Genomic DNA, 60,948 nt, shown 5'->3' on the forward strand with positions numbered 1-60,948 from the left:
CAAAAAGGCCCTGGCTCTGGTTGACGCCAGCCTAACCTCCCTGTGGCCCAGGACCTCCAAGATGTTTAGGTCCTCCATTGGACATACTAGGAGAGGCGATCCCGTAGGCACGAGGGTCCTAGGCCGTATAGGGCTTTAAAGGTTAAAACCAACACCTTAAACCTGATCCTGTACTCCACCGGGAGCCAGTGCAGCTGGTATAGCGCCGGGTGAATGTGATCCCGCAGCGAAGACCCCGTAAGGAGTCTCGCTGCGGCATTCTGCACCCGCTGGAGTTTCTGGGTCAGTCTCAAGGGCAGCCCCATGTAGAGTGAGTCACAATAATCCAGTCTGGAGGTGACCGTCGCGTGGATCACAGTGGCTAGGTCAGTGGCTATATCATATTCTTAAGCCCCCTGTAAACTGCTAACTTTCCCATTTGATTCCACATTAATAAGGCCATATGGACAATTTAACATTCACAAGTTGCCTGGTGCAGATGGTATCCACCTGAGAGTCCTTAAAGAACTCAAATGTGAATTGCTGATCTTCTAGCAAAAACATATACAGTGGTACCTTGGGTTAAGTACTTAATTCGTTCCGGAGGTCCGTTCTTAACTTGAAACTGTTCTTAACCTGAAGCACCACTTTAGCTAATGGGGCCTCCCGCTGCCGCCGTGCCGCCAGAGCACGATTTCTGTTCTCATCCAGAAGCAAAGTTCTTAACCTGAAGCACTATTTCTGGGTTAGCGGAGTCTGTAACCTGAAGCGTATGTAACCCGAGGTACCACTGTACTTTGTTCCTAACATCAGCCTCCATACCTGAGGGCTGAAAAGTGAGCAATGTGACACAATTTTTTAAAAAAGGGAACTAAGGGGATTCAGGTAAGTACAAAATAGCTAGCTTAACATCTGTTTGGAGAAAGCTTTATTAAAGATAAAACTACCAAACATATAGAAGAACAGTTCTTGCTGAAGCAGAGTCCTGTCTCACTACCGTCTAGAGTTGTTTTTTGGTTTTTTTTTAGACTATGATCAAACAGAGAGAGATGATCCAGTCAGCATTATATATTCAGACCTGTGGTTCTCAAAGGTTGTGGTGCGCCACACTGATGTGGCAGGAGAGGATGGCGATATGGCAGGAAGATTCAAGGATAATATATTTTGGGAATGACTCATGTTCTTATGTAGCTGCATTGTTTTATACTTTCTAGGTGTCCCATGATCATATTATAAAGTAGTTGTGTTCTATGCTAGCTATAAATAAATAGATAGATGAGAGAGAGAGAGAGAGAGAGAGAGAGAGAGAGAGAGAGATGATAGACAGACAGATAATAGATATACAGGTGAAACTTGGAAAATTAGAATATCATGGAAAAGTTCATTTATTTCAGTAATTCAACTTAAAAGGTGAAACTAATATATGAGATAGACTCATGACATGTAAAGCGAGATATATCAAGCCTTTATTTGTAATAATTGTGATGATCATGGCGTACAGCTGATGAAAACCCCAAATTAACAATCTCAGAAAATTAGAATATTAAATGAAATCAGCAAAACAAGGACTGCAAATAGAGCAATATTGGACCTCTGAGAAGCAGGCATATGTACTCAGTACTTGATTTGGGCCCCTTTTGCATCAATTACTGCCTCAATGCGGTGTGGCATGGATGCTATCAGCCTGTGGCACTGCTGAGGTGTTATGGAAGACCAGGATGCTTCAATAGCAGCCTTCAGCTCTTCTGCATTGCTTGGTCTCATGTCTCTCATCTGTCTCTTGGCAATGCCCCATAGATTCTCTATGGGGTTCAGGTCAGGCGAGTTTGCTGGCCAATCAGTCACAGTAATCCCATGGGCACTGAACCAGGTTTTGGTACTTTTGGCAGTGTGGGCAGGTGCCAAAGCCCTGCTGGAAAATGAAGTCAGCATCCCCATAAAGCTCATCTGCGGAAGGAAGCATGAAGTGCTCCAAAATCTCCTGGTAGACGGCTGTGTTGACCCTGGACTTAATGAAGCTCAGTGGACCAACACCAGCTGATGACATGGCTCCCCAAATCTCTTTTCTGATGAGAGCAGCTTTTGTAACTCATTTGGAAACCAAAGACCTGAGTCTGGAGGAAGAATGGGGAGGCACACAATGCCAGTGTGAAGTTCCCACAGTCTGTGTTGATTTGGGGAGCCATGTCATCAGCTGGTGTTGTCATCAGTGTCAACCACTGATGGGGTTTTCATCAGCTGTACGCCATGATCATCACAATTATAACAAATAAAGGCTTGACATATCTCGCTTTGCATGTCATGAGTCTATCTCATATATTAGTTTCACCTTTTAAGTTGAATTATTGAAATAAATGACCTTTCCCACGATATTCTAATTTTCCGAGTTTCACCTGTAAATGAAGCAAGTAAGCCCACAAGCAATTCATTTCTTTCAAAGAGTCACTTGTGAACACAAATCTCCCTTTCCTGCCTCTGGCACACGATTTGCTACACCTGTAGTACCTCTCCGTTATCAGTTGGGGTTGCTCAAGCCATGGTACAAGGGCTGCATGGTGTCCGGCTGTCCGTCTGACAAAATGCCTGCCTTCTCAGTGGAGCCGTCCCTGAGAATTAAGAAGGGGCCCAGTTCTGCTTAGTTACGTGTTTCATTGATACATCAGCGAGTGGTGACTATTTCTGGAAAGCTCATAACCCTGTTCACATAAGCCTCAACCTTTACTGCCAGACAGCATGAGTGTACAGTGAGCACTGCAGCTTTAAGACTTTGTGCAAATCTCTGAAACTCCTGTGGTCTCCCATATGGTGTGTCAAAGCCCACCCCCTAAAATAAGGCAGGGAAAATAAAGGGGGATAATTATAAACCACCTGAGAGGGAAGATTTGGAGATTAGTTTTGTCTCAGCCATCAGCTTAGGCTGTTCAGTCCAGTCACACCTAGGCTAGTCCCACAGCTAAGCATTCAGAGGTAGCTTTGTGGTTTTATTAACTAGTGTATTGTTGCTGTTGTTTTTCACTTTTTCACTGTATTTCCCCTTAAGAGTTCCCAATATGGTGTATAAACATAAAGCACAAATAAGAAGATCGGATAAAAGAACACCAACTATGATAAAATCGCTGAAACACAAAATATCAACAAGCTGAAAACTTATTCTGATAAGATATTCACTTGTACCACCATGCAGCCAGTGTACACCAGGACATAAGGAGACTTTCTAGCAATTGAATCACTTGATTTACCCGGGAAGGATGGTAAGGGGTGCCACAATAGAGAAGGCCCTGTTCCTCATTCTCACAGATTATATCTGTCAGACAGAGCATGGAGCACATCTTCTCTGGCAGACCCAAAGTCTGGAGAGGGACAAAGGCTGTGTGCACTCCGGCTAACTCTGCACCCAGTGTGCTCCCACTTCTGGTTTGGGAAGTAGCGTGCGCATGACGTTAGCCCCGATCCATAGCTATCCTGCATCCTGTCGTAAAATACTATGCATCTCCCCCGAAACCAGTTTCAATCTGAATTGAGAAAAAGAATGGCCTACCTAGTGATCTCTATCAATGAACATCTATACTTACCCAGGTCCTTTGAAGGAAGCCATGCCAGTTAGTGGTTTAAAACCAGTATCTGTTCTTAACATAAATAGGATCATGGTGTCGTGGTAGGACAAATTGCCCCTAGTGGATTTTTCCCTTTAAAGGTAAAGGGACCCCTGACCATTAGGTCCAGTCGTGGACGACTCTGGGGTTGCGGCTCTCATCTCGCTTTATTGGCCGAGGGAGCCGGCGTACAGCTTCCGGGTCATGTGGCCAGCAGGAGTAAGCCGCTTCTGGCGAACCAGAGCATCGCACGGAAACGCCGTTTACCTTCCCGCCGGAGCGGTACCTATTTATCTACTTGCACTTTGATGTGCTTTCGAACTGCTGGGTTGGCAGGAGCAGGGACCGAGCAACGGGAGCTCACCCTGTCGCGGGGATTCGAACTGCTGACCTTCTGATCGGCAAGTCCTAGGCTCTGTGGTTTAACCCACAGCGCCACCCGCGTCTGTTAAAACCTACTCAATGAGCTGAGTAAATGCTGCAGTTTTGCAGTTGTCCTGGGCTTCTAAGGGCTCCACCTGCCGCAGAGACATTCTTTGTACCAGAAATGCAACTGCCTCTGGGGCAGTAAGAATCTCTTTCGGGGGGCCTCCCAGTATTTTAATAGTTTGCTCTCCGGAGTTCAACGGGAGGGCTGTAACCTGACATGGAAACAGCTGAAAAGCCATGTGCGCTATGTGCTATTTTCTAATGGCAGTTGTTGAGTTGTTCTGGCCCGTCCATGTAATCCTATTCCAAGGATGCTCTGGCAGATCATATTAGATCCAGTTCACCTGTTGCCATTAGGAGCGTGTGTGTATATTATGAACAATTTCAAGTTGCTTCCATGTGGAATCACAGTGTTGAAAATTGCCTGCAGCTGAGCAGGCCGCTGAGCAGGCCTTGAGAGTGGTTTCTTCCATAGGTAAACTTCACAGAACATTTGTTCTTAGAATCATAGAATTGTAGAGTTGGAAGCGACCCTGAAGATCATCTCGCCCACCTCCCTGTAATGCAGGAATATGCAGCTGACCGATACAGGAGTTGAATCTGCAACCTTGACGTTCTCCGCATCATGCTCTAACCAACTGAGCTATCAGTATTACTGATTAACAGAATGAGTTCCGTATAGTTTATGTAAGGATGTAGACTAGCAGTGGGACGCGGGTGGCACTGTGGTCTAAACCACTGAGCCTAGGACTTGCCGATCGGAAGGTCGGCGGTTCGAATCCCCGCGACGGGGTGAGCTCCCATTGCTCGGTCCCAGCTCCTGCCAACCTAGCAGTTCGAAAGCACGTCAAAGTGCAAGTAGATAAATAGGTACCACTGCAGCGGAAAGGTAAACGGTGTTTCCGTGCGCTGCTCTGGTTCGCCAGAAGCAGCTTAGTCATCCTGGCCACATGACCCAGAAGCTGTACGCCGGCTCCCTCGGCCAATAAAGCGAGATGAGCGCTGCAACCCCAGAGTCGTCTGTGACTGGACCTAATGGTCAGGGGTCCCTTTACCTTTAGATTAGCAGTAAGAAATAGTCTCTGGTCCATGGGTCACAAAGAGTCGGACACGACTAAACAAAGAAAGAGTCCACATTCAGTGGGTAATTCAGTACTCACTGAAGAGAACATTAATATTGCCTTTTCTCAACAGCTTTATGCAAGTAAGGTGTATATAGGAGAGAGGCAGTACCTCTGGTGGGGGACTCCTCCTCCACCACCTTCTGGGCTAGTTTGTCCACTTTTGGTCTCCATCCTGCACTCTCACCTGTGGCTCCTAGAAGCTGTTAGCATGTGATGGCAGCCACACCCTGGGAACGTCTTCAACTGGCCGGGTAAACCAGGTGAGGGCAGCCAATGGGTCTCAAACCCTTGGTGAGTTCACGCAAATTTAGGCTCTGGCGAACTGAGCAGATGAGACCAATAGTGGGTCCAATGATCAAGAAGGTGGTTTCTGCACATGCTGTAGAGGGAAGTGAGGGGCAGATGGGGCTCGACAACCAAGCAGCAGGAAGATTCTATTGCCTTGTGGGATATACAGTGGTACCTTGGTTCTCAAACTTAATCCGTTCCGGAAGTCCGTTCCAAAACCAAAGCGTTCCAAAACCAAGGTGTACTTTCCCATAGAAAGTATTGCAAAACGGATTAATCCATTCCAGACTTTTAAAAACAACCCCTAAAACAGCAATTTAACATGAATTTTACTATCTAATGAGACCATTGATCCATAAAATTAAAGCAATAAACAATGTACTGCAGTCACACAATCAATCAGTTAGTAGCTGAACTGGGTTCCACACAGTCACAAAAACAAAACAAAAAAGAGCCACAAAAACGCAAAATAAATAGCAAAAACAGACAGACCTCAGTGTAACACTCAAAATGGAAGTGTAACACTCAAAACGGTGCATGCCCAGATTCTGAAAAAAGTTTGCAAACCGGAAAACTTACTTCTGGGTTTGCAGTATTTGGGTATCAAGTTGTTTAAGTACCAAGGCGTCTGAGAACCAAGGTACCACTGTATACATCATGGGTAGGCAAACTAAGGCCCAGGGGCCGGATCCGGCCCAATCGCCTTCTAAATCCGGCCTGCAGATGGTCCGGGAATCAATGTACTGTACTATAAAATAAATAAAAGAGCACTGTAGATGATAAACATTACAATGAACATTTTATCTTACCTGCACTGATGATAGTCATAGTTTGGATGGGGAGCTTTTATCCATTTCCTCAGTCACACAATCAATCAATCAATCAATCAATCAATCTGTAGCTGAACTGGGATCCACACAGTCACAAAAACAAATTAGGTGAAAATGCCTCAAAACCGAAAACGCAAAATAAATAGCAAAAACAAAAGCACCAAATATAAGCTCCAAATATCACCTTAGAACACTGCAGCCAGAAACAGAAGGCTTGAATTAAAATGGGGGGGACACACAAATTATCAGCGCAACAGGAAACACAGGGGGACTCAAAACGGAGCATGTTCGGCTTCTGAAAAATACAGTGGTACCTTGGGTTACATACGCTTCAGGTTACATACGCTTCAGGTTACAGACTCCGCTAACCCAGAAATAGTACCTCGGGTTAAGTACTTTGCTTCAGGATGAGAACAGAAATTGTGATCTGGCAGCGCGGCAGCAGCAGGAGGCCCCATTAGCTAAAGTGGTGCTTCAGGTTAAGAACAGTTTCAGGTTAAGAACGGACCTCCGGAACGAATTAAGTACTTAACCCGAGGTACCACTGTAGTTTGAAAACCGGAACACCTACTTCTGGTTTTGCAGCGTTCAGGTTCCAAGTTGTTCGTGAACTAAGCTGTTTGAAAATCGAGGTACCACTGTATTTGGGAGAAGAAAAGGCTCAAGAGTAAAGTCTACACAAATCCGGAGGGGAGGTCCTAGGACAGTTGGATGGTTCCTTGTTCGACTCCTCCTGGCAAATCTGGCAGCCAAGCTGATGCCGAACATATTGCTCTGCTTTCCTTTGGACCCCATCAGTAAGGCCGAGAGGGGGATCTTGTTGTTTGGGCAGCCCAAGACTTCCATACCCACTGCCCAAGCTTGCACTCTGGGGAAGTCACTTTGGTGCTGCTTACACAGCAGTTTGACTTCACCCCTGAAGGCGCACTCCATTGTCTCTTGAGACAGATGGATGCCGACAACAAATATTCTAGCAATTAAATATGCCTTTCTGCATCTGTGTAGTCAGCCTTAGCCAATTTATTTACATACCGCATATTCCACAAATAAATCTGTGCTCAAAGGGGGTGGCTTTGATTTTGCTCTGAGGGAGAGGTGCTCTTCAATTCCTCGTCCCACCTTTAGGTGAAGCTGCTTCTGTCTGATACTTAAAGGTAAAGGTAAAGGGACCCCTGACCTTTAGGTCCAGTCGTGGCTGACTTTGGGGTTGCGGCGCTCATCTCGCTCTATGGGCCGAGGGAGCCGGCGTTTGTCCGCAGACAGCTTCCGGGTCATGTGGCCAGCATGACTAAGCCACTTCTGGCGAACCAGAGCAGCGCACGGAAACGCCGTTTACCTTCCCGCCGGAGCGGTACCAATTTATCTACTTGCACTTTGACGTGCTTTTGAACTGCTAGGTGGGCAGGAGCAGGGACTGAGCAACGGGAGTTCACCCCATCGTGGGGATTCGAACCACCGACCTTCTGATCGGCAAGTCCTAGGCTCTGTGGTTTAACCCACAGCGCCACCCGCGTCCCTGATACTTATCAACATATTAAAATGTAAACCACACACAGCTGTCACTTCAAAATCATTTAATTCTTGCCCAGCCCTTTTACAGCAAAGTTGGAGAAACCTTGAATGTTGTTGGACTCCCAATGCCCCTCAGCCCTCACTGGTTTGGCGGTGTGTCTACTGCTCTATAACAAGTCCACTCATTCCAATGGGATGGGCTGTTTTATTTTTCAGGGTATTCCAAAACACTGTGGTAGCCTTTACATTGCAAATACGTCTGTCAAAAGATAAACCACTACCAGAATGTTGGTCATATATATCTGGCTCCCAGTACATTTCCAAGCACAATTCAAAGTGTTGGTGCTGACCTTTAAAGCCCTAAACAGCCTTGGTCCAGTATACCTGAAGGAGCGTCTCCACCCCCATCGTTCTACCCGGACACTGAGGTCCAGCTCCAAGGGCCTTCTGGCGGTTCCCTCACTGCGAGAATCCAAGTTACAGGGAACCAGGCAGAGGGCCTTTTCGGTAGTGGCACCCGCCCTGTGGAACTCCCACCAGATGTCAAAGAGAACAACAACTACCAGACTTTTTGAAGATATCTGAAGGCAGCTCTGTTTAGGAAAACTTTTAATGTTTGATGTATTACAGTATTTTAATATTTTTTTGGAAGCTGCCCAGAGTGGCTGGGGAAGCCCTGCCAGATGGTCAGGGAATAAATAAATAAATAAATAAATAAATAAATAAATAAATATTATTATTATTATTATTATTATTATTATTATTGGCAAATATATCACCTAAAGTGTGTTAAAGGCAGGCAAATGCTGCTTTTCACTGAACAGCAATAATTAAAACAAGCTTTTAAAAAGTACGAAAAGCCCAGCCTGTTTCACCGTTGCTGTTTTCAGAGCTTGTTGTTGGAGTCGCTATCTTGACCCATTATTGTTTTTAGATTGATGGCAGTTGAACTGTAAATTCCTGAAATGCCCTGCACAGTTTGGCAGCTGTACAAACTGAAAATATCCTTACAGTGCAACCTTATGCACGTCTACTCGGAAGTAAATCTTGTCAAGTTCAATGGGCCTTACTCACTGGAAGTGAGTGTAGAATTGCAGCCTAGAATTTGTCTGGATAACTTTAACACCACCCATGCACAAAAGCAAAGTATCTGTTGGCTTAGGGCAGTTCAAAAGATACAATAAAATACATTTTTAGAAGGGGGGAAAAACCCTAAGTGGGCAAAACCCTAAAACAGCCCAATGAGACATAAGTACGCTGCATGACCAGTGTGTGTGTGTGCGCGTGCGTGTGTGTGTGTGTCTTGGATTGAAGACTGGAGGTGGAGCTGGAATTCTGAACAGAAGGACTCCATATTGCAAGTCTCACTCATAAGGCTCAATAACAGCCTCTATGGATTTGATGAAAAAAGCAGGACAAAAAAATTTAAATTAAATTTCACGAAAGTATTTTTGTCAGAAGAATGGAAATCATGCTGCTTTGCAAATAGGGAGCGCCAAGGGAAACAGCCCTTCTTCCTAAACTTGCAGCACCTGCCCCACGTTGAATCCAGACCCCTTTTTGCATTGCTGACGTAAGCAACAAATAGACATAGGTCAACTCATAGGATTCCTCTAAGCAACACGGTAGAGTCCAGATGCTTCATAAGGTGAAACAGTTTTGCTGGTCCCAGGTGCTCTGTCCTCCTCATCTGGATCTGGGCCTGAAAGACCAAGTAAAAATATGGGTGTATGGAGGATAGGTTATACGCAGATTGCTTTGGGCAGGTGGAGGTGGTCAGCATTACTTTTTCCAATAACAACAGTGATTAAATGATTAAGCTTCCTTAGCATTGGTACTGCCTGTCCAGTGCTGAAGCCTTAGATTGTCTCCACAGTTTGTTTTATAACTTTCCTTAGAAATATTTGATTGAGTTACTTTTCTTTTTTTAAAATAATGCTTAGAGTTTGGAGCTGTTCTGGTTTGGGGCCTGGTATATGTATACCTCCATTGGTGAACCTGTGAAAAAAAAACATTTATCTAGTCCCTTTTGAAGAGCTTCTTGCCCATTTGACTAGCAACTGGCACCTTCTCGCCAATTATATTGTGGGTCATGTTTATCAGATAGTCTGTAAACACCTTTTTTGGAGTGGAATGGGAGGGCTGACACTTTTTGCAATCTGGGGAATTGGCTAGGTAAAGGGACCCCTGACCATTAGGTCCAGTTGCAGACGACTCTGGGGTTGTGGCGCTCATCTCACTTTACAGGCCGAGGGAGCCGGCGTTTGTCTGCAGACAGCTTTTCCGGGTCATGTGGCCAGCATGACTAAGTCGCTTCTGGCGAACCAGAGCAGCACACAGAAACGCTGTTTACCTTCCCGCCGGAGCGGTACCTATTTATCTACTTGCACTTCGAACTGCTAGGTTGGCAGGAGCAGGGACTGAGCTCACCCCGTCACGGGGATTCGAACCGCCGACCTTCTGATCAGCAAGCCCTAGGCTCTGTGGTTTAGATCCCCAGGATTGCTTGTTTGCTGCCAGACAGAAACTATCCTGTGCATTTTGGGAACTTGGTGAGAAGGACTTGCCTGGGTGGCTCAGGAGAAATGGAGGACAAGAGATTAGGGGTTTTTTTCCACTACAACTTGTACCCTTGCAGCATGACCCTTGTCTGAGATTGTTCCTGCTTCAAGTCAAATTCCTTTCTCCCTTCACATAGAGTCAATTAGCACATTCCACATCTGGGAATGGGAAGGTAAGGCTCTTCTAGAAGGGGGGGGGGGGGGAACCAGGTAGAGAATCATCTTCACAATAAGGAAAGGTACCTGGCCATTTTACCAGACCATCAAGGTAATCACCATGAGTTCCAGTGGTTTTCTTAACCTTTTGCTGTCCAAAACTACTACTATTACTATTACTATTACTATTACTATTACTACTACTACTACTACTACTACTAATATATTTATACCCTGCCCATCTGGCTGGGTTTCCCCAGCCACCCTGGGGGGCTCCCAACAGAATATTAAAAACACAATAAAACATCAAACATTAAAAATTTCCCTAAACAGGGCTGCCTTCAGATGTCTTCTAAAAGTCAGATAGTTGTTTATTTCCTTGACATCTGATGGGAGGGTGTTCCACAGGGCGGGTGCCACCACCAAGAAGACCCTCTGCCTGGTTCCCTGTAGCTTCACTTCTCGCAGAGAGGGAACTGCCAGAAGACTCTCAGAACTGGACCTCAGTGTCTGGGCAGAATGATGGGGGTGGAGACGCTCCTTCAGGTCTAGTGGGCTGAGGCCGTTTAGGGCTTTAAAGGTCAGCACCAACACTTTGAATTGTGCTGGGAAACATGCCTTTAACAATCAGTCAATGGGTTGAAGGTGATGCAAAGAGCGACTTCCAGCTCAAGCCCTACTAACCACTGACATACAGAAAGGAGAATTGAATATACCACCCCTCTCCTCCGACACTAGTCATTTAATTCATGAAAGTGTGTTGTGCTGCGATTGTGCAAATCCTGAGTGCGGCAGCTAAAAACTGAACACCAGTCAGCTCCCAAGTGTCACAGGGCTCATTTCTCCTTCGGTTCAAGCTGTATCTAGAGGCACCAACTCTCTTGGCTGTGCTACACACAAGTCACAATAGTCTCTCCACTCTCATTTTTAAGAGCAGGGGACCAGCTGGACTTGCCCTTAAAAGGTACTATGTTGGTGTGATATTTTTAGATGCTGAATTAGCTTTCAAATAGGAGCTGCAGAGAGGGAGTGACGTGACCCAGCTAAGATTCTAAATCTATTGCCTCTGTCCCCATGGTTACAGTTTCCTCTTCTTGACTGGGATCAAGCATAACAAGACACCACAAACATAATCTTGGCGAGAATGTGGACTGCCTTGCTTAGCACAGAAGGAAGATGAGCAACAGAGAGAATAAAGTGGGAAATGATGTAATGTGAGATAAATAATTGCTAGGAAGTGCACGTGTATGTGCATTTTAAGATGGAAGCAAACTATTTGATATGCAAAAAATAAAAATCCAATCCCCAAGGGGGTAGTTAACAGCCTGTCATAATTAACTGTACAGTGGTACCTCAGGTTACATACGCTTCAGCTTACATACGCTTCAGCTTACAGACTCCGCTAACCCAGAAATAGTACCTCGGGTTCAGAACTTTGCTTCAGGATGAGAACAGAAATCGTGCTCCTGCGGCACGGCAGCAGAAGGAGGCCCTATTAGCTAAAGTGGTGCTTCAGATTAAGAACAGTTTCAGGTTAAGAATGGACCTCCGGAACGAATTAAGTACTTAACTCGAGGTACCACTGTACTGTAATACATATTGGTGTATATAGGAACTTACACCAATACTGGTTGCAACCACAAAGTCCTGGTCCTCATCAATTTTGGAAGTATCACCTCTTAGAAGGAATATCTTCCCCCAGTTTTCTTGCCCATTTACCCAGTTTTGAAGGAATCATTTTGCTGCTTTTCACAGTCCACTTAGGCTTTCGCCATCGTAAACCATTTGATGCCAACGTTCAGACTTGGTGTACTTTGCTGCTGATTTCTGATCATTTATGAAAAAGTTGAATGGCTAGGAGAGCCTTTTAGCAGCTATGTCTAGTTTGCTAGCTATGGCCGTTCCTGGAGGGGAATAGCCTGACCACCGTAGTGCCTGCATTGGCAATATTGAGGCTGGATTGCTGCAACATGCTTGATGTGGGGCTGCGCTTGATTCTGGTTTGGAATCTCCAGCTGGTGCAGAATGCTGCAATCAGACTACTGATGGGGGCATATGGATGAGAACATGTGACACCATTCTAAAGACATATGCACTGGGCGCCCATCTATTACGGAGAAAGGTTTAAGGTCCTTGTATTCATTTCGCTGTGGGTTAAACCACAGAGCCTAGGACTTGCAGATCAGAAGGTCGGCGGTTCGAATCCCCGCGACGGGGTGAGCTCCCGTTGCTCGGTCCCAGCTCCTGCCCACCTAGCAGTTCGAAAGCACGTCAAAGTGCAAGTAGATAAATAGGTACCGCTCTGGCGGGAAAGTGTTTCCGTGCGCTGCTCTGGTTCGCCAGAAGCGGCTTAGTCATGCTGGCCACATGACCTGGAAGCTGTACGCCGGCTCCCTTGGCCAATAAAGTGAGATGAGCGCCACAACCCCAGAGTCGGTCACAACAGGACCTAATGGTCAGGGGTCCCTTTACCTTTATTCATTTCCTCATATGAAACTGTCTGGGTTCTGAGATCTTTGGAGGAAATCCTTCTCACGGTTCTACCACCCTCAGAGGCACACGTGGTGGGGACGCAGAAGAGGGCCTTCTTGTGGGATGTAACATCACTGAAGCAGTCAAATCCAACACTTCCTGTTTGCTCAGAGTGGACGCACCGGGGAATGTTTGCTCCAGCCAGGAGGACTTCCTGTCACACCTGGTCTGGAGCATCCTTCCTCTGTGTGTGACCAAGTAGATGGGCATGACCCTAGCAGACCCTACAAAAGGGCTGGTCACACAGCCATCTTCCCTTTTTGCCCTTTTTGCCTTTCCCCTTATGCTGTCTGCTGGGTCTCAGCCAGCAGCACATGGTCTCATTCCTCACAGAGGATGAACCCACACTTGTCTCTGTACATTTCCAAGCACAATTCAAAGTGTTGGGGTTGACCTTTGAAGCCCTAAACGGCCTCGGCTCAGTATATCTGAAGGAGCGCCTCCACCTCCATCATTCTGCCCGGACACTAAGGTTCAGTGCCGAGGGCCTTCTGGCGGTTCCCTCACTGCGAGAAGCAAAGCTATAGGGAACCAGGCAGAGGGCCTTCTCGGTAGTGGCGCCCTGTAGAACGCCCTCCCATCAGATGTCAAAGAGATAAACAACTACCTGACATTCAGACATCTGAAGGCAGCCCTGTTCAGGGAAGTTTTTAATGTGTGACATTTTAGTGTATTTTTGGTCTTTGCTGGAAGCCGCCCAGAGTGGCTGGAGAAACCCAGCCAGATGGGCGGGGTACAAATAAATTATTATTATTATTATTATTATTATTATTATTATTATTATTATCTGTAACTCTAACTACAAGATAAAACTTGCCTTCAGGACCATACTGTGAACTGAATGTAAGTAAACCTTATCGTTCCTTTTAAAAGAAGACTGTTGTGTCATTATTGTTTTTAAGAGGGAACTAAAAGGGATTTATCAGGCCCACCCGAGAAGAATGGCAGATGAAAGTGATGGACTATATGGAACTGGCTGAGATGACCGGCAGAATTCGAGACCAGGGAGAAGGGTCGATGGAAGAAGATTGGAAAAAATTCAAAATATATCTTCAAAAGTATTGCAATATAAAAGAATGTTAGAAGGAGGTTGGAAAAAGAATATTATGTCGTTCTGGTAGATAGGATATAATGGAATAAGCAAAAATGAGTTGATGAAATCGATGAAATAGAGGAGGTTTAATTACATTATTTTAATTTTAAAATACGTAAATGAAAATAAGGTTAGAAGGATTTGCTGGAAACACGATCTGAACTAGAATACAAAATTGGGAGGTGAGAGGAGGTCATGGAAATAAGTAAAGGGAAAAGGTTATGTAAAGGTTTAATCTGCTTTTGTTTTATCTTAACTTAATGTATTTTTATATTTTGTGTTAAGTTTTCTTTTTTATTCTATCTTATTGTTTTTTTTTTACTTGTTTATCTTTTGCTCTGTTATGGTTGAAGTTTTCTTTGTATTTTGTATGGTTTTCTTTTTCTTTTTTGTAACTTTAAATTTGGAATAAATATTATTTAAAAAAATAAAAAAAATAAAAGGGATTTATCAGGAACAATCCAATCAGGACAAGCCAGACTGGATTGATCAACTCAAATGATTCTCACAAATCCATCAACTAGCTTCCTGCAATGTGCAAGGGAATGTGCTCTGCTACTAGCTCACTAGCATGAGTGAGGAAGGTTAATATTTAATCAATATATCCTCTCCTACTATCCTCAACATTCCCACTTCTCAGAGAGCCATTGTGGTATAGTGGTTAAGAGCGGTGGACCTGTAATCTGGTGAACCAGGTTCGCTTCCCCGCTCCTCCACATGCAGCAGCTGGGTGACCTTGGGCCAGTCACACTTCTCTGAAGTCTCTCAGCCCCACTCACCTCACAGAGTGTTTGTTGCTGGGGAGGAAGGGAAAGGAGAATGTTAGCCGCTTTGAGACTCCTTCGGGTAGTGATAAAGCGGGATATCAAATCCAAACTTCTTCTTCTTCTTCTCAGTGGTGGCTTCTCCTGGTCTTTGGAACTCCCTCCCTAGAGAAGGTAGCCTGTCTCCCTCCTTGTTGTCCTTCTTGTATCAACAGGTGTCAGGGAACTGCCATCGGAGCCAGAGGGAGAGGGAGGGCTCCAGAGGGGTTCCGGAGAGCGTCCCAGGAGGGAGAGAAGCAGCACATCTTCTGGGGAAGGAAATCAGCGTAGCACCAGTGGAGAAGGGGGGCAGATGGGGGAATCGGCGAGGTGGCTCCATGACTCCTCGCCGGGGACCAGTGGGGAGAGCACGGGTCCTCCGCTGCCCACACCCTCCCTGCGCAGAAGGCTTCCGCACAGGGAGACTAGGTGGAGACTAGGCGTCAAAGAGCTTCTTTGCTGGAAGAAGTTCAAGAAACGCCCACTGACGGATTCTGCCAGCGATTGAGACAGCCACGGGTGAGTGGCTGTCCGGACAGAAAAGGTTCACTCAGGCAACCCAGCCAGGTGTGGCGCCGATTTACGCACGAGCAACCCCTAGAACCATTACAACAGGCTTTTGGGAACTGACTACTTCTAATGAAAGGGCTGGTGCTGTGCTGCTTTTATCATAATTGTTGTATGTTTTAATAGATCTCTCTCCTGGCAATAGCTTTGTCCTTCCAGTTGACACACTTGTTGTTGATGGTATAGTCCAGGGGTAGTCAACATTTTTATACCTACCGCCCACTAATGCATCTTTCTTGATGGTAAAATTTCCTTACCGCCCACCAGTGCTTGATGGAAGGATTCAGTTTGTGCCGTAGAACCCCCTACCGCCCACCTAGAATCCTGAAACACCCACTCGTAGGGTGTAGGGGTCAGGTTGACAACCCCTGGTATAGTCAATCAAATATACAGTATGCATATATAACATATGCCCGGTAGTTTGCATATTTTTTTAGATGTGGTTGTGAATGTAGGAAAAGCTGTCTGTGGCTGCCGCAGCAGGAAAGAGGCTGATTGCATCTGGTTTTAAGGTGTATGTTGCCTGGCCTAGTTGCCTTTGGAGATAAGATCATTGGACCTAGATTGTTCTCCATGACTTGGCTCTTGACAGTTTCTGACATGGAGATGCCTACGCAGTTAAGTGCCTGGCTGCCCTACTTCCTGTCAGCCTTCATGAAACAGAGCTGCCACTCAGCATCCATTAACAGACAAGTGATCAATTACTTATGTTACATCTAGACACTAACACTTCACGGCTATAAGAAGATCCTGAGGTGAGTCAATCAGATGTTGTCATCAGTGATGACACCTCAGCATACCTGTTCCCTTAAAAAGGTAAAGGTAAAGGACCCCTGACAGTTAAGTCCAGTCGTGAACGACTCTGGGGTTGCGGCGCTCATCTCGCTTTACTGGCCGAGGGAGCCAATGTTTGTCCGCAATTTTTCCGAGTCATGTGGCCAGCATGACTAAGCCACTTCTGGCGAACCAGAGCAGCGCACGGAAATGCTGTTTACCTTCCCGCCGGAGTGGTACCTATTTATCTACTTGCACTTTGACATGCTTTCCAACTGCTAAGTTCGCAGGAGCTGGGACCGAATGAGAGCTCACCCAGTCACGGGGATTTGAACTGGCGACCTTCCGATCAGCAAACCCTAGGCTCAGTGGTTTACACCACAGCGCCACCTGCATCCCCTACCTGTCCCCTTATCTGAGGGATATACGCAGGGCTGCAAAGTGGCAAACTTGGAGGCGGTCTTCCATATAACGTCATCTAATTTGACATCCTGCCCACAACAGATCCCCATTGGAACAGATGCAAGACTCGCCAGAATTCAGCGGCTTCTGTTACGACTCCAAAAGTTTTAATGGATACAGTAGGCCTGCTTATGCTTTTCAGAACAGCCTTGCCAACTTTGCAATTAAAATGCTGGCATGGGGTCAGGGACTGGGATTCCTGCAGCAACAGGGCTATTAGCAATGAGTGTACTTCTTCCCCGTACATTTTTGTGGCCCCGAAGCTTGAACAGTCGGGGGGGGGGGGGGGCCTTCGCAACCAGCAACGAGGTCTGTGCAACCACACAGTTATCTTCTTGAATGGGATTGTTCCACGACAGATCACCACACCTTTACAACAGCTGACTCTCAAAAACTTTGGGATTGAAATATATAAATGAAATAATAATAATTTATTATTTATACCCCGCCCATCTGGCTGGGTTTCCCAAGCCGAATTAATCAATTTGAGTTGTGCAACTCAAATTGGGTCTACTATACCCAATTCTTTTAAGCTATGTCTTTTGGGCCAAAGGAATCTGTTGGGGTGACTTTGGAGGATGTACACTAAGGTGGAAAGGGAGTTGAGGCTGAGCTCAACCATCCGGCTTTGAAAATAGGTGCTAAGCAGCTCAAGCATGTGCTGAAAAGAGGTTGCTTGACCTTGGGATGCGGGTGGCGCTGTGGGTTAAACCACAGAGCCTAGGACTTGCTGATCAAAAGGTTGGCGGTTCGAATCTCTGCGACGGGGTGAGCTCCCATTGCTCAGTCCCTGCTCATGCCAACCTAGCAGTTCAAAAGCACGTCAAAGTGCAAGTAGATAAATAGGTACTGCTCCAGCGGGAAGGTAAACAGTGTTTACGTGCGCTGCTCTGGTTCGCCAGAAGTGGCTTAGTCATGCTGGCCACATGACCTGGAAGCTGTACTCCGGCTCCCTCGGCCAATAAAGCGAGATGAGCGCCGCGACCCCAGAGTCGGCCATGACTGGACGTAATGGTCTGGGGTCCCTTTACCTTTACCTAGAATTAGGAAAGGGCAAGTGTCCTGCAGCTACATCCGATGAACTACTTTGGGATTACTGTTGGGTGTTAAAATATTTTTCAAATGCTTGTTTTTTGATTTGTTGAAGTTAACACAATGAATGCTGTTCATATCTGAACTGATTGGGTGAGAGGCAATTCATACTTGACTTAGATTAACAAAAGACCCTGAGGTTAGGTGGAAAAACACATGGTATTGATTGTGAATGGCAGAAGCACACTTAATGGCTGGGTTCCCCTCCAGCAAGCATGGAAGCAAAAGACAGTATAGAACACTTAGTAAATGCCCAGTGCTAGTTCCCAGGTTTCCCTCTTCCTGCTTTTAGCCATGTGCTCTCTAGCTCCCTCCCCCAAACCATTCCCATAGTTCCTGTGAGCAGTATTTCTTTTTTTGAAGAAGAAGAGTTTGGATTTGATATCCCGCTTTATCACTACCCAAAGGAGTCTCAAAGCAGCTAACATTCTCCTTTCCCTTCCTCCCTCCCAACAAACACTCTGTGAGGTGAGTGAGGCTGAGAGACTTCAGGGAAGTGTGACTGGCCCAAGGTCACCCAGCAGCTGCATGTGGAGGAGCGGAGACGCGAACCCGGTTCCCCAGACTACGAGTCCACTGCTTTTAACCACTACACCACACTGCCTCTCGAATAATTTGACTATTCTGTGACTCAGGAATGATATCCAACATCACTTATTGTACTAACCACAATGATCTGTAGACCAAGGTCAAGATTAACACTCAGGGCCATCTCTGAGCTGCTACATAGCAACTGGCCAAATAAGATCTAGCAGCTGTCATGGAGCGGTAAGACCAGATATCAGTGTACATATAGTATTAATACAAAACATACTCATGAGCTAAGGTGTGAAAGAGCAGGTCAGGCTGCTTAAACCCCATGCTATGATGAGGGGGATCATGGCTAAGGTAAGCTCAGCAAGCTTGTTTAGTCTTCCCTCACATGTTACGAGAGGACATAGTTCATTACTGGGCAGCACAGAATCCAGTTCCCTCAGTCAAAGCTTTCTTTTTTATGTGCAAGGATATCTTAAAGATATTTTGAGGTTTCCCATCCCCTCCTAATTATTTTATTCAGGCTTGCTTTCTTGGATGTGCTTAAGACTGTGCCCTCCATACTCTGCGGATGATGACAGCAGCGTCTGAAATTTGCCAGGTGCTTTTTGCACCAGGCTACTGGCCACTTGCGACCAAATGAAGATGCCAGGATGGGGCCTGTTGTCTTCCATCATCTGGAGGTGAATGCCTGGAGATCACTGCATCTTGGCTGTTTTCACACACTAGCAACACATCCTTTAGAATTCTATCAGTGTTATTTTAACTGCACTATCAGAATGAATTTCAGGAACCAAAAAGCCGTATTGAAAATTACGACTTTGGAGCCATCTGGTCCTCAAATGGCAAACTAGACATTTTGGCGACTGTAACCCTGGTTTAAGGAGTTATATATCTGAGTTTCTAACGCTGGCATGGCATTACCCTGAAGCTTCTGTTACGGAAGAGAGCTAAAATGGGGGAGAGACCAGCTTCTAGCCCCCAAAGGCCTTGCACCTAGATGGGACCAACAGCTTTGCAAAGCAAAAATGGGGAAGCACTTTTTTAAAGGTTAGTAAGAAAGCAAGGGACGCGGGTGGTGCTGTGGGTTAAACCACAGAGCCTAGGACTTGCCGATCAGAAGGTCGGCGGTTCGAATCCCCGCAACGGGGTGAGCTCTCGTTGCTCGGTCCCAGCTCCTGCCAACCTAGCAGTTCAAAAGCACGTCAAAGTGCAAGTAGATAAATAGGTACCGCTCCGGCAGGAAGGTAAACGGCATTTCCGTGCGCTGCTCTGGTTTGCCAGAAGCGGCTTAGTCATGCTGGCCACATGACCCGGAAGCTGTACGCCGGCTCCCTCGGCCAATAAAGCGAGATGAGCGCCGCAACCCCACAGTCGGCCACGACTGGACCTAATGGTCAGGGGTCCTTTTTTATTGGCCACTTGCGACCAAATGAAGATGCCAGGACGTCTTCATCGTCTGGGGATCACTGGATCTTGGCTGTTTTCACACACTAATAACACTTTAGAATTCTATCAGTGATATTTTATCTGCACAATCAGAATGAATTTCAGGAACCAAAAAGCTGTATTGAAAATTACGACTTTGGAGCCGTCTGGTCCTCAAATGGCAAACTAGATGTTTTGGCGACTGTAACCCTGGTTTAAGGAGTTATATATCTGAGTTTCTAACACTGGCATGGTATTACTGTGAAGGTTTTGCTACAGAAGAGAGCTAAAATGGGGGGAAGACCTACTCCTAGCCCCAAAAGGCCTTGCACTTAGACGTGACCAACAGCTTTGCAAAGCAAAAATGGGGAAGCAATTTTTTAAAGGTTAGTAAGAAAGCAAGGCTGTGCACACAATCCAGTTATTCTGCATTCAATGTGCTCCCAAACTGGTTTGGGAAGTGGCACACGACATTGGCCACAACCCATCTTTATCCCGTCCTTTCTTTTGAAAGACTGTGTTTTGATGCATTTCCCCCCAAATCCAGCTTCAAGCCAGACTGAGAAAAGCAATGGCTTTAAGCTGGCAGTGTGTATGCACCCCCATACTCTGTGCTAACTTCTGTTTAACAGGTTTACTTCTATAGAAAAAAAGCGTGAAAGAGAGATCTTTATTATTGTCAAAGTTTATTTGTAGTGCAAACAAGTAGCTGTTTAGCCTCTGGGAGGGGGGAATCAATTCACCCCCCCTCCTTACACTGTGCACTAAAGAGTTTAGCACAAGAATCTTCCTCCATCCAGCTTTTAATGCAAAAAAGTTGCAGAGACAAGAGTGCTACGAAACAGAAAAACGAAAAAACAGAGAAACACATGTGTTTTGCTGGAAGTTCATACGGTGTCTCTGCCATCCAGCACAGCAGCAACTTTTTAAATGTGCGAGAATCATTCCTTCCTTCCTCACTTGCCCTAGCATCTAGCCACACACATGCTGCCCTATCTTTTTGGGGGTTGATATAAAAATAAAAGGAGGGGAACCCCCCCCCAACTCTGGATAATATGTTGTTCAAACCTCATTGTGACAGCAGACTTGCTTGCAAAATCAATTCAATGTACCAATGTGACTTTGTGCCCTTAAAAATGGAACGGAAGGAGATAAAAAAAACAACAACTGGTAGACTTTGCATACTGAGAAGGCAGAAAGCAACACTGTAGTACTGAAAATGTCTTTTCTATAATGGAAAATACATCAAAGGCTTGTGTCTAGGGTTCAGCTTAACATTAGCCGCCATCGGCCGGAACTCAATAATGCAGAATGAGGTGTTTTATTTCTATTTGGCTTGAGAAGTTTTGATTCGTAATGCAAATTATCCGCTGGCCTTCGCTACCTTTGCATTACAAACCTGCCTTTTCTGCTTTTTCCGAAGCTATATGCACAGAGAGGCTCAAAAGGCGAAGACCCCCTTATCTAACACCCTTCTGAAAACATGTCTCAACTGACAAGGAACAAACTTGGGGTGTAGAAAAATAGCCCTTGAGAGTTTGCTTTTGCAAATGGTCCCCACAAAACAAACTTTATTAGAGACAACTCCGTGGAGAGCCTCTGTATTTGGGAAGTAACAATAACTTTACCATGAGCTGGTGGGCTCATGACTTAACACTGGGCTTCAATAAATTTCCAAAAATAATTGCCCAAACTGTAATAGATTTTTGTGAAAGGAGGCCCCAATGAACTGGACACTATAGAAGGCTGGGCAGGGGAGCAGGACACCAGACTGCCATTTGTGGCTCTAGCCCCTATTACTGTTAGCGTTACATTCTGCCTTTCTCTAGCGAAACATTTAACAAGAACTTCAGTGCTGAATCAGGTCGCTCCAACCTTCAGCTGAATTCTAATCAGAACGCTTTCTTAAGGAGACAAACTGGAAAAGGCAATTAAAGCAAGAATCAAGATCTGCCGTTTAATTCTGGGAGACCCCTGAGCAACTTCTACCACGAATTTTTGCTATCTGACAACTCTCAAAGGTCACATTCTTCATTGCAGGTCTCCTGTTACAACCGAGTTGCTGGGAGCCCAAACGGCCACAGCAGAACTGGTGGCGAAACTTTCCACGGACTTCGTTCCTTTTTGCAGGAATCCTAATCACTTTGCAGAACGTTAGGGTTTGGAGGCAACGGCACCCGCAAGCAAGTATTCTCGTAGCTACGGATTCCAACTCTTGCTCGATTAGTTGCTGAACGCTCCACTCTGGTTGGCTCGTTTTTCGTTTGGGGCCTGCGCTGCAAAAAGGTATGTTGACAACGCATCAGCAGAAACAGCAGGAGGAGCAACAACACGGACATTGTATGCGGAAGGATTATCGGACCATGGCGCTTTTAGTGAAATAAGTGCTTCATAAATACACGAGCAGTTTTTGGCTTTGATGGATTCTCCTCCATTTAAGAGTCGTCATAGAGAGGGTTGTTGTAGTTTCCCCAGGATCCATAGTCGTGGTCATCCAAGAGTCTTCCATACGAAGAATGCCTGAGGGAGGAAATGGAAACAGAACCGTACTCCGGTCAGCCTATGCTTATTACAGAAATGTAAGGTTCTGGAGTAAAAATTATAACAATAACAATCCCTCTTTCACTTGCCTCCTCCCTCTGTCCTTTTGGGGATTGTACTTCCATTACTTAAAACATCCAGGCTGATCAGACATTTAAAAGTGCTTGTGAAAGGACTGCTATCTTAGAAGATCAAATTGTGATTACAGTGGTACCTCAGTTTACGAACTTAATCCGTTCTGGAAGTCCGCTCTTAAACCAAACCCGTTATTAAAGCGAGGAACATTTTTCCTAATGAGGCCTCCTGCCGCCGGTGCCTTTCCACAGTTCAGATTCCGTTCTTAGACTGAGGTAAAGTTCTCAAACCGGGACACTACTTCCGGTTTTGCGGAGTCCGTAAACCGAATAGCTCATAAACAGGACTGTTCTTAAACTGAGGTACCACTGTAATTTAAAAAGTAGATCTAAGGATTTTAGCAGACCACAACCTTAACATGAGTCAACAGTGTGATGCAGCAGCTGTTCTAGGGTACATCAACAGGAGCCTAGTGTCCACATCAAGGGAAGTAATAGTCCCACTCTATTCTGCTTTGGTCAGACCCTATTTGGAGCACTGTGTCCCGTTCTGCGCAGCAGAAGAATATTGACAAACTGGAGCGTTTGCAGAGGAAGGTGACCAAGATGATCAAGGGCCTGGAAACCAAGCCAAGGAATGGTTGAGGGAGTTAATATGTTCAGCCTGGATAAGAGGAGACCAAATGGAGGTATGATAAAAAGGTAAAGGACCCCTGACAGTTAAGTCCAGTCACGAGCGACTCTGGGGTTGCAGCGCTCATCTCGCTTTACTGGCCGAGGGAGCTGATGTTTGTCCGCAGTTTTTCTGGGTCATGTGGCCAGCATGACTAAGCCACTTCTGGTGAACCAGAGCAGAGCATGGAAACACTGTTTACCTTCCCCCCAGAGCAGTACCTATTTATCTACTTGCACTTTGACGTGCTTTCGAACTGCTAGGTTGGCATGAGCAGGGACTGAGCAACGGGAGCTCACCCCATCGCGGGGATTCGAACCGCAACCTTCTGATCGGCAAACCCAAGGCTCTGTGGTTTAACCCACAGCGCCACCCGCGTCCCTTCTTAAGGTATGATAGCCATCTTCAAATATCTAAAGGCCTATAACACATAGAGGATGGAGCAAGCTTGTTTTCGCCTGCTCCAGAGGGTGGGTCTCAAAACCAATGGCTTCAAGTTATAAGAAAGGAGATATCAGAGAAAGACTTTCTGACAGTTAGAACTGTTCGACAGTGGAGCTGATGGACTCTCCTTCCTTGGAGTTGTTAAACCAGAGGTTGAGTGGCCATCTCTCATGGATGCTTTAGTTGAGATTCCTGCATTGTAGGAGGTTGAAGACCCTCAAGGTCCCTTCCAATTCTAGGATTCTAAGTTTGTCACCTGTGGTAGCCTGTTGTCAGTTTGCTGTTGTGTTTGGTTATCGGTTGATACTTCTATTGTTCTTGGGTTTTGGCACAGCTTCTGTATGCCTCCCTGGGAATACTTTGGGATTGGGTACTCCTCATCAGTGGGACACGGGTGGCGCTGTGGGTTAAACCACAGAGCCTAGGACTTGCCGATCAGAAGGTCGGCGGTTCAAATCCCCGCGACGGGGTAAGCTCCCATTGCTTGTTCCCTGCTCCTGCCAACCTAGCAGTTCGAAAGCACGTCAAGTGCAAGTAGATAAATAGGTACCGCTCCAGTGGGAAGGTAAACGGCGTTTCCATGCACAGCTCTGGTTCGCCAGAAGCGGCTTAGTCATGCTGGCCACATGACCCGGAAGCTGTACGCCGGCTCCCTTGGCCAATAAAGCAAGATGAGCAACCCCAGAGTCGGCCACGACTGGACCTAATGGTCAGGGGTCCCTTTACCTGGGTGACACCTGGCTTGAGAGCAGTACACGTGAAAAGGATCTAGGAGTCTTGGTTGACCACAAACTTGACATGAGCCAACAGTGTGACGCGGCAGCTAAAAAAGCCAATGCAATTCTGGGCTGCATCAATAGGAGTATAGCATCTAGATCAAGGGAAGTAATAGTGCCACTGTATTCTGCTCTGGTCAGACCTCACCTGGAGTACTGTGTCCAGTTCTGGGCACCACAGTTCAAGGAGGACACTGACAAACTGGAACGTGTCCAGAGGAGAGCAACCAAAATGGTCAAAGGCCTGGAAACGATGCCTTATGAGGAACGGCTAAGGGAGCTGGGCATGTTTAGCCTGGAGAAGAGGAGGTTAAGGGGTGATATGATAACCATGTTCAAATATATAAAAGGATGTCACATAGAGGAGGGAGAAAGGTTGTTTTCTGCTGCTCCAGAGAAGCGGACACGGAGCAATGGATCCAAACTACAAGAAAGAAGATTCCACCTAAACATTAGGAAGAACTTCCTGACAGTAAGAGCTGTTTGACAGTGGAATTTGCTGCCAAGGAGTGTGGTGGAGTCTCCTTCTTTGGAGGTCTTTAAGCAGAGGCTTGACAACCATATGTCAGGAGTGCTCTGATGGTGTTTCCTGCTTGGCAGGGGGTTGGACTCGATGGCCCTTGTGGTCTCTTCCAACTCTATGATTCTATGATTCTACCTTTACCTTACTCCTCACCAGGTGTCTATATGCTATCTGGATAAGAAGTGAATTTTATAGGGGCTCTTTCCACTTTCAGCTGCGGAGGAGTGACTGTAAGAACCATAGTTAAGAAGCCAGCCTCTCCCCAAGGAACTACTGCTTCTCCTCTAAGTAAAGGCACCAATTCTTACCTGATCTTCAGGAATGCGGCTATGCCAAACACCAACAGAACCACTGCAATCACTGTGATGGTAATAGCTGCAATGCTACCTGCACAGCAAAGGAGATGCATCAGAGATCACAGTTTCACCTTCAACCATCCAGATTATTTTTCATCCTACGATTCAGTCTGCAGGCACACTGCCCTCTAATGTAGAAAACGTGGCAAACCAAGGAAGCTTTCAGCACAGAGTGCTCAAAGCATCTTAAGTGCCGACTCCAAATCCTGCAATTTGAAAATCTGCACGCACACAGACAGACAGTGTGGCGTAATTATAATAGCCACTAGGACCTAAATAGCGCCTTTCTTCTCTGAGGTCAGTCCTATCATCCTCCGATTTAAGCAGCAGAGGTGAGGGGGAGAGAATGGTTGCTTGCTTAAGGCCATGAAGTGACGTTATGGCTATGAGATTTAATCTCTGGGGCTTTGAACTTCTGCGTTCAAAGCCTGTGCGTTCTTATTAAGTGGCTAACTGCTATTCCAGCTTTTTTAATACTAGCTTGTAAAAGCAAGGAGAGGGACTGGGGGACGACATTAATCTTTGCAGTGGGGAAAAAAGAACCAATGACTGCCTGAGTACTAGAGGACCTCTATCTGCTCTTTCTCTCCTTGTCTCATTCACTAAAGACAGCCTAGCAGGTCCCATGTCTTCAAGGTACTTTCAAAGTCAAGACTGGAGAACCTGTGGCTCTCCAGTTGCTGGGGCTCCAATTCCCATCAGCCCCAGTCAATGGTCAGAGAGGATGGGAGCTGCAGTCTAACAATATCTGAACTGAGGGTCCTGGCTGATAGCCAGGTTCTGCGCCCAGATTTGTAGGCACAGATAACCCTCTGGAATAAAATAGCTTACTAGGGAAATGCTGAAGTTGCCCTTTGGGGTGCCTCAGGGTCAATTTTTATGGTAGCCCAAATCTCAGTTGTACTGGTGTATGTATATATCTCAATTAAACACATGAGCTATTGCTGCAATCCGCTCTGATTGTATATTTTATCTTTATGAACTCTGTTTTTATTGTGTTTTGCGAGCTGGTCTTTGACTGTAATAAATTATCTATTTATCTATGAACTGAGGGTCACAGGTCCCATTCCGGTCCGATAAACATGGAAGCCCACCATCTTAGCTGTGTGTCCTGGAAGACCTGCTAGATTTTTTCCACCTAACATGAGAGGGCAGGGCCCTGACTGAGTGACAAAAACAGAAGCTGCTGAACAGATGCTTGGGCTGGGGTATTGTTCGGGTTTCTTTTTGTTGCTCTTATTGATATTAATTTGGTGGATCTTTATTTTTCGATCTTATGCTTTATGTGGAAACTGTTCGGTTTGGTTGTGTACTTTTCTATGTGTTTTATTTATTGCTCATGACTATTTCGTTATATTTGTAATTATGTAAATCTTTTCACGTAGTAAGTTGCCTCGAGTGTGCTTTTAATTATGGAAAGGCGGCATACAAATGAAATTATAATGAATTAAGGATTTATTTACAGCTTTCAAGAATGATCTCTGCGACTTCCACGATTATGATTTAAACTCTACAGATGAATTCAGACATCTAAACCATGGTTAAGTTTAATTTTGCTCTGGCCTGTTGTGTGAATTGACATGACATGGTTTGCAATGGGCTGGCAAACCAGAATTGGGAACTACAGGGAGAAGCCGCCTCTCTCTTTAGAATCTGTTAATAATTTATATTTTATTCTTGGCTTCTTCCCCTGCCAGATAAATTTAGAGATATATTTTTGCAGTGACTGAGGGCCAGACAGAAGCATTATAACCCTGGTTTATTCTAATTATGATCTGGTGTGATGCATGCATGGAGTAATGGGAGAAACACAATAGTTGTGGCCATCGCTCTTCAAGTTGCTGCCTCACAGACAGAAAGTAAGGGACAGGAATGCACCTTCAAAGTTGAGGGCTGAGAGGACGGCTAAAGAAAGCAGACAAACAGCTCTAAACCACGGCTTGCCTATTATATATTGTAGTCTCAGTTCTATGCTATAGTGAATAACAAACCGTGGGTTAGTACAAGGCCTCCACTGAGTCCATTTTTCAGAAGATAAGCGAGAATGTTAAAATGTATTGGGGTGGACAGAAATTTTTTAGTAGGTGTGTTCTGTTGTGTATTATTATTAATTAAATTTACTGGTTGCTTTTGCTTGCCAAAGGCAACTCAAAGTGACTTAAAAACAAAACAAGCAAAAACCCACATAGATATATTAACACACCCAATTAAAACAATACATTAAAAAAAAAACCCATGCACTCTTTAGAGGGCACAGGCCTGGTTAAAGAGGAAAATGGATGCATCCTTTTCTATTTTGACATTTATTTATTTTTTAGGGGGGAAATAATATGTCTTGAGTCTTTCCAATTTATTATTATTATTATTATTATTATTATTATTATTATTATTATTTAAAACAATAATTTAGGGAGCCTTATGAACGCCCTAAAACAGACAACAATAAGCCGCAAGGTTGACAAAACCACTGCCGTGCAAAGCGTGGAAACAGACCAACTTACCCGAACTCAAGGCCCGTTGAACTTCTTGTATGGTTACTCCCACCGAGAACGTGGTACTGCCAGCAGGGGAGGTCGCTGGAGTAGCCTTACTTGACATAGCCGCTTGCGAAGAAATAGTAACCCCTTGCGTGGAGCCCGGGGAGGATGCTGCCACAGATGTCTCTCCAGATGTTGCCTCTCCAGTAGGGCGTTTGCTGGAGGACACAGCTGCTGGAGATGTCCCTGCACTCGGCACTTGGGTGGTGCTTAGATAGGTGGCGTTAATAGGAAAAGGGTTGGTGGACGATCCATTTAGAGTAGGCGAAGAGCTGACTGGTGCGGTTTCCGAGTGAGGAGTGGCGCCTGTGACCAGGCTGGCAACTGATGTCGCAGGGGCTGATGTGTCTTCCGTGGTTTGTAATCCAGTGCTTGGCTGCGGTGATGAATGGGTTGCTGCTGAGCTATCCGGGGCCGTTGCTCTTGACAGGGGCGTTACAGCTGAAACGGGGTTTGCAGTCAAAGCTTCCACAGTGGTGTTAGGAGTAGTGGCGCTATCGTGCATTGAAAGTCCCCATGGGAGTGAAATTGTCGTGGAGGCTCCCTTCTGGGTGCTCAAAGGAGTGCCAACACTGGTTGTAGCAGCGGAATCATTAAATTCTGTTGTTTCTGAGGGAACCGTGCTTGAGGAAGTAGGTGGACCAGGTGAAGAGGCACAGGAGACATTTAAGCCTGCACAGGTGAAGCACACGCACAAATATTATTACCTTCTAGATTTATAACCAGTTGGCCATATTATTAGCGTGAGCGGGAAACAGAACCTAGAGGGGATGGGTGGGCGATGCAGGTGGATTGGAAGGGCTGTGAAGGAAGGAGGAGGCTGGATTCTCAATGACCAAAGCAGGGATATTGCAGGTTGAGTTCCCCAACCCAACACTGCCTCTCAATCACCCCTATACTTTCTCCCATCTAAATGAATGGTTTACCTGAGGCCCTTCACCAGGTGTTGCCAGGTATCAGAAGGCTACATATCTGACTACTGGAGAGAAGATCTTTTCTGTGGTGGCACCTCAGTTGTGAAGTTGCTTCTCCAGGCAAATTCACTTGGCACTATCAATGCATTTTGAATGTCAGGCAAAATTTGCCCGGTTAATAAAAACAGTGTTCTTTTATTGCTGTTTGAAAGGTCCATATAGTTAAAGCTATGGTTTTCCCAGTAGTGATGTATGGAAGTGAGAGCTGGACCATAAAGAAGGCTGATCGCCGAAGAATTGATGCTTTTGAATTACAGTGCTGGAGGAGATTCTTGAGAGTCCCATGGACTGCAAGAAGATCAATCCTATCCATTCTTAAGGAAATCAGCCCTGAGTGCTCACTGGAAGGACAGATCCTGAAGCTGAGGCTCCAATACTTTGGCCACCTCATGAGAAGAGAAGACTCCCTGGAAAAGACCCTGATGTTGGGAAAGGTGGAGGGCACAAGGAGAAGGGGACGACAGAGGACGAGATGGTTGGGCAGTGTTCTCGAAGCTACCAGCACAAGTTTGACCAAACTGGGCAGGCAGTGGAAGACAGGAGTGCCTGGCGTGCTCTGGTCCATGGGGTCACAAAGAGTCGGACATGACTAAACGACTAAACAACAACAACAAAGAGGATCCCACCGCCGTATACCAACTGTGGCAGATCCCACCTACATACACACTCTGTAGTAACTACCACAGGTTATCTTTTGGATTTTGTGTGAGGAAATACTTACTCAGGCAAAAGTTGAACGAATAAGAAATATTTATTATATAGAACAAAGTGAATAAAACAAAGGATGTTATCAGGAGATAATGTCCTTTCAGGAAACAGTTAACCAAGTACTAAATTATACTAATTATACTAAATCTAACAGATGTTACAGGCTTCTAATCTAGCACACTTCTTTTAAACTTCAGTTGCTTAAGTTCCGTTACAGTAGTACCTCAGGTTACAGATGCTTCAGGTTACAGACGCTTCAGGTTACAGACTCCACTAACCCAGAAATAGTACCTCGGGTTAAGAGCTTTGCTTCAGGATGAGAACAGAAATCACGCAGTGGCAGTGGGAGGCCCCATTAGCTAAAGTGGTACCTTAGGTTAAGAACAGTTTCAGGTTAAGAACGGACCTCCAGAACAAATTAAGTTCTTAACCCGAGGTACCACTGTATTGAGCTTCAGGTAGACCTTACAGGTTTCTAGACCAGAAGGTAAATGCTCAGGTTATTTCCAGTTATTCCACTTCAGTTCCATAACTCAGTTGTTCCAACACATCTCACTACTTTGGTTCTTAAACAAGGTGGCCCTTTCTGTCAGTGACCCAACCTTTTATCAACCACACTCCTGAGGTGCTTCCAGCAGTGTAACGGATACAGAGGGTCACCACACCCCTCTTAACTGGTTTGGGGCTCTTCTCCATCTCCCCTTGTGACTGGGATGAGACCCAAGTAGGCTGTATCCTCACAACTTCTTGTTCTCTTGGCTCTAACTCAGCCCTCTGTGGATCAAGGATTCAGTTGTCAGGGGCTAGACGGAGCCTCCATAATTCCTAGCTTCTCCCCACGCTCCACCCCGACTCACATTAGCAGAGTCAACTGTGAAAAAATAAGGGACACAGGCAAATCTTATCAGCCCATCCATGCTGCAAAATCCAACTGGTGGAAAATTTAAGACTCCCGGCTTCCTTTTCGTTTGGCAAAGCACTCACTGAACCCTGCTTAGTATCTGCTTGCCCAAACGTCGCATTTGTCCCATCGAGCTGAACCTTAGCTCATTCATTCTGGAGCGAGCGGAGTCTGCGTCGCTAAATCAAGCCCAATTAACTTCCTGTTTTCAAAGGGTGAAGACAGGCGTAACATTGCAACGGGGACCGCAGCGCGTTTTCCGCCCACAGGGCAAGAACAGAGCTCAGTATGACTTTGCAATTTGTCCCCCCCGCAGTTGCATGCCAGCAAGGTGAATGCCGGCTCCTCCCTTGATCTTGGCTTCTCCCCTCAGGCCTCAAGGCAGGCTATCTTTAAATAAAACTAAAGCGAAAGCAGCCCACCCATCCTGGCTTTATTTGCTCGCCCTTCGTTAGACAAAAAAGTGAAAACTTTCCGAACCGGCCAAACTATTCCAGCGATTGACAGGGAAGTTGTGCCAGCCAACTGGTGTCAGCCACAGCTGTGGTTTCCCTCAGTTGAGTGGAGCAGATTCTAAAAAGCCGCAGGACGCTTTTATCGTTCATCTTGAAAAATTTATAACGAATGCAATTCCAGCTCCCCTTTGCCTATTGCTCTGCGAATGGGAAATCTGCTTTCATCCAAGATTTTCATTTTCCCAGCAAGCAGGGGCGGCCCAAGACATTTTGGCACCTGAGGCAAACCGCAAAATGGTACTTCTCTCTCCCACCCCCCCAGTGTACCCCTAGCCAGGAAAGAAAAAGTGAAGATCTACATCAGGACGCAGATGGCACTATGGGTTAAACCAGAGAGCCTGGGACTTGCCAATCAGAAGGTCAGCGGTTCGAATCCCTGCGACGGGGTGAGCTCCCGTTGCTCGGTCCCTGCTCCTGCCAACCTAGCAGTTCGAAAGCACGTCAAAGTGCAAGTAGATAAATAGGTACCACTCCAGCGGGAAGGTAAATGGAGTTTCCATGCACTGCTCTGGTTCGCCAGAAGCGGCTTAGTCATGCTGGCCACATGACCTGGAAGCTGTATGCCGGCTCCCTCGGCCATTAAAGCGAGATGAGCGCCGCAACCCCAGAGTCAGTCACGACTGGACCTAATGGTCAGGGGTCCCTTTACCTTTACCTTTACATCAGGAACAAGGGGAGAAAAGGATGTACATCAGCAGTGCTCAGTGTTAGAAACTCAGATATAGAGGCTAGGTGCCAAACGGAACCTTAAACCAGGGTTGCAGTCTCCAAATCAGAACCTCTAGTTGCTGTTTGGGGGCAAGACAGCTATAGACTCTTATTTTTCAAATGAAGGACTGATTGTATTGTTAGTTAAACATATGGCTAATTTAGAAGACAACCTTGAACTAGGTTGAGAACTCTGATAAGGAAGAAGTCACTTGATTCAGGGACATAGATTATCCCTACCTCTTTTTCTTAACAGTCCATTCATAACATAAGAATATTATTCACAACTGTGGCGAGGGCATTGTGGGGGGTAAGTAAGTAAAAATAAGCTACAACAACTGTTTGCCGCTCCTGCTCAGGCTGCACAGAGGCAGCATTTTGCTTCATGAAATTCACTCCGATTGTGCAGGTAAAACACAACTGCTAGAATTTTACAAGGTGGGGTATTAGTGTGTGGAAGCAGTCCCGATCCGACGATCCTGGCATACACCTCCAGATGGTGGAGATGTCAGGCATCTTCACCTGGTCGCAAGTGGCTGATAGCCCGGTCCAAAATGTGCCAGGCGCCAGGCTAATATCGAACACTGGCCAAGAGTGTTTGCCAAGAGATGGCTGTACAGGTGGCATTGTGGAGTCAGCCAAGAAGGTGACTGATTCAGCAGCAAAAGGCTATGCCTTCCTTGGAGGCCGGCTGCCTCTGTGGATCCTGAGGCCTGAGGGTCCCCTCACTTTTCCTCATGGGTGCGCTGGCTCTGCCAGAAAGCCTCTCTCCTCACCCACTGTTACATTGATTTCAATCATGGAAAATGAAACCCAACGTAACAGTATGGTTAAAGGTAAAGGGACCCCTGACTATTAGGTCCAGTCGTGACCGATTCTGGGGTTGCGGCGCTCATCTTGCATTATTGGCCGAGGGAGCCGGCGTACAGCTTCTGGGTCATGTGGCCAGCATGACTAAGCCACTTTTGGCAAACCAGAGCAGCGCACGGAAACGCCGTTTACCTTCCCGCCTGAGCAGTATCTATTTATCTACTTGCACTTTGACGTGCTTTCGAACTGCTAGGTTGGCAGGAGCTGGGACCGAGCAACGGGAGCTCACCCCGTCGCTGGGATTCGAACCGCCAACCTTCTGATTGGCAAGTCCTAGGTTCTGTGGTTTAACCCACAGCGCCACCTGCATCCCAACAGTATGGTTAGGCAATAATAATAATAATAATAATAATAATAATAATAATAATATATTATTTATACCCCCCCCCCCATCTGGCTGGGCTTCCCCAGCCACTCTGGGCAGCTTCCAACAAAATATTAAAATACCATAATACATCAAACATTAAAAGCTTCCCTAAACAGGGCTGCCTCCAGATGTCTTCTAAAAGTTTGGTAGTTATTTTTCTCTTTGACATCTGGTGGGAGGGCGTTCCACAGGGCGGGTGCCACTACCGAGAAGGCCCTCTGCCTGGTTCCCTGTAACTTGGCTTCTTGCAGTGTGGGAACTGCCAGAAGGCCCTCGGCGCTGGACGTCAGTGTCCGGGTAGAAAGATGGGGGTGGAGACACTCCTTCAGATATACTGGACCGAGGCTGATTAGGGCTTTAAGGCTCAGCACCAACACTTTGAATTGTGCTCGGAAACATACTGGGAGCCAATGTAGGTCTTTCAAGACCGGTGTTATGTGGTCTCGGCGGCCACTCCCAGTCACCAGTCTAGCTGCCGCATTCTGGATTAGTTGTAGTTTTCAGGTCGCCTTCAAAGGTAGCCCCACGTAGAGCGCATTGCAGTAGACCAAGCGGGAGATAACCAGAGCAACCCACTCATAAAATAAAACGACATAATTATTATTTATTTGGACCTGGGTGGTATTCAAGCACGTCACATGTGCCTGTCTTTGGACAGAACTAGATCCTGAAATTATGCCAATTGTTTCTCTGTCCACTTGCTTGACAGGAATTGTACTGTCAAGAACCGTCACTGAAAAATGCAGAACTGCCCTGTGGGGTTAATAATATACGCACTCAAGAACAATTTCTTTTGTCCCTGTGGAAGCATATCTATTAAAAGTCATTATCGCTTTTGTGCTAGGAGGACTACATGTTCATGAATGAAATTCCTGAACCTTCTGTACTTCTCTCTGGTGGCAATGAAAAATAGCTAGCACCAAAACTTTCCAGTCCTTCTGAGATGGTTAATACGTCTGTTTGTTCCCTCACACTTAACCATTCAGGGACCAGAAGACACTGATCTGAGCATTTCAGATAATCCACAAATTTCTCCCACCCCCAAGATTTCAAAGAAGTTATTTTTAAGCTTCAAGTGAATTGGTCACGGCAGGTGTTTTCCATTTAAGAGTGAATATAGATGCAATATTTCAGTGGCGTAGCGTGGGGGGTGCAGGGGGGGCCGGCCGCACCGAGCGCAACATCTGGGGGTTAGGGTTAGGCGGCACAAATCCACGGGTTAGGGGGCGCAAATTACTTGCCTTGCCCCGGGTGCTGACAACCCACGCTACGCCACTGCAATATTTAACAAGGGAGCACAGCAGGTTCATCATCCATGGTGTTAATTCTGGCTTTGTAACTTGCAGAAAGTCAAACACAGGCTCAGCTGCCAATCACTGCCTCCCCCACCAGTCATGTATTAGATAGCCAGTCCTGCTTCTATTCCAAAGTGCCATATTTACCAATAACTGTATAAATACATCCACACCCAATCTTACTTTAAAAGGTCCAGAGATACGGTTGCAAAATTCCTGTGAGAATTGAGGTGGCTTCCTCTTGAGTCAGCCATACTGCAAAAACCACCCCTCAAAAACATGATCCCAAGGCAGAGGAACATACGATTGCACTGATAGTGATGAGGGTATTTTGACAAGCAAGACTTCCCTCACTTTTGTTTGAGCAAGGTGTCATTACAGTGGTACCTTGGGTTAAGAACTTAATTTGTTCTGGAGGTCCGTTCTTAACCTGAAACTGTTCTTAACCTGAAGCACCACTTTAGCTAATGGGGCCTCCTGCTGCTGCCGTGCCGCTGGAGCACGATTTCTGTTCTCATCCTGAAGCAAAGTTCTTAACCCGAGGTACTATTTCTGGGTTAGCGGAGCCTGTAACCTGAAGCGTATGTAACCTGAAGCGTATGTAGCCTGAGGTATCACTGTATTTTGATACCAGTAAAAAGGTAAAGGTAAAGGGACCCCTGACAGTTAAGTCCAGTCACGAACGACTCTGGGGTTGCGGTGCTCATCTCGCTTTACAGGCCGAGGGAGCCGGCGTTTGTCCGCAGACAGTTTTCCCGGGTCATGTGGCCAGCATGACTAAGCCGCTTCTGGCGAAACCAGAGCAGCGCATGGAAACGCTGTTTACCTTCCTGCCAGAGTGGTACCTATTTATCTACTTGCACTGGCATGCTTTCAAACTGCTAGGTTGGCAGGAGCAGGGACCGAACAACAGGAGCTCACCCCGTCGTAGGAATTCGAACCGCCGAACTTTTGATTGGCAAGCCCAAGGCTCAGTGGTTTAGACCACAGCGCTCCCCACGTCCCTTTGATACCAGTACAGTATATTAAAAATGTTTGGGGATGTGGCTGGAGAACAGTGGTAAGACATCTCCGGGTAGCGCTGAGACCAATTGCAGCGCTTGCTTGCCAGTCCAAGTAGGGAAAACTGGGCTAGCAGAGTCCAGCGTCCAACTCTGTAGAAAGTACCTTCCTATGTTCCTACAGCATAAAACCTAGACAACATCTTAAAAAGCAGAGACATCACCTTGCCAACAAAGGTCCGTATAGTTAAAGCTATGGTTTTCCCAGTAGTGATGTATGGAAGTGAGAGCTGGACCATAACGAAGGCTGATCGCCGAAGAATTGATGCTTTTGAATTCTGGTGCTGGAAGAGACTCTTGAGAGTCCCATGGACTGCAAGAAGATCCAACCTCTCCATTCTGAAGGAAATCAGCCCTGAGTGCTCACTGGAAGGACAGATCCTGAAGCTGAGACTCCAATACTTTGGCCACCTCATGAGAAGAGAAGACTCCCTGGAAAAGACCCTGATGTTGGGAAAGATGGAGGGCACAAGCAGAAGGGGACGACAGAGGACAAGATGGTTGGACAGTGTTCTCGAAGCTACCAGCATGAGTTTGACTAAACTGCGGGAGGCAGTGGAAGACAGGAGTGCCTGGCGTGCTCTGGTCCATGGGGTCACGAAGAGTTGGACACAACTAAACAACAACAACAATGTTCCTACAGTCTGATTAATGCATTGCCTTGGTTTAATTATTTTCAAATGCAGACACAATAATTAAAAAAAAAGGCCCTGGCTAACTCCAGCCAGTGACCAGCATCCAACAACGAAATAAGTAGCCGATGGAAAATAACCCAGCCTGACTTTTTAAAAAGCATGTGTAATGGTCTATATATAAACAGACAGCATATGCAATTAACCTACCTTCTAGGTTGCCTCCAGCAGATAAACAGCTTGGCTTAAAAAAATTCTACAACAGGATACATTTGCCCTGAGAACTGGGAAGTCTAAGGTTTTAGCCTTTTGGTTTTAGCATCTACTATAATCTTCAGGTCAAGTTACTGAAACTGCCTTTGGGAGTTGGGTGTGGGATATAGTGGCTTCTCAGTCTGAAGTCTGTCAGCTTCCTTACTCCCAACCCTCAGAAGGCTGAATAGTTGTTTTTTAATGTTTGTTACTGCCGATCAAAATTTAACTAGGTTTTGGGGCTACTTGTTATTACACTTCTTATCAGTGGTTTAGGTTTCTGGGCTGCCTGGTGGACAGGAATATGGGCAAGAAGTTGTTGTTGTTTAGTCATTTAGTCGTGTCCGACTCTTCGTGACCCCATGGACCAGAGCACGCCAGGCACTCCTGTCTTCCACTGCCTCCCGCAGTTTTGGCAGACTCACGTTTGTAGCTTCGAGAACGCTGTCCAACTATCTTGTCCTCTGTCGTCCCCTTCTCCTTGTGCCCTCCATCTTTCCCAACATCAGGGTCTTTTCCAGGGAGTCTTCTCTTCTCATGAGGTGGCCAAAGTATTGGAGCCTCAGCTTCAGGATCTGTCCTTCCAGTGAGCACTCAGGGCTGATTTCCTTCAGAATGGAGAGGTTTGATCTTCTTGCAGTCCATGGGACTCTCAAGAGTCTCCTCCAGCACCATAATTCAAAAGCATCAATTCTTCGGCGATCAGCCTTCGTTATGGTCCAGCTCTCACTTCCATACATCACTACTGGGAAAACCATGGCTTTAACTATACGGACCTTTGTTGGTAAGGTGATGTCTCTGTTTTTTAAGATGCTGTCTAGGTTTGCCATCACCTTTCTCCCAAGGCAAGAAGTAGAAGGGAGTAATTTTATTTTCTTTTCAAAGTGCCCTTCAAGAAATAATAAGTTTCGGATCTCACTGGCTGGTGAAAGGCCTGTTTGCTCCATCTGTCTTTCTGCATTAGCTGGTTGGCGCTTGATAACGGTTTTGGGTTGCCAAAGATTCTCTGGAACAGCAGCAACGGCAACAGAGGAGGAGTTATGAGGGCCACTCCAAACTGTGACGGTGAACAGATAAAAGACGTTGACTTCTCCACCCTACCGGTCCTCATCCAGTCCCCTTCAGAGAAATACAGCAGCAGCCCTAGTAGCTTTAGCAATGCAAGAGCCTGGTAGCAAATTGCTTTGTAGAATCATATTCATTATCTGGTCGCCAGATTCTGTGTACAAATCTGTAGACGCAGACCATCGCCCAACTCAAAATAGTCCGGCATGAAAATCCCCAAACTCGGTTCCATGGGTGATTCTGAGTCAACTCCCTGAGATAGTTTATTGTTGTACATTGTTTCTAAATTTATTGTTGCACATTGTTTTAATTGTCTGTTTTAATTGTCGGTTTCTAATGTTGTGAGTGTCCTCTATTTCAGAGGCTTCTACTCTGCAGCCTCTTATACTTGTTTTAACTGCGAGTCTTTTAGTTCTTATGCTCTTACAGTTGTCTTAACTGCGTGTTTTTATTTGTTTTTAGTTCTTATCTGTTTTAATTATCAGTTTTTATCCATCCATTATCCGTGTTTAATCTTGTATTTTATTCAGATGTTTTATCCTATGCTTGTTTCTTTGTCCTTATTTGCTCTAACAATTATTGGTTAAAAAAATAAATCCTAACTGCTATTTTATTTATATTTTTTGTTTGTTTGTTTGTTTCGTTTGTTTTTTATCCTGGTCTGTGACCGTAATAAAGTTCATTCATATTCATTTTATATTGGTCATTCCGTTTGCTATCATTCCACCAGGGTGGAAGCCAGCGTGGTGTAGTGGTTAAGAGCGGTGGACTCGAAATCTGGTGAACTGGGTTCGATTCCCCGCTCCTCCACATGCAGCTGCTGGGTGACCTTGGGCCAGTCACACTTCTCTGAAGTCTCTCAGCCCCACTCACCTCACAGAGTGTTTGTTGTGGGGGAAGAAGAGAAAGGAGAAAGTTAGCCGCTTTGAGACTCTTTCGGGTAGTGATAAAGCGGGATATCAAATCCAAACTCCTCCAAATCCTAACTCCAGGGGTGCTAAAGATGGGAGGGTCAAAGCACATGTTTTGCACGCAAAATGTCCTCTCCCCAGTCCCCAGTAGCTGCATGCAGGGCTGGAAAAGATGCCAGTCTGATTGGCAATTGGATGAGCCAATGGTCTCACTTGGTACAAGGCCCTATGATGGCGGGATTGTGCTATTCCTCATGTCTGCAATGGAATTTTTTCTCCAGTGAAAAATCTCCCCTATCCTCGCCTTTCCCCCCTTTGCAGAGCTAATTTAGGGCAGGCCTAGGCAAACTCGGCCCTCCAGATGTTTTGGGACTACAACTCCCATCATCCCTAGCTAACAGGGCCAGTGGTCAGGGATGATGGGAATTGTAGTCTCAACACATCTGGAGGGCCGAGTTTGCCTATGCCTGGTTTAGGTGGGATGAATCACAGAAGGAAAAGAGTCAAAACCATATCCCAGAGCATCACCTCTCTGATCTGCAGGGCAGATTGTTGTGAATGAGCAAAAAAACCCAAACAGCCAGATATCCTTATCAAGCCTATAATGTTTCTGTCTGGCCCTCAGCCCTGAGTGGGATTGAATCCAGAAACAGAACGCTGGTAGAGCCATTATATTCTGAATGATTTCCTGCAGCAATTAAGGTTTGATGTAGGGACAAAATGGGGGGGGGGGGAGAGAGGGAGGGAGGGAGGGAGGGAAGCATATTGTTATGTTTCAAGCCACGGAAATACAGTAGCCGCTGTAATTTTCTGTGAAGTCTGTAACTTGAGACGTTGCCTTGCTGCAGCGACGAGCTGCGATAGCAGACCCACAGGGATGTCTGAACTGGTTTTCAAACCTAGGCATTGCCAAAATACAATCAAGATTTGCTTGATGACAAGCCTGTAACATTCCGTAATTGACAGAACACATGCAAAGGGCAAGAAAACAGAGACAAGGCAGATATGTCTGCTTCGAGGGTGGAAAAGCTGTCACGAACTGGCCGTTACTAAAATGCTCTGTAGCTTATTGTTATCGGGACACTTAATTTCACATCTTCATTTCTGTACAGTAAAATGTCAAGATGACTTTCCTCTTACTTACTTTCCGTAGCCAACCCCCCAAAAATCACTTTCTTTTAACTCTCTGCTTAATAAGGTCTTTGCTGGGAAATTTAACCTGTGCTGACGTCGCAAGGTTGAGTGTTGTGTTTGCTGAAGGCAGGGTGAAACTATATGTGACACAGCTATTTCCCTGATCTAAAATCTGCCCTCCCAAACCTGCTATTTGAGCCTGACGTTGCACCTTTCTATTTTCACCCTGTGAAGATAATAAGGGGTTTTCTGTTATGTTTTGCAAGGGGTGGGGGATTAAATCAGGGAAATACCATGGGAGAAAAGGATCAGACCCCCCCTCCCCCCAGTGCCAATTCCTTAATCAAAGCTTACAGTCTCCTATAGCTGCTTTGAAGTTAACACAAATAAACAAGCCGGATGCATGTGGAAAATTCGGATCATGCCTTGTCTGGCCCTTCCATTCCAGAGATACGGCATTTAGTCGCACAATGGCGGCAGTAGATGCTATTATTTAAAAATTCTTCTGTTTTCCCTTTTATTTTATCTGCTCTGTGGAGCCCATCCCCTAGCTTCGGGATATCTCAAATTGAGGGTTTTACGTAAATGTGACCTCTGGTTCAAGCACCAGAGTACATTGAGAAATGACGGGAAATGTTTCAAATGGAATGACACCTTGCTCAAATGGAAGAGGCCACTGGAACAAATTTTAGCATACATGTGTGCTTATATCCAGTTATATAGAATCTTGGTCCTCCGGCTGAAACTTGTAGTACAGCCGTACCTTGGTTCTTGAACAGAATGGGTTCCAGAAGTCCATTCGACTCCCGGTACTGTTAAAAAACCAAGATGCGGTTTCCAATTGGCTGCAGGAGGTAACCCCATTCCCACCCCACACCCTGATGACCTGTGAGCCCCAATGCGTTCTCCTATTTTTAAATCAAACTTAAGCTTTTGCTTTAACCGCTGAGCAAATTCTCTCACGCCAAGTCTTTAAAAATGAACAAAGGTGGTGTGAATTGCTCTTGTGATAATCTCTATCCATATGATGGGCATATACCGTATTTTTTGCTCTATAAGACTCACTTTTTCCCTCCTAAAAAGTAAGGGGAAATGTGTGTGCGTCTTATGGAGCGAATGCAGGCTGCGCAGCTATCCCAGAAGCCAGAACAGCAAGAGGGATTGCTGCTTTCGCGGCACAGCGATCCCTCTTGCTGTTCTGGCTTCTGAGATTCAGAATATTTTTTTTCTTGTTTTCCTCCTCCAAAAACTAGGTGCGTCTTGTGGTCTGGTGCGTCTTATAGAGCGAAAAATACGGTACTAAAATCAGACAGCAGCAGGATCCAGGTGTTTTTATTATTTTGATGAGAGAACACACTATCGCCTTTCTGCAGCTAATAATCGCTTTTGCAATGCATTGTTAAAACATGGGTTGCTTATTTTTCACTTGTCGTTTCCTTTGCTGGAACTGTCCATCTGCTGATAAGCACTTGTTTCTAGGCCTACTCTCCAGCTCAGTGATGGTCAAACTTGGCCCTCCAGCTGTTTTTTGACTACAACTCCCATCAACTCTAGCTAACAGGACCAGTGGTCAGGGATGATGGGAACTGTAGTCCCAAAATAGCTGGAGGGCCAATTCTATGATTTTAAGCACTTACTACATTCAGGTTTTCCCTTGCTGTGTTTGAGGCAGGCATAAATGTCATAAAGCACATTTCATGACATAATTTATATCCAGCCAAAGTTAAGTACTGAGTGGTAGTTGAGGGGAACGACAAAGTGAGTTTGTTTTCTGCTGCTTTTATATCGATTGAGATTAATGCGCTTGAACTCTCTGCTGCGTTATGTTGCAGAATTGGCACCAGCATAGATATATTAAGACTTTCCTTTGGAGGAAGGCTTTATGGGAGATGGAAGACTTGAGAGGCTATATGCTAAACTGCAATCAATCTGATGCAACAGCCCTATAGCGTGTGGGGGAACAACAGCCAGTCTCTAAATTCGCACGTCATGGGTTAGGCCAGGGGTCAGCAAACTTACCGTGCTTCGGGCAGGTGTCTTCAGCACCGATCGCACGGTGGGCCAGAGGGCGGAGGAGCGTGTGCCCATACGCGTGTGCACACACTATTTCCGGCGCACTTCCCGGTCAGAGGACCACCGGAAGTAGCTTGTGCGAATGTGCACGGGCCTCCTCCGACCCGGATATGCACCAGAAATAACGCTTGTGCATGTGCAAATAACCCTTGTGCATGCCCAAATAACGCTTGCGCATGCGCACAAGCTATTTCCAGTGCTCCTCCGACCCGGAAGTGGGCAGTGGCGCAGTGCAGTGCTGGTAAGAGCAGGCAGCGGAGGTCGCTACGGACCGGATAAACGAGTTCCTCGGGCCTTATCTGGCCTGCGGGCCTTAGTTTGGGGACCCCTGGGTTAGGCAGCAAGGCGCTCAAAACCACTTGCCACTGTAACAACAGCAACCAGTTCTGATCTTGAATGGATGACAACCACCGGAACATGCTGCCCGAGAGGACTAAATTCTCGCTGAGATGCTAAACCTATGCCTATGTCTGAGGATGTACCACAACAGACCGGAATTTGCATGGCGAAATGCCCTGCCACGCATTTCTGCCCTCCAAATCCCTGGACCTGGAAAACCAGCTGCCGGGGAGGAGAATTCCAGCAGAATATTCTCCTTGATATACCAGTTTTCTATCTGCAGGTGACTTTTAAACATGCCCCCACCAGTAGGAAACAGGTCAGTGTCTCAAACCCCTCTGTGCCTTTTTGGCTGCCACGCAAAGTTTTCTGAAAATCCCAGGATTTGGCATGAGGATATTTTTTGCAGGGACAGCAATACTGAGCTATAATCTTTCCCCCAGCATACTCTGTTATACTGGGAGTTGAAGAAGGGAAGGTTTCTTCTAAGTTTCCCGTAAGAAAGGCTTATCTGTTTACGATTGAGAGCAGCCTGCATTCCCTCCAAGTAATTAGATTGCATATTCTTGGAGTCACGCATCCCTCTCGGTCTTGCGTAAATCACTCTCTATAGCTCTATAGTTCTGGGCAGCTGCTGCTTAGGAGATGACATCCCATCACCACATTAATAAGCTTCACTGCCAGGCCTATTTTATTGAGTTTACTGGTCTCTGCTTTCTGTCACCAAAGCACTGTGCAAGCCAGCCGATAACTCCTCTGGCAGGCTTGGCCTCGACTGCGACAGCACATAGCCTGTTTTCGTACGGTGTTTCCACTATGAATATGCATTTAAAAGCGGACCGTGTAGCAAAAGCTATGGGGAAAGGGATGGGAAAATGCACTAGATAAGTGTGGGATAACAACTCCTTGGCGCAAGATTGGGCAAGAGATGTTGGACACAATATAATGTTTGAAGACTGGAAAAGGTTGTGGAGGAAAGGGGTTAAGTTCACTGCATGCATGGTGTTAAAGGAAAATGTTATGAAAATGATGTATAGATGGTACTTAACCCCTGTAAAATTAGCAACGATTTACGATAAGACTGATAACCTATGTTGGAAATGTAAAGAAAAAGAAGGTACTTTTTATCATATATGGTGGACCTGCCCCAAGGTGAAAGACTTCTGGGAAAAGATATATAATGAATTGAAAAAAATGTTGAAATATACATTTATTAAGAAACCAGAAGCCTTTCTACTTGGAATAATAGATTTGGAATTGCCCCCAAAAGATGTTAGATTGTTTTTGTATGCCACAACTGCAGCTAGAATTTTGCTGGCCAAAAATTGGAAATTACAAGAAGTACCAACAGTGGAGGAATGGAGGATGAAGATGATGGAATTTTCGGAGCTAGCCGACCTGACCGGAAGTGTCCGTGACCAGAGGGAGGAGGAGCACCAAGAGGAGTGGAAGAAATTCAAAGACTATTTAGCTAAATATCTTAAGATAATATAAACAGAATTACTTGCGAGTACCAAATAGGCCTAGGATTTGAAAATGTGATGTGTAAAACATTATGTTAAAGTTAAAAATGAAAAGAAAGTAAGATGTTAATTGACCAAGTATGTGAAAGTAGTTTTGGAAAACTGTTACAATGATTTATATGGAAACTCAGCCAGGGGGATTCGAGAAAGTCACTTAACAATGTTAACAAAAGTGGAATTACTATAATCAGGATAAATGTTTGTTGGTTTGTTTGTTTTTTTATTTTCTTTTTTTTTTAATGATATTTATTAAAGTTTCAATAAAATATTAAACATAAAACATAAAAAAGAAATACACAATTTAAAATATACAATACATAATCTAAAAGAAAAAAAAACAAGAAAACAAAAGACAAAAAAGAAAGTAGAACAATTAAAAACAATATCACCTTTTCATCTCCATTTTTAAATTTACTTATTTTCTGGACCTCCTCGTACCTCCCTCTTTTGTACTCCAATTCAAATTGTTTGTCCAGCAATTTCTTTCCCTCTTTTTTTAATCCCAATCTTAACTCTTAATATAATATAACATTAAAATTTTACCTTTTAAAAACCAAATTTCCATTTCCTTATGTTTTATTTATTTTCTTTTTCCTATCTGTTTGTTATAAATTTGGAAAATTAATTTAAAAATTTTAAAAAAACACACACAAAAACAACTCCTTGGCGAAGATTCGTCTAACCTCCCCACAAGCAAATCAGAATGAATGATCAATATATAGTTGATGCTGTCTAATCACCTTGCAAACTTTGTGCCAACAAATCAGGGTGTAGGCTCAATCGAACAGATTGCCTGAAGCACCTGTTGTCCTTGGCGGCTGCCATTTATATTTTTGGGGACAGTGATTGGACTGACTGGAAATGAAGTGTAGGCCAACCAACAGCCCACCTTCTTTCTTGTCATTCTCTGCTGGAATCCCTGTTGTGTTGGGGCGGGTCTGTGTGTGGGTGTTTTTTGGGGGGGAATGGTGTATATTGCTTTCCTTATTATTTATTATTATTTTGGTGCTGAGCACCCCCCCCCCAATATGGTGGTGGGGTATTGCCTGTTTGTTTTCCCCTGTGTTTTGGTAGTTCGGGGCATTGTGTGTGTTTTGCCAGTTTGAGCACTGCCTATCCTTCTTCTTGGGTGAAAAGCAGTGACAAACCTAGACAGCATCTTAAAAAGCAGAGACATCACCTTGCCAACAAAGGTCCGTATAGTTCAAGCTATGGTTTTCCCAGTAGTGATGTATGGAAGTGAGAGCTGGACCATAAATAAGGCTGATCGCCGAAGAATCGATGCTTTTGAATTATGGTGCTGGAGGAGACTCTTGAGAGTCCCATGGACTGCAAGAAGATCAAACCTATCCATTCTGAAGGAAATCAGCCCTGAGTGCTCACTGGAAGGACAGATCCTGAAGCTGAGGCTCCAAGACTTTGGCCACCTCATGAGAAGAGAAGACTCCCTGGAAAAGACCCTGATGTTGGAAAAGATGGAGGGCACAAGGAGAAGGGGACGACAGAGGACGAGATGGCTGGACAGTGTTCTCGAAGCTACCAACATGAGTTTGACCAAACTGCGGGAGGCAGTAGAAGACAGGAGTGCCTGACGTGCTCTGGTCCATGGGGTCACGAAGAGCCGGACACGACTAAACGACTGAACAACAACATCCTTCTTCTGTGAAATGGGTACATTTTTTGGTGACTGTGACGGTTCCTTATATTTCCGGAATGTTCCGCCCTTGAGCCTGAAAAGATCGTGGAGCCCTGTCTCAGTCTGAGGGAAGTACTGACCTGAGAGACAGTATCGTCCTTCCACACAGTTCCCATTTTGTCCAAAGCGGTTTTAAAAGGATGGCTTCTCAACGGTTGCCAAACAAAGGAGATGGAATTGCGTCTCTTCTGACCCCAAGAACTCAAGATATCAGCTCTATAGCGGGGGAACTCCAAAAAGAACTGTAAAAGCAAACATTTTGGGTTCTCAAGTGGGCTCAAAAGCCATGCTGCTAAATGTTGAACTTATTGAATGATTACCGTATTTTTCGCTCTATAAGACGCACCAGACCACAAGACGCACCTAGTTTTTGGAGGAGGAAAACAAGAAAAAAAATATTCTGAATCTCAGAAGCCAGAACAGCAAGAGGGATCGCTGCACAGTGAAAGCAGCAATCCCTCTTGCTGTTCTGGCTTCTGGGATAGCTGCGCAGCCTGCATTCGCTCCATAAGACGCACACACATTTCCCCTTACTTTTTAGGAGGGAAAAAGTGAGTCTTATAGAGCAAAAAATACGGTATTCTTTTCATGTCACCACAGTGCCCTCAGGTTCCAGCAGCCAGGCTTCCGATTTCTGAAATTGTTTAGTTTGCTGTCACCCGCCTGTACATTAAAGCAGCAACAGGGCACTAGTTCAGAATTTAAACCCATAATGAGGCAACTGGCTCGTTTTGTAGCTTTTCATCTCAGCATGAGCTTTGATCTCATTAAGACAACAGTTCATAGCATCAAATCCTTCTAAATTATTCTTCGCCACCCTGCTTTTCAAAATGGAGTGTTTGTTTCTTAAGGCACGCCGGTCCTGCATTTAACAAGCTTTTCTCGAGTGCATGAGAAAAAGAAAATGCCTTAACAGTTAAATCTCAGTTGCAGCCCACAGGGATTTGAAGAACCATTATTCAGAAAAGGGGCAGGACCCACAACTAGTCATCTAAGGTTTTTAAAAGAATAGCAATGGATTTCTTACAGGGGTCAAAGCAAAGTGCCACATTTTTTTCTGGTGGGAACCAGAAGAGATCCAGAATTATTAAGTACAGCGGTACCTCGGTTTACGAACTTAATCCATTCCGGAAGTCCGTTCTTAAACCGGGGTGCGCTTTCCCTAATGAGGCCTCTCGCCGCCGGTGCCCTTCCGCCATTCGCCTTCCGTTCTTAGACCAAGGTAAAGTTTGCAAACCAGGACGCTACTTCCGGTTTTGCAGAGTTCGTAGACCAAATCGTTCGTAAACAGGACTGTTCTTAAACTGAAGTACCACTGTATTGCTGAGTGCTGAGAGTTCGTTTCTAGAAACACGGCGCTGGTATCTCATTTATGTACAGGGCATGTGAACACATGCGCGGTTTCTGCAGGAAACAGCTGTCCCTATGTAAAACTGGGGGGGATGGGAACGAACTGCTTGTCACTATGGTGGCTGAGTGGCTAAAAGTGTGCATATATAGCGGGGAATCTATTTTCTCTGCGTATGGAGAAATGCGTCTCTGTGTGCAGCAGGGACAGGTGAGAAGGCCAACACCACAAATATAGTGTTTTGCTTTGGCCCATAGGAGTTAAGTTACCTGTTTAATATTTTTATGCCTTTCCCCTAGCATCAAGACATACTCACGGAAGTCTACAGATGCCATGCCAAAGCCCAGCGACAACAGGAGTGTGTCAACAGATAACCAAACACAATGGTATGTTTCCAAACACAATTCAAAGTGTTGGTGCTGACCTTTAAAGCCGTAAATGGCCTCGGTCCAGTATACCTGAAGGAGCGTCTCCACATCCATCGTTCTGCCCGGACGCTGAGGTCCAGCTCCGAGGACCTTCTGGCGGTTCCCTCATTGTGAGAAGTGAGGTTACAGGGAACCAGGCAGAGGGCCTTCTTGGTGGTGGCCCCCGCCCTGTGGAACGCCCTCCCTTCAGATGTGAAGGAAATAAGCAGCTATCTTATCTTTAAAAGACATCTGAAGGCAGCCTCGTTTAGGGAAGTTTTCAATATTTAACGCTGTATTGTTTTTAACACCCGATTGGAAGCCGCCCAGAGTGGCTGGGGAAACTCAGCCAGATGGGCAGGGTATAAATAATAAATTATTATAATATTATTACTATAACAGTAAAACTGACAACAGGCTACAAGCACCCATTGCAAATTCTACCACAGATGAGAAACTTAGCATCATGGGATCATAGAATTGGGTCGCCTAGTCCCATGGTTCCTAATGTGGGGCACATACCCCACAGTGGGGCAATCTGATTTTTAAGGGGGGCAATTAAAGAATGAGTTATTAACAGTGAATGGCCTTTTGGGCTTCCTCCACGTGAATAAGAGCTCACTTTTTGAATAATCAGAATTATATGTCACCGGGGGGGGGCATCAAGGTTTTAGAGATGCTTAGGTGGAGCATAGCCAAAAAAATCGTTAGGAACCGCTGGCCTAGTGCCACCCCTTCCAATGCAGGAAACTTGTAACGCTGAAACACCTGTAAAATTAAAACATATTCTGCCAAGGGCTGAAAAGATGTCAAGAGGTGATGGCAGGTGTCTCCCCCCCCCAAAAAAAATTGCTACCCACCTCACCTCTATGTAGAGGGATATAATCTTGGGTAGACTTGGGGTACCAATCACTACACACACACACACACACACACACACATGTATATATAATGTTTATATGTTTGTTTGTTTGTATGTATGTTTAATGTATATATAATATACATTACAACATAGTGGGGGTGGGGTGGGGGTGGAACAGGCTATCATTGATGAAATGTGGGTTGTTGTTTTTTTAAACTGAACCTGGAGGTCATCGATCAGAAATGGATCCCCAGATTTGTTCCCCAGCTCTACAGGAGTCAGAAGGATCACACCTGCGCAGATGGAAAGAAGATTCTGTACCAACCAAGGAGGAATAGCAGATTAAACTACAGTGGTACCTCGGGTTAAGAACTTAATTCGTTCCAGGGGTCCGTTCTTAACCTGAAACTGTTCTTAACCTGAAGCACCACTTTAGCTAATGGGGCCTCCTGCTGCGCCGCCGGAGCACGATTTCTGTTCTCATCCTGAAGCAAAGTTCTTAACCTGAAGCACCACTTTAGCTAATGGGGCCTCCTGCTGCTGCTGTGCCGCCGGAGCACGATTTCTGTTCTCATCCTGAAGCAAAGTTCTTAACCCGAGGTACTATTTCTGGGTTAGCGGAGTCTGAAACCTGAAGTGTCTGTAACCTGAAGCGTATGTAACCCGAGGTACCACTGTAACGGGAGCAATAAGGAACTAAGGAGAGAAACTTCATCAGAGACTGGGGGGAAATTGTAGATTATTTGAAATGCTATTGTACGCACCAAAGTTCATTAGTAGGATTAACTTAAACCAAACAGTTAAAATGAAACTTAAAAGGAAACCAAGGCGTAGTTAATAATTGGAGTAATGAAGAAAATGCAGTGTTATAAATTAAAATAAAATAAGAAACCGCAAAAGGGGAGGGAGTCAAAACATTTTTGTTTATTGTAATATTGGATTTGTATTGTTGTCAAAATGTTTTTTAAGAAAAACAGAGAAATGAAATAAATATAATTTAAAACAACACATGCACACACCCATTCCTTAGAAGCAGTCATGTGCAATGCCAGCGGATTTATTCTGCACACCACTCCTATCTTCTAAACTCTCCCCCCCCCCCCCGGGAGGCTCAGTCCCAGCCAGACACCCTTTCATTCTCTTGGGCTTTTATAAAGGCTTGTGTTGTTTTCTAATTGTGCTTTTATTTATTATGTTTATCCAAAGGTTTGTAAATCTGCCCTGAAAGATGGTACCTTGGGATACATTTGCTTCAGGTTACAGACTCCGCTAACCCAGAAATAGTACCTCGGGTTAAGAACTTTGCTTCAGGATGAGAACAGAAATTGTGCTGGTGGCGCAGCAGCAGCAGCAGGAGGCCCCATTAGCTAAAGTAGTGCTTCAGTTTAAGAACAGTTTCAGGTTAAGAACGGACCTCTGGAATGAATTAAGTACAGTGGTACCTCGGGTTAAGTACTTAATTCGTTCCAGAGGTCCGTTCTTAACCTGAAACTGTTCTTAACCTGAAGCACCACTTTAGCTAATGGGGCCTCCCGCTGCTGCCACACAATTTCTGTTCTCATCCTGAAGCAAAGTTCTTAACCCGAGGTACTACTTCTGGGTTTGCGGAGTCTGTAACCTGAAGCGTATGTAACCTGAAGTGTATGTAACCCGAGGTACCACTGTACTTAACCTGAGGTACCACTGTATAAGAAGCAGTTTTTGTTTTGTTTTTAAAAAGAAAAAACAAAATGAAGAGTTACCACTGTTACATTTCATTTCTCCCACTTCAGGCAAGTCACAACTGACTAGATGCAGTCAGAGCCGGGCTTCCTAATTCAAGAAGGAAATAGGTATCTATTTGCCCTCCACAAAATTAAGGCAAAATAAAAATCTTAAGATCCAAGTGTCACAGTGGAAAGAGAAAATACGCAAAGCTTTGGGTCAGCAGGTTTCCCTGCTGATCTCATAAACACTCACGAAAAGGTAGGACTTATAAACTGTTTTCACTGTCCAGGTAAGTAGGGGCAAGGAGGAAAGTTTGCACGCCTTTTCACGCAAGCAAGGTTCACAAAAGGCTAAAGTGTCCTTAAAGCGGCCTGCAATTTCCTTGGTGAATTTTGGACCTATAAAGTTACAGGATAACTAAGCAAGAATTGCATGGTGCCAAAAGTCATTCCGCATGCAGAGGATGCCATAAAGTCAGGTGGTAAGTAACAAACAGCTGCTGCTTCTTACAAGTAACTGAGTTGAAGCTAAACCCCAGAATGGGATCCAGGCTACCACTTTTAAACTATTCAAAAGTCCAGGGGAGAAAGATTAAAATGCTATTTTGGATTGCAAGGAGATGGCTCTTTGCAAAATAACTTGATTATTTAGAAAACCGAAAACAATCATAGAATGGAGGACCTTGAGATTCACAAAATAAAAACACTTTGGAGGTCCCGAGCCTCAAGGAGGTTAGAATGGTTTCAACTAGGGCCAGGGCCTTTTCAGCACTGGCCCCGACTTGGTGAAACGCTCTGTCTCATGAGACCAGGGCCCTGCGGGACTTGACATCCTTCCGCAGGGCTTGCAAGACAGAGCTGTTCCGCCTGGCCTTTGGTTTGGACTCCGTCTGACCCTTATGTTTCCCTCCCCTTATGGTCTTGATTTATCAGCTACTTTAAAATGAGGCTGCATTTTAAATTGCATTTTAACCTGTATTTTAAATTGCCCCCCCTCTTTCCCCCCTATTATGTTTTTACTGTGATTTTATTGGTGTTAGCCGCCCTGAGCCCAGCTCTGGCCGGGGAGGGCGGGGTATAAATAAATTATTATTATTATTATTAATTCAGGAATATGCAGGGATCAAACCTGCAACCTTGGCATTATCAGCATCACGCTCTAACCAACTGAGCTATCCAGGATGACATAGCTGAGTTCACCCACTTCGGATCACACTGAAGGTGCAACCGTTTTACTGCACACTTTGTCAGGTGCATGAAAAGTTATCAAATGGATGGAGGGCTGTGTGTCAAGATTCCTGCATTGCAGGGGGTTGGACTAGATGACCCTTGGGGCGGGGGGGGGGTTCCCTTCCAACCCTACAATTCTGTCCTTCACCAGCAGGTGTCTATACATACATCATGGTAACAAGAGAAAAAGGAACCGGATCTCTGACAAAGCCTGAATGCAATACAGTGGATGCGAACGTCCGCAACCTGCAACGCCGTGTCTCTGCTCATGCAGGTTGCGATTCTGCACATGCGCAAAGCACAATTTAGTGCTTCTGCACATGCGCCAAAACCCAGAAGTAACCTGTTCCGGTACTTCCTGGTCCGGTGTGTTGTGCAACCCGAAGCGTCTGTAACCCGAAGTATGACTTTATAAGGACAGAGTGATCCACTCACAGCAGCTGATTATCTGAGAGAAAGATTTGACAAAGTGCCATATGGGCTTGTACTGTCAGGAACTGCGCTCTGAAGCAAAGCACGAGGTTCAAGTGAGCTTGCAAAATACTTTGTGAGAGTGGAAGCTGCTGGATACCTTTCATCAAGCTGGGCTTGTCCCAAGACTCGCTTAAAAGTCCTGGGTCCCCAGTTTGTTTTGTACAACAATAAATACTGCAGGAACAAAGGAAAGGGCAAATTAACGCAAATTATGTCAACAAGCAGAAAAGCCTTTCTGTTTCCAGGCAACCACAAAACCATGCAACAACAAGCATCAGAATGGGGAGACGCCGCCTGCCACCGCTGTCGAAAAGATCCAGAAAGCGGGCACTGGGAAAACGAAAAGCACAGCTTTGATGATGCTGCCTTGGAGACAGCTTGCAGCCCCAAACAAGTTCAGCGACTTGTTTTGAGCAAGCTGCTTGCGACTAACTGTGTTTAGCTAAATTGTAGAGTGTGAGGAAGACTGTACAGTGCAAGTACGGCCCTCTTGACAGCAGGAACATGGTTAACCTGGGGGAACATAGCAGGAAAACCAATGAAGTGGAATATTGTGGGGATAAAAGGTAAAGGTAAAGGTCCAGTCATGGCCGACTCTGGGGTTGCAGTGATCATCTCGCTTTATTGGCCGAGGGAGCCGGCGTACAGCTTCTGGGTCATGTGGCCAGCATGACTAAGCCGCTTCTGGTGAACCAGAGCAGCGCACGGAAACGCCATTTACCTTCCCGCCGGAGCGGTACCTATTTATCTACTTGCACTTTGATGTGCTTTCGAACTGCTAGGTTGGCAGGAGCAGGGACCGAGCAACGGGAGATCACCCCGTCACGGGGATTCGATCCACCGACCTTCAGATCAGCAAGTCCTAGGCTCTGTGGTTTAACCCACAGTGCCACCCGCGTCCTATTGTGGGGATGGTCCAGTATACATCCACTTGCTGGCATCACAGGAGACAATGGAGTGTGCCTCTGAGGGTGAAGCCAAACTGCTGCATTAGAATCACTGAAGTGACCTCCCTGGGGTGCTGGTCTGGGCACTGTGTCTGGAGGTCCTGGGCTGCCCAGATGACAAGACCCACCCCCTCTCGTTCTTACTGATGTGGTTCCAAGGAAAGCAGAGCAAGACATTTGGCACCAGCTTGGCTGCAGGAGTTGCCAAAATTCCTTCTTTTACACATCTGTTAAAGATCCCAGCCTTGCTTCTCTCTGACGCTGTGGCAGTTCTGCCAACCAGCGACCAAGGCGTCATTCTCTCCCAAGCTCCCTTCAAGAACAAAATCCTGTACTGAGTTACTCTGTAAAGGTAATTCTCCGAATCGTATGTTGAACATTTTGACCTTCTGCTGTAACACTGGCTGCTTTCAATTATTTACTGGATGTTGTAGGTAGGCCAATACATCTATCCCCTGTTTCTTAAGGGGAAAAAACATCTCATGGTTGCGTACTTTGCACTGTGACAGTCACCTTCGGTGAGCAATGGAATTCTACTATTTTTGGACCCTGAAGGCAAATTGCTTTGGTGACGGCAACTGACCTGATAAACTGCGCGAAACTTCCAATACAAAGTGAACCATTCTTTTAGTACTGCTTGGGAGAAACTCCAATTCTGGGGTTGGCTGGCCCGAACCACTCCAATACAGTGGTACCTTGGTTGTCAAACAGCTTGGCTCCAGAACAAATCAGCTCCCGAAAGCTGCAAACCCGGAAGTGAGTGTTCCAGTTTGCGAACGTTTTTCGGAAACCAACATCCAACACAGTGCAGGAAGCTTCTGCAGCCAATCCGAAGTCACACCTTGGTTTTCGAAGGGTTCCGGGAGTCGAACGGACTCCTGGAACAGATTAGGTTTGATAACAAAGGTACCACTGTACTTCAGACCAAATAAATTTTGCCCTTTCTTGAGTCTGACTTGAAGAACCCCAGCCTGTGGCAGCTAGGCTGCTTCCCTCTAAAGCTGAATGCTTCAAAAAAGCACAGAAAAGCCCAATAATATGGTACTGTGAGCTTGAAGTCAGCTTTGTTGACTCAAAAGCTAGCTCCACTGAGTTCAGTGTAATGTATCCTCAGGTAAGTGTGTATAGGACTGCAGTTTTCACCCCACCTTTTAAAGCAAATCGCTAACCCTTATGGAGCAGTCTGCTTGAAAGTATGCAGGCAACACCTGCTGAAATCTCAGAAGTCCAAGGAGTTGCTGAAAAGGTTTTCCTGGTATTCGGGGGAGGCACTCCAGTGTTTGGGGGTTTAGTTTTTCATCCGTCATCAAGCTTTGCATGAGCCAAAAAAATTATGAAAAAGAAGAAGAAATGGCGAGGGGAAGCAGGAACAGATTTAGGCCAATTTATCCAATAGGCATAATCTATAGGTTATGGGATGCAGGTGGCAGTAGGATGCGGGTGGCGCTGTGGTCTAAACCACAGAGCCTAGGGCTTGCCGACTGGAAGGTTGGCGGTTCGAATCCCCGCAACGGGGTGAGCTCCTGTTGCTCAGTCCCAGCTCCTGCCAAACTAGCAGTTAGAAAGTACGTCAAAGTGCAAGTAGATAAATAGGTACCGCTCTGGCGGGAAGGTAAATGGCGTTTCTGTGCGCTGTTCTGGTTTCGCCAGAAGTGGCTTAGACATGCTGGACGCATGACCCAGAAAAACTGTCTGAGGACAACCACCAGCTCCCTTGGCCTGTAAAGCAAGATGAGTGCCGCAACCCCAGAGTCATCCGCGACCGGACTTAACTGTCAGGGGTCCTTTACCTTTACCTATAGGTTACAATTCAGCTTTCCCAGCATGGAATCTCTACGAAACAAAAAAAGTGGTGGCGGAGACAGGATGCCAAAGGGAATGGTGAACCCATGTGTACACAAAATGATTACCAAAGAAACTTGAAGAGAAATGGGACAACATGGGTACAAACTTATTTTTTTAGCTCATGGAATACAGTCTTCACAGCTCTGTTTGTGCTGCTGTACTATGCCTGCCCTACGTGATGAAGAGTTGAATGTTGTTTGCCTACTATTTCTGGGTGATGTTGTGACTACTACTGTTAACCAATTACGGAAATCATGCAGTGCAATGCTAATATTTTATGTTAGGATTTACTCATGTTTTCTCAGAAGTACACTAAATAGGGAGTTACAGATTCATAGAATGGTAGTCATCTAGTGACCAACCGTCTGCAATGATCTCCAAACTCTAAAATGTCATGATTCTAAAAGGGATTTATTTACAGTTATATGGTTTGCATAGGTATCTGGTATGTTGCTATGTTTAAGTATAGCATTTAAAATAGCCTAATGAATATTTTGAAAACTGATCTGGGTTTAAGAAGGATAGGATATTTGTAGCAACACAAGGAAAGAAGCTAACTGTGGCACTGATCCATGTATAAATGGAATAAACAGCAGCTAAGTGAGAGTTTGCCACCCAATTAATACTTGACGTGCAGCCAATCCTGGCTTTTCAACTAACACGCCAAAACAATAGGTGCATTTGCAAATATATGTTGGACGCAGTCACTTTAGATGTAGGCTTTTACAAAAGTTATGAAATAGCCCTCTGCTATTAATGACTGCGCCCCCCAGCTCAACTTTTCACAGGTATACAACTCTTGACACTTCATAGAAGGGAAAATTAGGGACATTTTTTTTTTAACCCTTTGCTTCTTAGTTGCTATCCCATGACAAGGAGGCAGCCAACTTAGCCATACCTACCTAACAGAGACGAAATAAACCCCGTGTCCATTGCAATTTGCTGAGTAAAACTCTGGGCACGGCACAGTACCCTTTGCTTCATATTCCTGCTCTCACCAGCAAGAGAGCCACCTTTGCAACGCTTAAGTTTCGATTTTCCACACCACCTCTCCTCTTTCTCCGCCAAATATTTGACGATAAGTGCCCCACCCCCGTCCACGAGGACACGCGCGCACCCTCCTTCGAGGAACCTGGAGAGATGATGGGCCTGGCCACATTCACTCCAAACCATCCCTTCAAATGCAAACCATCGGCTTCTAAATATTGCCCTGTTCACTGGCATCCCCTGGCCCTCCTTACTCGCAAGTAAGCGCCCCTGGTTTCAGCGTCCCATACTTTCAAGCGCAAGTGCTTAGGACTCCAAACCATCCCTTCAAATGCAAACCATCGGCTTCTAAATATTGCCCTGTTCACTGGCATCCCCTGGCCCTCCTTACTCGCAAGTAAGCGCCCCTGGTTTCCGCGTCCCATACTTTCAAGCGCAAGTGCTTAGGGACTGCAGCCCGATCGCGCCCAAAACGTTGCGCTTGGAAATCTGGTCCTCGCGCTCTTTGGGGGAAGGAAAGGCGCGCGTAAAGAAATCTACATTTCCCCCAGGGACCTCCAGACGGCTCCTTCCACCCAGTTTATTTCTGGTCTCTGCCGCCCCCCTCGTGCGCTTCCAAGCCGGTACCAACGCCTCCCAAGAGCGCAGCGCTCCCCCCCGACTACCCAAGAAAGCAAGTCGCGTCGCCTTCTGCGCGCCTCTCTCCCTCCTAAGGAAAAGCGGGGTTAAGGACGGCAAGCCTGGTTTTTTGAAAAAGAGAGGGAAGGCTCGGAGCGCGCTGCTGACTTTCCAGCCCCCGCCGCGCTTACCTGCCGCCGTGACAGCGAGGAGAAAGGCGGCGAGCGCCCGGCCACCCCGGTGCGCCATGACGCGCGCCCTGTTGCGCACGGGGGGACCGCGGCGCCGGGAGGGTGGGGAGCTTTGGCGCCCCGCTTGGAGACGGCCTTGGCGGGCAGAGGAGCTGCTGCGATCCGGAGCCGGCGGCACTTCCTCCGGCTGCTCCGAGGAGCGCGCGTCTTTCTCTCTCTCCCCCTTTCCTTCCTCTCTGGTCCGGAGCTGCTGGTGCTGCAGTGCAACGCCTCCTTCTCCTCCTGCTCCTCCTCCCTTCCCCGGGACTCGTCCGCTGACTTCTCGCCTCCCCTTTCGCCGCTGCTGCTGCTGCTGCAGCCGGCCCTCGCTCGGCCTCAGGGCGGCCCCTGCTGGGCGTTGCGCGCAGGCTTAAGCGCCGCGCTCGCCTATCGGAAGTCCCATGGGAACCTGGAGAGGGGAAAGGAGACGCCAGAGGAGCAGAAGAAACATCTTCCCAAGGGCAAGGGGCTTCTCTTTGCCCCACACTGCCTCGGGACCTGACCCCTGGATGGATGGATGGATTGATTGATTCAGTTTCTATGCCGCTTTTCATTCAAATAAATGCCAAAGCGGCTTACAAAGAATAGAATCCTAGAAACGTAGAGTTGGAAAGGACCCTGGGGATCATGTAGTCCAACCCCCTGCAATGCAGGAATTTGCAGCTGTTAGTAATTATTTAGAATAATGGTTGAGGGGGATTGCTCTTTAATTATTATTTGCTGGTATTTTGAGAATTTATTTTATTGTGTATTATTATATTCTAATGAATTGTTGAATATTGTTGTTTATTTTAAGTCATATTTTTTATTATTGACTTGTTTGTATTGGGACAGACTGTTGTAAGATGTGTTCTATTTATTTTGTTGGTTTTTCATCTTGAAGTTTAAGGAAATGGAAATTTGGTACTTAAGAGGTAAAATTTTAAGGCTATATTACAGTAAGATTAAAGATTAGGATTAAAGAAGTCTAAGGAAATGGAAATTTGGTACTTAAGAGGTAAAATTTTGATGTTATATTACATTAAGATTAAAGATTTGGATTAAAAAAGTGGAAAAGAAAATGCTGGACAAACAATTTGGACTGGAATACAAAAGAGGGAGGTATGAAGAAGTCCAGAAAATAAGTAAATTCAAAAACGGAAATGAAAAGTGATATTGTTTTTAATTGCTCTGTTTCTTTTTTTGCTTTTTCTTTTTTTGTGTTTTTCTTCTTTTTTTGGATTATGTATTGTGCATTTGTGTATTTCTTTTCTATGTTTTTCTGTCTAACTTTTTATTGAAACCTTAATAAAAATCATTTAAAAAAAATAAAAAAATATTTTGTTGGTTCTTCATCTTGTAAACCGCCTTGTGCATAAAGGTAAAGGACCCCTGACACTTAAGTCCAGTTGTGAACGACTCTGGGGTTGCGGCGCTCATCTCGCTTTACAGGCCAAGGGAGCTGGCGTTTGTCCGCTCTGCAGACAGTTTTTCCGGGTCATGACTAAGCCACTTCTGATGAACCAGAGCAGCGCACGGAAACGCCGTTTACCTTCCCACCGGAGCAGTACCTATTTATCTACTTGCACTTTGACGTGCTTTTGAACTGCTAGGTTGGAAGGAGCTGGGACTGAGTAACGGGAGTTCACCCCGTCGTGGGGATTTGAACCGCCGACCTTCTGATCGGCAAGTCGTAGGCTCTGTGGTTTAACCCACAGCGCCACCCGCGTCCCTTTTAGGGACATCTTATTCCATAATAATAATAGTAATTTATGCCCTGCCCATCTGACTGGGTTTCCCCATCCACTCTGGGTGGCTTCCAATATAATTAAACATTTAAAAACTTCCCTGTACAGGGCTGCCTTCAGATGTCTTCCAAAGGTTGTATAGTTACTCATCTCCTTGGCTCGGGGGTTGTATAACTTCCTCCCAGCTCTACAATTCACGTTACAAGAAAGGAGATGCCGACTAAACATTTGGGGGGTAAACTTTCTGACAGTAAGAGCTGTTCGACAGTGGAACAGTCTCTCTCTGGAAGTTGTGGACTCTCCTTCCTTAGAGGTTTTTGCGCAGAGGTTGGATGGTCATCTGTCATGTATGCTTTAACCTGAGATTTCTGCATGGCAAGGGATTGAACTAGATGACTCTGGGGTCCCTTCCAACTCTAAGATTCTTTGATTCTATGAAAGCTAATGCACTAAAATACATACATTAAATAGGTAAAGGTAAAGGGACCCCTGACCATTAGGTCCAGTCGCGGCCGACTCTGGGGTTGCAGCGCTCATCTCGCTTTATTGGCCAAGGGAGCCGGCGTACAGCTTCCGGGTCATGTGGCCAGCATGACTAAGCCGCTTCTGGCAAACCAGAGCAGCGCACGGAAATGCCATTTACCTTCCCGCCGGAGTGGTACCTATTTATCTACTTGCACTTCATGTGCTTTTGAACTGCTAGGTGGGCAGGAGCAGGGACCGAGCAATGGGAGCTCACCCCGTCATGGGGATTCGAACCGCCGACCTTCTGATCGGCAAGCCCTAGGCTCTGTGGTTTAACCCACAGCGCCACCCGCGTCCCTCATACATTAAACACATCTAGTCAAAATAGCAGAAATGCCAACATTTTAAACAAAGTTGTCCGTTTGCAAGATTCAGGACACACCAGACACTCGCCCACCCTAAAAAAATAATGATCAGAACTGTAGTTTGAGAAAGGTGCTAGAATTGTAGGTCCATGAATGGTAAATTACAGTTCACAGCAGGGGTCAGCAACCTTTTTCAGCCGTGGGCCGGTCCACCATCCCTCAGACCATGTGGTGGGCCGGACTACATTTTGGGGGGGGAAATAGGAACGAATTCCTATGCCCCACAAATAACCCAGAGATGCATTTTAAATAAAAGGACACATTCTACTCATGTAAAAACACCAGGCAGGCCCCACAAATAACCCAGAGATGCATTTTAAATAAAAGGACACATTACAGTGGTACCTCGGGTTAAGTACTTAATTCATTCCAGAGGTCCGTACTTAACCTGAAACTGTTCTTAACCTAAAGCACCACTTTAGCTAATGGGGCCTCCTTGCTGCCGCCGGGCTGCCGGAGCACGATTTCTGTTCTCATCCTGAAGCAAAGTTCTTAACCTGAAGCACTATTTCTGGGTTACTGGAGACTGTAACCTGAAGTGTATGTAACCTGAAGCGTATATAACCCGAGATACCACTGTATACTCATGTAAAAATACGCTGATTCCCAGACCGTCCGGGGGCCGGATTGAGAAGGCGATTGGGCCGCATCCGGCCCCCGGGCCTTAGGTTGCCTACCCCTGGTTCACAGGATTATTGGGAGGGGTAGTATGTTTTAAATGTATGGTGTGCGTTCAGATTCATCTCGTTCACCAAAATACTATGATCTGCTCCTGGTGTTGCTATGAATCGCAGCCTTGCCTGCTCCCAAAACACTGGGCACTTTTAAAATACGCAATTAGCCGAACAAAAGCAACAGTGATCACAAGCGAATGTGGAATGTGGTTTCGTTTTGCAGTTTACAAAATCGTGACCGCAGTCCTGATTTGTGGAAACAAATGCCTCGGGATTCCAGAGGGGTGGCCCTGTATTTATCTGTTGAGGGAAAAACAACAAAACCCTCCCGGTCACCTTTAAGACAGGCCACTTTATTATGGCATAAACTTTTATGGACCAAAGTTGGGTCGACTGGGAAGCGGGGAGTTTTGTCAGCAGAGAGACCTAAAGGTCATGGAATGAAAGGCGCATATCGCTAAGCAGAGTTGAAATGAAGACAACAAGATTAGAACAGGATAGAGAAACCTTACCTTGAGCTTATCAGTTGGTCTGCTTGCTTGCTTGCTTGCTTGCTTGCTTGCTTGTTTGTTTGGTGTATAGACCCACCACACAAACAAGATTATATATTTAGTTTTGCTTTTGAAAGCTGCTGCGTCATCTGTTTCAGAAAGCAACGAACCCAAAATATCAGCTGCTCCTGTATCTAAAGTTAAGGCAGATAGGTTAAACAACCTTCTGTCTAAGTCTAGCAGTGCAATTCTCAGCCTGCTTTCTCAGAAACAGGTTTTGCTCACTTCCATGGGGAAGGTTAGCTTAAATAAATGCAGACCCTCCGAGTTTCCCCATTTTCCAGGGTCGGTCCTGGATTTGCAGAAGCCGTCCCAGTTTCTGATTTGATTCCGGAATGACCCGCTTTTCCTTAGGACGCCCCTATTTTCATCGGACAAATGTTTGAAGCTATGGAGTTATCTGACCCCTGAGCCATCGGAAGGCAGCCCTGCATATAGGAAAGTTTTTCAATGTTTAATTATGGTTTTATATATGGTGGAAGCTGCCCCACTGTTTCAATAGGAAAAGCAAAGCCTGCAGGCCTTATTTGTCTCTTCCTCAACGGAAGCCTACAAAAAAGATGGCTGCCCCCAGAGTCAGGTCTGCAGTGTCTGTAGCTAATAATAATAATAAATAAGAATACTGACAGTGGCAGCGGGGTGAGGCAAAAGGGAGGACGAACTGAGCAAAAACTGGAGAATACTTTAAAATGTGAGGAGGGAAGTTAAATTCTGCTCCCCTCCCTAAGATATTTCATCTACATGAGCTTCCTTTCCAAAAAACCCCCAAGGAAATTGCAAAATAAAGTACTTAGCCTTACGTTCTACACCATGCCGTGAGTATCCTGAGATGCTTCACATAGATTCAGCACACAGCCATTGCTGATTTAAGCTGCAAGCGGAAGATCAATGCTGCCTCCAGATTTCTGGAACCCAAATAATATTCTGTAGCCAGGAGGGAAGTCCTGAATGTGTGTGATTGTGTGCGTGTGTGCTGAATGATGGTTTTCATTTGAACCGCAGTATGTGTGAAAGGAAAAAGGGACCCGGGTGGCGCTGTGGGTTAAACCACAGAGCCTAGGACTTGCCGATCAGAAGTTCGGTGGTTTGAATCCCCGCGACGGGGTGATCTCCCGTTGCTCGGTCCCTGCTCCTGCCAACCTAGCAGTTTGAAAACACATCAAAGTGCAAGTAGATAAATAGGTACCGCTTCGGTGGGAAGGTAAACGGCGTTTCCATGCGCTGCTCTGGTTCGCCAGAAGCAGCTTAGTCATACTGGCCACATGGCCCGGAAGCTGTACGCCAGCTCCCTCGGCCAGTAAACGAGATGAGCGCCGCAACCCCAGAGTCGGCCACGACTGGACCTAACGGTCAGGGGTCCCTTTACCTTTACCTATGTGTGAAAGGGTTAAACACACCTACCTTTTGCTAAGCTCCTGATTATATTTCCCTTCTCCACCATAAACTGTGGTTTAGGCAAGGGAAAAGTAATGTACAGTCATACCTCATGTTACGTTTGCTTCATGATACCTTTTTTTAGGTTGCGTCCCACGGCGACCCAGAAGTACCGGAAAGGGTTACTTCTGGGTTTGGCTGCTCGCGCATGCGCAGATGTGCAAAATGATGTCACGCTCATGCGCAGAAGTGGCAAATTGCAGCCCGCGCATGCAGAAACGCGCCACTGTGGGTTGCGTTCTATTCATGTTGCGAACGGGCCTCCGGAACGGATCCTGTTCGCAACCAGAGGTATCACTGTATATAGAGGCAA

The 60,948-nt window shown here is 45.8% G+C and overlaps 1 protein-coding gene across 2 annotated transcripts; it reads right to left on the reverse strand.

Annotated features, from left to right (window-relative positions):
• Positions 1 to 20,426: 20,426 nt before the first annotated feature.
• Positions 20,427 to 60,657, reverse strand: PARM1 (prostate androgen-regulated mucin-like protein 1). Of its 2 annotated transcripts, none has more exons than XM_080977028.1 (4): positions 60,603 to 60,657; positions 27,646 to 28,353; positions 25,097 to 25,175; positions 20,427 to 22,277 (listed from the first exon to the last, which is right to left on the reverse strand). In XM_080977028.1, the coding sequence occupies exons 1-4, from the start codon at positions 60,640 to 60,642 to the stop codon at positions 22,193 to 22,195; spliced, it is 912 nt and encodes a 303-aa protein (XP_080833154.1). In that variant the 5' UTR covers positions 60,643 to 60,657; the 3' UTR covers positions 20,427 to 22,192. The 2 variants fall into 2 exon arrangements, with proteins under 2 accessions (XP_080833154.1, XP_080833153.1); XM_080977027.1 differs by lacking the exon at positions 60,603 to 60,657 and adding an exon at positions 55,321 to 55,690.
• Between the last annotated feature and the right edge of the window lie 291 nt (positions 60,658 to 60,948).

The sequence above is a fragment of the Podarcis pityusensis genome (genome assembly GCF_964106645.2).
Source record: "Podarcis pityusensis genome assembly, chromosome: 13".
Taxonomy (NCBI): Eukaryota; Metazoa; Chordata; class Lepidosauria; order Squamata; family Lacertidae; genus Podarcis; species Podarcis pityusensis.

Coding starts and splice junctions, on each gene's coding strand:
- PARM1 (XM_080977027.1), bottom strand. CDS start 55,378: ATGGCGCACCGGGGTGGCCGGGCGCTCGCCGCCTTTCTCCTCGCTGTC. Junction 28,354..55,320: donor CCTCGCTGTCACGGCGGCAG/GTAAGCGCGGCG, acceptor TCACCTGTGCAG/GCTTAAATGTCTCCTGTGCC. Junction 22,278..25,096: donor GCCGCATTCCTGAAGATCAG/GTAAGAATTGGT, acceptor TTCCTCCCTCAG/GCATTCTTCGTATGGAAGAC.